At 36.3% G+C, this 72,089-nt stretch overlaps 1 pseudogene across 1 annotated transcript; it reads left to right on the forward strand.

The window, feature by feature from the left end:
- The first annotated feature begins 25,273 nt into the window (after nucleotides 1–25,273).
- Nucleotides 25,274–38,537, forward strand: LOC307191479 (akirin-1-like; annotated as a pseudogene). Its single transcript has 2 exons — nucleotides 25,274–25,297; nucleotides 37,668–38,537. The product of its transcript is annotated as an akirin-1-like (transcript).
- The last annotated feature ends 33,552 nt before the right edge of the window (nucleotides 38,538–72,089 follow it).

Raw genomic sequence — 72,089 nt, forward strand, 5'->3', positions numbered from 1 at the left:
AGAGGTAACAGTTTCATGGGAAAAAAATTAAGGATGGATTTCTATTTTTAAAAAAGCACATATGTCTCTAACTCTTTAATCACATTTTTGATATAATGGAACTTTTAAAATGTATCAGAAGTGATTTCCCAAGAAAGAATACAGACAATTTTTCAAAAAGTCTCTGAAGTAATAAATAATAGAGAACGTAATATTTAGGATTAAAATGAGGCTAAAAGGTGAAGGAGAAAGTTTTGTTTGATTTGATTTAGAATGAGGAGAGTGGCAATTTAGAATGAGACTGGGAAAGCTGGAGGAAACATTTTAGGTATTTGGATGAAATTGAGAATAGTTATTAAAGAATGTGGAGAAAACTAAAAGGTAGTTTTTAATAATTAGAAATATAAAGCAGTTACATTTTGGATAGAGGGACAACAGCAACAATACTTTGTGTGGTAAGAAATAGATATATAGTGCCAAATGAGAGAATTCCAAGAGCAAGGGAAAGAGACTAGTGAATAGCTAACATATGACAGAAGCTAGAGTAGTCAACTTTATTGATACACTTGAATGTAGTCATGTATACTTCTGAAGCTTCAGCAGGAAAAAAAGGGCAGAAACTTGTAAGCAAATAGAATGTTTAAATTCAAAGGCTGACCACTGTCCAGGCAGAACTTGTAAATCCACTACTAATTCTCTCAGTCCCATGTAAACTAGTTATAAAACGACTATAAATTGCTGCTAAATATTCCCCCTAAAATTCATAATGAACCTCTAGGCACCTTGACAAAAGGGCCATCACGGCACACAGCAATACACAAAGCTGTTGAATACTTACATGACAGGGAAAATAGCAGTGATGACTATTCTGAAAGCTTATATCCATCAAGATTTAGACAGAGCTCTGTAAACTATACTGCCATTTCAAGAGCAATGTGACACTGAAAACCCTCAAATTAAAAGGCTAGGCATTTAGCAGCAATTATCTAATGGATTTTCACTTCCACGGATTTATTCCAAATTTCTTATTTCTAAATGAGAATTGTGCAGCCTGATTTTTCTTTGGGAACTTGTGTGAAGCAGGGGCCCTGCTGTCCTGTTTCTCTGAGCAGAGCTTAGAGGAAAGCATTTCACAGGATGATACAGAAGAGAAGGTGGAAGTGTGTGTGGCTATCACTTGTTGTCATCCAAGTTGTATTTTATGTATTAGCTGTGCTGAATAATACATGGTTGGAATAATACACACTAAAATTCTTATAAAAGGCCCTCACTCTGCATATGTACTGGCTGCCTTTCAAGATAAATTAACTGCCCCCCTTTTTTTATTCCCAAGTAGAATGCCTACAAATTGAAATTTGTATTAATGTGGTATATAAACCATACATTCAATTCCATGGAGACTTTTTTCCTTATTAATACTAGAAGCCTTCTCAGATGACTAAGTAATTTGGTTTTCTATTTTTAAGAGAAATAGAAAGTAGAAAAATCATAAACTCTTACTAGTCCTGTCTCTTGGTAAGAAAAAGATGAAGCTTTAAATTTAAAAATTTCTTAGTTTGGATTCCAGGGAAAACAGAGCTGGAATGGAGAACAGATGCACTGACACTTTACTTGGAAAGTGTAAAGCCAGGGCAGCAAGAGTGTGGAAATGGGGAAATGAGGTAAGGGAGGATATGAAGCAATGTGTAGTTATATGCTACCATGCTGGCTACTGCTTAGCAGGTTACCCAGCAGAGATATACACTTGGCCTCAAGAGTCATCTATGAAAGGAGAAAGGAAATGCATTGTATCTGCCCCTCCCATTCTCCTGTTTCCCACTGGCTGAAGTTGCACCATTGGGAAGTAATTCCCCTACACTTCCATGTTACATCATTGGGCCCCTTCGGCTGCTATTTCAGATGTCAGATATCATGTTCTACAATGTGTTTTTTCATCCAGATCCAAAGAGTGGAAGGTGATAGAATCTCAGGGCATGTGGCTGGCCACTGTGCTACATGGGAGCAGCTAAGAAGAACAGCCAAGCACCCCTAGGGGAATGAGTGGTCAGCACCACATGGTAGAAACTTTCCGGTTCAAAGGGGTTGGGTTAGGCACTTGAAGCAGAGCAAATAACTGAGGAGATGCCAAGGAATTCCAGAAGATGCATAAAATTTGAGTCTGATACAAGGACTAATAAATTACACGAAAAAAAATTCATTGATAATAATGAGGATTTATATTTGGCGAATAAGTAAAACAGAGCCCAGTATTGCTACTTTTTAAGGATTTGTTGAATAAATGACAAGAGTCAGCAGACACAAGGAAAACTGCTTCCTGAATCAGCAATGAAAATAGGAGGTGATTTGCTAACTCTTGTTTTGATTTGGAGGAGTGACTGGTTTGGGGTGTTATGTTTGTTTTATCTTTCGGAGTACAGGAGTTTGATTGAAATGTTTACTGTAAGGAATCATAAGAAAGGATGGAAGGTAACTGTCACTTTATGGAAAATAATAGTTATAAGTAATGCAACTACAGCACAACTGGATTATACTTGATAGCAGATAGTGAGAATAAAAAGTGGAAAGTCACCAGAGGAAACCTCTGCTATAAAAATTCTTTCAGTTTCATCATTCAGCAAACCTGTTTTGAAATAAAAAACCTGCCAGGTTAAATACCTCACAAAAATTGTTTTAAGTTCTGGCACTGTGTTGGGATTTTACTTCCATATATAAGTTAGTTTTGTTTTCTCTAGTTGTATATTTCTCTAGAGATAAAGTTAGAGACAGAAAATTTTATAAAGGCCCTCACTTGACTGGCTGCTATGTTGAGCGAAAATGTTAAGCATTTGCAAAACATGTATTTGTAATGCTATTAGAATATTTTGGAGGTAGGCAAAATAACTCTCAGAAAGTAGATAATATATCATTAGGAGTTCTGCCTAATATACACTAGAGCCTTATTATTCAGACTCCATATTTGTGAATTCACCAACTCACTAAAATGTATTTATAACTCCAAAAGCAATACTCAGAGCAGCTTCATGGACATTCATGGACATAACACATAGTGGCAAAAAATTTGAATTACCCGGTGTGTATTTTCCCAGCTGAGGTCAAACGAGGCAACACTCTGCCTTCTTGTTCCAGCTCATTCTGTAAACAAGTGTCCTTCTCACAATCTATTTAGTGTCACATTTTTGTGCATTTTGTTGGTGATTTCACTGTTTTAAACAGCCCTGAAGCATACTGCTGACCTACCACCTAGTGCTACTAAGCACAAGAATGCTGTGACATGCCTACTGGAGGAAATGTGCGTGTTAGATAAGCTTCATCCAGGCATGACTATAGTGCTACTGGCCTTGAGCTTAACCTTAATAAATCAGCAGCATATATTAAATAAGGTGCCTTTAAACAGAAACACACATAAAATAAAGTTATGTACTGATCAGTTGAAGAACATGTTGCAACCAGAGGCTCACAGGAACTTAACTCTGAATTTCCTCTAGGAGCAATCATTCAGTATTTGATAATTCAGTGTTCTTGGTGATGTAATATAAAAAAACTCCCACGAATAATGAAAACTGACTGTATTTGGAAAAGAGAAACAATTGAAAATCTATTAAGATTATTCCAAACTCTATTTGAAGACTTGATTTGGGGTGAGATCTGACAGTGACAGGTTGCAGAACAGTAGGGAGCAAACTTTCTGTCAATTCCATTCTTCCTTTGTTCTCTTCCTTACAAAGAGTTCATAAGTTAATCAGTAGAAAATACTTAGGATAATGATAGGGTAGAGAAGGTCCAATAAATGGCATTCTTCTTCTCAAGTTCAAAACTAATTTTGAGACATAAGGACAGGCATCAGATAAACAGAATTCAAAATGTGAGCTTTATTTCTGACAAAACTTATATGAAAGGACACACATTAGATGTTCAACTAAATGGCTTTGTAATTCTGAACTCCCAGATTTAGATGCACACATACATCTAGGCATAGGCAGTGCTAACAAATTTCATGGATCCCTTAAACAGGGTCGAGTCTCTTCTGCAAACTTATAGGCTGAAAGAGAAGAGACGAGAAACACTCCTCTAAAATAAAATGAGAGAAGAGTAGAAGTCAGAGGAAGGCTGAGCTAATACTACACTCATTGAACAGATAATTCACCCCTTCTGCCCTGGGGAAGAATAACTGCTGCAAGGTTCTAGGAATGTCTTCCTCCACATGGAATTAGGAAATGAGGGAGAGGAGGGCTCTTACCACATCAGAAGCCATTTCGCTGCATCGTAAAAACAAGTCACTTAACAAAATTCTGACTGCATGATGGTACCATACAGGTCTACTGACCTCTACAGAAAAAGCTGGAAATCGTCATGAAAAGAATGATCATTTAGAACTTTAAGTGTCTTAAAATGCCAAGTCACAAATCCATCTAGATAAATCAGATTTACAGGCTAGTTTTAATTATTATAGGATGAAGAATTCTTCCATATTATAAAAATTAATATTACTGTAGTCTAAATATGCACTATGCACCATGAGAATGCACGGTGCAACATCAGTAACTATCATCTAAACTAGATGAGGTTTCGTCCATTCAAACTGACTGGAAATGCATCCTAGAAGGAATTTATTCTGTCCCAATTACTGAATTTTTTTAAGGTTGCAACATTAAAAAATATAGTTGGGCACTCATGGTTTTTACATCACAGTTATAATTACTGCCCCCAATACTTTAAGGCTAAATTTTAACTAATACTTCATAAATGTAATTAAGTAAGTAATAGAATATGGCTTTACTAATGAGTCAGATAGATAAGTACCTTTTGTACAAGAGTGTAATTGCACTCTTACTGTTTTTTAAGTGCCTCAGCCATGTCCTGATTTAGGACTTCCTAAACCCATCCACAAGCGAGTTGCTCATTTATATAACCATCTCTAAATTAGATGTTCCATAGAGGTTTTTTTTAGAGTTCTGTTTGCAATATCTCATATTAAGTTAAATATTAAGTATGTTTTGGTTTACAATGGAATATGCTGTGAAACAGAGATAATTCTGTAACAATAATCCAGAATTCATTAGAAGAATATTTTTATTTAGTAACTTACCTTTCAGAGTACAATGAAGTGATTGAGCCACAGTATTAATTAAGCTCGTACTCCTTTAACTCTATGTAAAAATAATAATAAGGCCATAAGACATAAGCCTTATCCTCGTGATATAACAGAGTTGAGAAAAGAGGACCACAATATAGTTGGAGAACAAAAGGAGCAGTGTACTCTAGACACAGACTGCAGCTGCTGGATTTCAACTGACTTCCACCACGTTTATATGATATTCACGAGACATACAGCTCACCTCTATCTTTAATATGGCAGCCAACATCACAGAGACTATATGATAATATAGTCCTCTGGGTCCAGGGGTTGAAGAATCAGGAAATAGTAGTAATTGTTACTTTCTCTTTATTCACATTATCTCAATATAAAATTTTGTCTTCCTTTCTTAAGTGTCATGTGCATTAAAACAAAACAAACAGAAATACAAAAAAAATCCTCAATTCCATTTGAAATATGTAACAGGTCCAGAAAGGAGTTGGATACTTTAGCCCAGAAACCATTTGTGATGCTCATTCTTTGATGTAGAGTTTAGTACAGATTGGAGCAACTTCTTTTTATTTTATTTTATTTTTATTTTATTTTTCCTGCGGTACACAGGCCTTTCACTGTTGTGGCCTCTCCCGTTGCGGAGCACAGGCTCCGGACTCGCAGGCTCAGCGGCAATGGCTCACGGGCCCAGCTGCTCCGCGGCATGTGGGATCTTCCCAGACCGGGGCACGAACCCGTGTCCCCTGCATCGGCAGGCGGACCCCCAACCACTGCGCCACCAGGGAAGCCCTGGAGCAACTTCTTAAATGAAGAAAATGATTGTATTGATCAGAAAGAAATCTATCCAATTATGATTCCTTTTGATTCAGATACGAACTTTGATATTAGGAGAATCTCAGAAGACCATTAAAATTTATAAAGAAATCTCAGTTTATTAAATCTATTAAAATATTATTAATAAGAATGAGTTAAATTATATATTTAAGTTTTATACATATTCAATGGAAAAATCTATTTTTATATTATTTTGAGATTTTTTTAAAATTTAATTGAAATATTGAATTGAGTGCAGACATAATTTCCTCACTGCGCTGTAGTGAGGACTTTGTCATAAGGCAAGTGTGGAATTATTTCTGTATTATCCATTCAGTTCCACTGGTATATTTGCTTATACTTACACCATGCAGTTTTAATTTTTACATCTGAGTACGTAAGTATTCTAATTTTGTTCTACTTTATCAAGATGATCATTTTGGCACCTACCATTTGCATACTAATTTTAAAATTGACTTTTCAATATAAGCAATGTATAAGTAATCTGAAAACTTGACTAAAATTGTTTGAAATTTATATTTTAATTTTGTAAGATTTGACACATTTAAACTATTGAATGTTCTTATCTATGAAAATGATATATTCTGATATTTTTGATAACATAAATGATGTTTCTAAGTTTTCATTTTCTATTTGTTGCAGTGTAGAGGATACATTTGATTTTTTACATTGATCTTATATCCATAAATCTTGCAAAATTCACTCTTTAATCTATAAACTGTCTCTGTAGCTTCTTTTAGTTTTCTTTATACATACAATCATATTTTCTGCAAAGAATATTTAATTCTTTCTAATCTTAATGTCTTATAATGCAATGACTAGAACATGCAATATAATTCTGAATAAAAGTAACAATAGTGGACATTCCCATAAAATTTATATCTTAGGAAAAACTTTTACTATCTCACCGTTATGTTGGAAATCTGCTATAAAATTTGTACAATGGGGACTTCCCTGATGGCACAGTGTTTAAGAATCTGCCTGCCAGTGCATGGGACATGGGTTCGATCCCTGGTCCAGGAAGATCTCACAGCAGGCGGAGCAACTACGACCCTGTACCACAACTACTGACCCTGTGCTCTAGAGCCCGCAAGCCACAACTACTGAGCCCACATGCCACAACTACTGAAGCACACGCACCTCGAGCCCATGCTCCAAAACAAAGAGAAGCCCACGCACGGCAACGAAGAGTAGCCCCCGCTCGCCGCAACTAGAGAAAGCCCATGCACAGCAACGAAGACCCAACGCAGCCAATAAATAAATAAATATTTGTATGACAAACAAGTTAGAAGAGCTCTTTTGTGATTCATTTTTCTCCACATTCCCTGGAGGGTAGGTAATGCAGGATAAACAATGTTACAATAAGTAAAGATAAAGATTAAAATATCCTGTCAAGACAAGACATCCCTGGTTCCATATTGTTTATGGCAAACTAAACTATTATTTGTAGACTTCTGAGTCATGGATTTCTGCATAATATCATGTAAGCTCTAGATCTCTGGGTTATAAAATAGACATGTAGGGCTTCCCTGGTGGCGCAGTGGTTGAGAGTCCGCCTGCTGATGCGGGGGACACGGGTTCGTGCCCCAGTTTGGGAGGATCCCACATGCCGCGGAGCGGCTGGGCTCGTGAGCCGTGGCCGCTGAGCCTGCGCGTCCAGATCCTGTGCTCCGCAACGGGAGAGGCCACAACAGTGAGAGGCCCGCGCACCGCCAAAAAATAATAATAATAATAATAAAAATAAAATGAAATAGACATGCATTATAATCTAAATGATCCCTTCTCTGAGGAGTGCCCCATTAAAATTACTTAGTATATGAAAATACTAATATACTGGGCCAGAGAACACTTGTCCAAGAGGAACGCTGCTCGATGGCCCACATCTCTCTCTCTCTCTGCTTCCTCTGAACCTCATTGCCTGTACCCTTGAAATTTTTAGTAAAGTTGGTACCATATAACATTTCTGATTCATCTGAGTATGATTTGAAAATCTGATCCTGCTTAATGTTAAAATAGCCAGAAAGAAGGAAAATGGCTGTCACAATGTGATGCATTTTATCATAAATTACTTTTTCTACCTCTTTTGGGATAATCATGTGGGTTTCCTACTGTATTCTTTTAATGAGGTGATTTACACTAAATCGTTTTCAGATGTTAAACTGACCTTACATTTCTGGGATAAGCCACATCAGTTGTAATATGTGTGTGTTTTTGTGTTTCACTGCAATATGATCACTCTGTGTCTCAACTGACATAGCTAATCTGTTAACATTTAACGTAATAACTGATATATTTGGATATATATTGGGATTTAAATTTATCATCTCATTTGTTTTCTATGTCTATATTTTCTGTTATTTATTTATTTTGGACTAATCAAGTTATTATCATTGTTATCATTACTATTATTATTTCATTTTGTCTCCCCTTTACCTTCTTAGTTTTACAAACTTTCATTATTCCTTTGGTGATTGCTGTAGATATTTTAGAACACAACCTTTAACTTATTACAGTTTACCTTAAATTAATAATATTAAACTTCTCAAATAATGCAAAAGTATTAGAGCATTTAACTCCGTTTACATGATTTCTGCCTTATTGCTACTGTCACCATATATTTTAATTAAATATGTATTTTAAAATCAGAAAAGACCTTATATTGTTATTGTTTTAAATAACCAATACCCATTTTGAGTTAACTCCATATTTAATTTTCCTGTTTCTCTTTATTACATTTCTGTTTCTCTTACTACATTTTTGTGTTTCCTGCAAGGCTCATTTTCTTGACTGTAAAAAAAAAATCCCTTTAATATTTAATACAAACAGCTTTTCTGATTACATATTCTCTTAGTGTTTCTTTGTGTGAAAATAGAATTAAGGGTTGGATATTATTTAAGTGCTTTATAAATATGTGATTTCATTGTCTTCCAGCTTTTGTTGTTTATGTTAAATAGTCTTTCATTAGTCTTATTTTACTTCTTTGAAAGTAATATGTCAGTTTTTCTCTGACTGCTTTAAAAATTTTCTCATGGTATTTGGTTGTCAGATAATAAATTTTGGATGCCTAAGTATGGTTTTCTCCATATATATCCTGCTTAGAGTTTAGACCATACCATATCTATGGATTTGTGTATTAAAAGCTTATCTTTCAGTGCTTATTAAATATTAATTCTGTCAAATTCTGTTTCTTCTGCTTCTAGGCTCTCAACTATACATACATCAGAAATATTCACCATGTCCCATATGTGTCATATTTTATTTTAAGTTTTATTCCTCCACATTTTTTTTCTTGCTTTCCTTCAACCTGGATATTCTTTACTGACTGAACTTCCTCTATTCTCTTCTGTCACATCTAATATTCTTTGAAGCACTTTTGTAAGATACTTAATTACATTTATTGTATATTTTAGTATTGAATTTCCAACTGATTCATTTTTTTTAGGAGATTATAGATCTTTGGCAAAACTTTCCCTATTTTTTATGCCAGATTCTCATAGTTTTATTTTCTGTGAAATAACTTCAATATCTAGATTTCTTACAGATTTTTTTTCTTTTTTTTTTCTCTTGGTTTTGTTTCCTTTGGTCTTGTTTATTGTTAAGGTTGGTAACTTTTTTATTGAATTGACAGTATTTTGCAGGAAAAATACTATAGAGACTTGATGATATTATATTCCTTTAGATAGTATTAAATTTACCTTTAGCAGAAGATAAAAAAAATAGGCAGATCACTTTGATCTAGCTGTGTTGGATTTTAGTCTTTCATTGGGCTGCACTATTTCCAGTTTGCACTATTCTCAATGCTTACTCTTACTCCTAAAACATGGTAGTTACTCTGTGAGCAAAACTCTCTGTGGTCTAAGCTAAAAGCTTGAAATATTTAGCAAGACCCCTGTATTTCTGAAGGGTTCTTAAACTCATCCTACATATTGTGAGATTATTTATATATGTGATCATATCTCTAACCACATACCTGGTGATTTCTACTTGTTTTCATACAGTGCTCTTTGCACCTGCAGTATTCCTTGCATATACAAGAAACAACAAACGTGCCAGGGAAAATTGTGAACAGTATTTTGAGCTCATTTCTATATGGTTTCCTTCTCTTTGAGATCTCAGCCCCTGAAAATCCTGAATGCCTTGACTGCCTGGAAATCCATGCTCTGTCTCCTCTGGTAAGAATGCTTCAGATCCTAAGCAACATGCTTTTGGATTGACCTTTAGGCCATGCATTAAGAATTATCATTTTCCTGAGGGAAAAGAGTATGTGAACATGAGAATCTGTGAGAAATACATCAGTGTATTTCTCATCTCTCTAGCAGAAAAGAAACCAAACCCCGCCCCCTTCAAGTTCTGTGTGCCTTAGTCAATCTCTTATGCTTTGAAACATTTCTTTTATATTTTGTGTCCTATTGTTCTGTTTTACATTCATGAAAGACCTAATCGGATACAAACTGTTCTGTCATGGCTAGATGCAGAAGCTATCATTATGACATTTTTATTGTCAGATTTCTCCTAAATAATAATACAACCAATGACCTCGGATTTGTTAAGTAAATTAAATAACACAGTAGATTCATTTACCCAAAGGGAAAGCTATAAAAGTTAAAAGTCTATTTTTATTTTTATTTTCATTATTTTATACTCTCTGATTTCCCAAATATCTATAAACTGATGCCTCTGATTTTTGTGAGGGATGTAGAAATAAAAGAGACCTAATTTTCACCAATCTAATATCATGTCTATTTTTTTAAAAAAGGTCATATGTTGTATGATTCCATTTGCTTGAAATATTCAGAATAGGTAAATACATAAAGACAGAATGCAGACTAGTTGTTGTCAGGGACTGAGGGAAGGGTGAAGTGAAGAGTAAGTGCTTAATGGATATGAAGTTTTATTTAGGAATGATAGAAATGTTTTGAACTAGATAGATGTGATGGTTGCATAACATTGTAAATGTACTTAATGCTACTGAATTGCTCACTTTAAAATGGTTAATTGTAGCCAGGTCATGGAAGCAACCTAAATGCCCATCGACAGATGAATGGATAAAGAAGATGTGGTACATATATACAATGGAATATTACTCAGCCATAAAAAGGAACGAAATTGGGTCATTTGTAGAGATGTGGATGAATCCAGAGACTGTCATACAGAGTGAAGTAAGTCACAAAGAGAAAAACAAATATTGTATATTAACACATATATGTGGAACCTAGAAAAATGGTACAGATGAACCGGTTTGCAGGGCAGAAATTTAGACACAGATGTACAGAACAAACGTATGGACACCAAGGCGGGGAAAGCAGTGGGGGAGGGGGAGTAGTGGTGGTGTGATGAATTGGGAGATTGGGATTGACATACATACACTAATATGTATAAAATGGATAACTAATAAGAACCTACTATACAAAAAATAAATAAAATAAAATTCAAAAATAAAATAAAATGGTTAATTGCATGTTATGTGAATTTTATCTCAAACACATTTTATATATGGACATATATTAAAGCTGTTATTACTTTCAAAAAATAAATAAAAGTGAGTTCTTTTAGAAGCAATACTAATCAATAAATTACCAAAATCTGAAAAGCTACAGTAATCCTAGAACCATAAAGAAAATATAGAGAAAAAAAATTTTAATGCATTTTGTTTGAGGAAAAAGGCAAAGACCATCAAGGGCAAGGTACATAAGGAAAGACTTCTTGTGAAGAAAATAACGAAAGGAATATTAGCTTGCAGTAGGACCCTGGATTGCCATTGGGGGAAACAAAGAAAAATATCAGTATTTAATATCAATCTGAGCCTTCTTATCAGTACTAATAACTCATTATAATAGGACAGTTAAGCTTTCTCATGATCCCCTGGTTAATACACAAAATTTCCAGAGAGAAAGGACATGGCATGTATGACTTTATCCATATGTAAAATGTCTTAGTACAAAATGACTATAGAAAAAAAGCCATGACTGAAAATATTCAATCAACAACTTCCACCACTTCCATTTTCCATTATCTATCCCCAAATTACCCTCAGAAACTCACAATTTAGGCTTCCCAAATAACCTACATTTTATGAATACTAACATGATTTTTATATGTATGTGCATACCTGATCACACAGACACAATCAGAAAGCGGCAACATTCATTCCTACTTAAGAACCTTCTAAGCACTATACAAACTGGCTACTTCACTACTTTTATCCAAGAAAAATTATTAAGTCAAACTAGAAACTGGCACAGATGCAGATATAACAGTCAATCCAGAGACAATATATGAGAAGACGTAGGCTAACTCCCTAGAGAGTTTAATAAGCAAGATAAGTTACAGGCATCCACAGAATGCATTAGAGATATGTCATCCATTGGCAGATGCTTTTAAAATGAAAGCCTTGTTCGAAATGAGGGATCTGTGTGATACTAAAAGGATGCCAAGTAACACCAGAATGTCCTGGAATTGCAGAAACTACTTTTATCTCAACAGTGGGAGCATTTGACTTCTTGGAAGAGCAGTGGTTCTATCAAAAACATTGTTTGAAAATTATGGAAAAAAAAGAACAGTACAACATATTAATGCTCACCATATGATAAACCATATGCCATCTATATTCCTCAAGCCATATTTCCAAAGAACACTGATAGAACTAATGTCGAATATTGCAGCATATTTCATTTAGGAAAACTCATAGAACCAAATTTTTAGGTTAGTTATCACTATGGTTAGGATATTCCAGCAAGGCAGAGCAATTTGTCTGGTATAATCTATATACTAAGCATCTAAATATTTTTCATCACAAAAACCAGAACTTATCATGAATTTTAAGGTATGAAAGTGAGGTTTAAAACTAAAGGAAAAGATCAAAAGGAATCAAGTCATCTTCCTCAAGTCCTCATTTATTTCAGATTCTCACGGAAGTAATTAAAGAAATAAAAATATCAGGGAAAAGTCTGTATGGGCATTCTAAGCTTAAAAAGGGAATCATCCACTTTTCAAACACAGTATTGTATTAGTTTTCCACTGCTGTGTAACAACTTACCACCAACTTAGTGGCTTAAAATAGCACCCATTTGGTATCATAGTATCTACAGTCCAAGCCTGGCTTAATGGGAGTCTCTGCTTTGAATCTTGCAAAGCTAAAAATAAGGTGTCAGCCTGTCTTAATTCCTTTCTGGAGCTTGTGTTTTTGTTTTCCCATGCTTATTCAGCTTACACTCTTCCTTTTCTATATACCTGACCTTCTCTGTAGGAAGTTCAAAAAAGTTCTCAACAGAGCTGCCCCTTTCTTCTAGGTTAGCAGGAAAGTGTCTCTCATGCTTCAACTTCTTTTAAAGGGCTTGCCTGATTTGTCAGTCTCACCCAGGTTAATCTCACTTTTGATTAACTCAGACTCAACTGACCAGTAATGTTGTAATAGGAGTGATAGTCCATCATATACACAGGTCTTGCCCACTTTAAAGGGGAGACAATTTTATAAGGTGTGTTCTCCAAAGTATGGGAATCCTGGAAGCCATCTTAGAATTCTACCTACCATAAGATCTTAATGAAGAGTGCCCGGCAAGTAAGACAACGTTTAGGGAGGAAGTAACTAGCCTTGGATCCATTGTATTTGAAATAAGTAGAAAGAATAAGTAGTGGCACCCATTATGAAATTTAGTTTGGTATGTAAAGGGACCACATATGAGAATGTTTAAGGGGGCCACTAAAAAGTACACCATGTGATAGAGCTCAGAGCTTGAATACAGAGAGAGACAGGATCTCCCAGTAGAGTTCATGGTTTTTCCAAGACACTGGGATTCCATAAAGAGGACAGGACTGATGAAGCTGGATTACTTTAACACATTCTTCTTCCTTTGCTTAAGAGCTGGTCACCATCACCTTTCCCATGATAATTTTAAGAACCCTAGAATTTTATGGCTTAACTTTATCACCAATTTCCTTGCTTTAACTTGTACAGTTATTCTTGCAGAGGGATAGTTAAAAGTGATTTTCCATCTATTACTCATATATTCACTGGTATATTATGCTGAGACTCAATGGGTGAATGAGGATGATTGCTTGTTAAGGTTAACTCTAAAATTCCCTTATTTAACATCTCTATATAAACGTTTTATGACTTTAAATTTAGAAAGATTCATTTTCATTCTAAGTCTTTCAAATTTGCCTGGCCCTTGAACAAGTTAATATCAAATTTGCTATTTTAACTATCTAAATAAATAAGTAGAATATTGGATCCCAATATAGAAATGTATTATTGGGGTTTAATTTGAGAGATAATTAAGATTAGTAGGTAAATCTTTTTAAAATTAAAACCCTTTCATCATTTCTGCTGGAGAGAAAAGAAGAATTATTTTTTCTATCATCTTAAAAATCCCCTTTTAGACAGCAAATATTTGAATTGCTAATCGCTTCATTTTTGTTTACAAATACTTCTGTACAAAAGTTAAAATAATAGAAGGATAATAGAATAATCTGTTTACATCATCACATTACAGAAACAGAACTACAGTTTAGAATTATTAAACTACTTCACATTTCTTATTTGCTATCAGAAAATTTAACATTCAAATAATAATAAGCTCTTCAAGTGAAGGCACTGAGACAAGATCAGCGCACATATGTAGAAATTATCCACATCTAACTTGTCTATAGAAAGAATCCTCAGGTACAATAAATTACTTAAAATCAATAAAATATCTTGAAAAATGTTGATTCCACCTTATCCTACAAGATTTATGATTTTCTAATTTCATTTGGATCTGGTTTTCAGAAAACCAGAAATCTTGCCCAGTGGAATGTTCAGATGAGTCAAGAGCAACCTAGCTTTCCATAAGTCTCTACCAGTTTGGTCTTAGCATTTAAGAGCTCTGATGAGCAAAAGGAAAATAAGAATAACTAGAAACATTAAAAATCAGCATAATTCCAGCCTCTATGTAGCGGCAGAAGTGTATATTCTAGGCCAACAAGCAAAATTTTGCCAAAGCTCCCCACCCTCTGGCTCTAGTTAATCCTGCTAATACCATGGGGAAAAGAGGGGTAGGGGTGGGGGTAGGCTGGGTCCTCAAATACTCTGGACTTTGATGAAGGAGTTGGGCATGAATGGTCCTCTAATGAAATAATTTTTCGTGTAGTAATTTGATTGTACTTTGTAGAATGACAGTTCTGTAAGTCAGAGATAGGATCCCAGGCAATAATTCCTTTAATCTTCAAAGGTTATCTGATGTCCTTCAGAGATGCACTGAAAGATCATTAGTAGTAATCAAGCTGGAAAGATTACTCTTGACTTTATAGGAAGGATGAATTTCATTTTCATTTCATTTTCTAAATAAGAATCTATAGGACTTAGAAAAAGTCAACTCTTCTGCAGGATTAGATTCTTTTCGTGGTTCTTTATTGACCTCATTTTCAAAAGGCTGCTTGATTTCTAAGCCACAGTTTCTGTATGGTTGTTTTTATGTGCAATGATTCATCAACTGCCATGTGCCCTCAGATAAATTTAACAACTGTTCACCATAACAGGCAGAGCCTTATTTTTAACAGAAATAATTGAAAAGGCACCAGGGGCTTCTTGAGAGCTCTGACTATGCCATTGCAAGAACACCATTTCCTGAACCAAGTCAATAATAGAGCAGCATGAGAAATAGGTTCTGAGCAACATAATTTTTCAGGGGAACAAGAGATACCAGGTAATATTTGGAGAATACTTTGTGATCTTCAAAAAAAGGGGAAGTGTATAAAATGTCCTTCCCAACCAAGTCCAGTTGTTTACCCCCAACATTTCAGGGCTCCATCTGCCTGTTCATGATTCCAATTATTGTAGGAAAATAACTCATGCCCTGCTCATTGAAATTCCTTATTTTATTATATAGTGACAATATTATTTATTCTGACCAATCTACTATTAACCCATACTAATCTGTGGGGCAATGATAATTACCATGGTATGAGAACTAGGTTTTAAAAGGCTTTGCTATTACTTTAAAATATATGCATGTGCTTTTTGTGACTCCTTTATTTCAGCTATTCAAGCAGGCAAGTATATACTCTAAATATGATAAGGGGAATGAGTTTATTTGAATGAAAATGTAATATTTTGTAACAAACAAAGCAAAAGAATAAGTTTGTTCTTGCACATTTAGTTATTTATGTGAAGAAAAACTCACTCCTGAGAAAACTGGTAATGGGGACAGGCACAAGCAAAACATAATTCCAAAGCTGCAGTTTGAATAGCAGTTATTTTTATTGACTCTTGTGCATAAAAATATGTAGCTCTTGATTGGTTGAAGATTGTGCCTTGAACCACTTGTTTTGTCACTTCCGTTCTTCATTTCTCTTGCTTTGCTTGTACCTTCCTTTTCTCTTTTTTTTTTTTTCCTACCTAATTCACTGTAAAAACTTATTACTGGGAGAGAAGATTGTAAAATGAAAAGTGGTATTGGTGAGAATAGGATTATTTTTCCTTCCTAAGGCTGAATTGTGACTTCAGAGTGGCATAGTAGAAAAACACAGGAATACCCTGTCCTAGTTTTCTAAGAAAATTGCTTTGGAACATTTTCTAAGATCAATTCATTAATAGTAGAGCTTATTAAGAAACACTTTGCTACCCTTAGCCCATATTCTTTTAAAAATACAAATGAAATGGCCTGTCAGAATTTTCAGTCTGTTTTCTGACCAGATAAAACTGTTAAATTATAAAATTTCTTTTCATGGTTAACCTGTTTTTGCATGAACAACCTCAGTAAAATGGTTTACCAAGGATATCATAGTTATAACATGTCCATGGGGGTTGTGAAAATAAAAATACCCCAACTATCTCACAGTAGTCACCTCTGAAATTATACTATTTTATCCTGTTAAAACTGTTGCAAATGGGACAAATACACATTTTATTTTAAATAGCATTTTGCACTTTATTTTAGATAGCATTTTGCACTTTATTTTGCTTTTTTTAATCAATAATTGATAAATTTTGAGTGTTTATTTAATTCCTTATAATGATGCCATGGACACACTATCATTCCTAAATTGTTACTGCATGTTTACATAGAAACAAGAAATAAAATGGATGACGCAAAGCATATTGAAAAGACTGCAAGTGACTTCTTGGGTATGTAAATAGATAGCTGAATTAATTTCTGACCATCACAATGATAAATTATGTTCTTATTTCAAAGGCTTATGTCAAGTAAACAAAATTCTGTTTGCTCCCTTTCTTCTTACACTTTGGCTTCTTTCTCATAAGTTCTATGCCCTATTATTAGAAGAAAAATTAAATAATTCCCTTGAAGTTAAATTAGCCAAGTTATAAATTGTATTTTGTCATGAGTTTTCCAGGACTCCTAAATAGATCTAAAAGTAAGTATATTTTTACATGTCCATTTCATCAGTTATATATATACATATTAACTTTTTGTTGGTAGTTCTCTCTACTATAGCAACAACAGAATTCCTTCTCTTTTTCTTACCAAGTTAAATGTCTGCCTATGCTATTTTTCTAAAAACCTGTGCTTAAGATCAAGTTCTTAATAATTTGTTAATAGTTAAAACAACACAATAAAACAACCAATATATGAATATTTCATGTAGTATATAGGCATACCTTGTCTTACTGCACTTTGCTTAACTGTGCTTCACAGATATTGATTTTTTACGAATTGAAGATTTCTGGCAAGCCTGCATTGAGCAAGTCTGTCTGCATCATTTTTCCAACAGCATTTGCTTACTTCATGTCTTTGTGTCACATTTTGGTAATTCTCATAATATTTCAAAATTTTTTGTTATTGTTATATTTGTTATGGTGATCTGTGACCACTGATCTTTGATGTCACTATTGTAATTGTTCTGGGGCACCATAACCTGTGCCCATAATAAGACAGCAAACTTGATAAATGTGTGTGTTCTGACTGCTCTACCAACTGGCCGTTCCCCCATCTCTCTCCCTCTGCTCAGGCTTTCCTATTCCCTGAGACACAACAATACTGAAATTAGGCCAATTAATAAACATACAATGTCCTCTAAGTAGTCAAGTGGAAGGATGAGCTGCATGACTCTCACTTTAAATCAAAGCTAAAAATGATTAAGCCTAGCGAGGAAGGTATGTCAAAAGCTCAGATAGGCTGAAAGCTAGGCCTCTCTCATGCCAAACAGTTAGCCAAGTTGTGACTGCAAAGGAAACATTCTTGAAGGCAATTAAAAATGCTACTCCAGTGAATGCACAGATGATAAGAAAGCAAAACAGCCTCATTGCTGATAGAAGAAAGTTTTAGTGGTCTGTATAGAAGATCAAACCAGCCACAACATTCTCTGAAGCTGAAGCATGATCCAGAGCAAGGCCCTAACTCCTCTTCAGTTCTATCAAGGCTGCAAAAGGTAAGGAAGCTGCAGAAGAAAAGTCTGAAGCTAGCAAAGTTTGGTTTATGAGCTTGAAGGAAAGAAGCTGTTTTTGTAATGTCAAAGTGTAAGGTGAAGCAGCAAGTGCTTATACAGAAGCTGCACCAAGTTATTCAGAAGATCTAGCTAAGATAATGAATGAAGGTGGCTAGACTAAGCAACAGCCTTACATTGGAAGAAGATGCTATCTAGGACTTCCATAGCTAGAGAGTAGAAATCAATGCCTGGCTTTGAAGCTGACTCTCCTGTTAGGGGCTAATGCAGCTGGTGACTTTAAGCTGAAGCCAATGCTCATTCACCATTCCTGAAAATCCTAGCGTCCTTAAGAATTATGCCAAATCTACTCTTCCTGTGCTCTATAAATGGAACAACAAAGCCTGAATGAAAGCACATCTGTTTAAAACATGGTTTCCTGAATATTTTAGGCCCACTGTTTACTGCTTAGGAAAAAAAAATCCTTTCAAAACATTACTGCTCACTGACAATGCACCTCACCTGGTCACCCAAGAGCTCTGATGGAGATGTACAATGAGCCTTATGTTGTTTTCATGCCTGCTAACACATCATCCATTCTGCAGCCCACAGATCAAGAAGTCATTTCTACTTTCAAGCCTTATTACTTAATAAATACATTTCATAAGGCTATAGCTGCCATAGATAGTGATTCCTCTGATGGATCTGGCAAAATGAATTGAAAACCTTCTGGAAAGGATTCACCATTCTAGATGCCATTAAGAACATTTGTGATTCATTGGACGAGTTCAAAATATCAACATTAACAGGAACTTGGAAGAAGTTGAAACCAATGCACATGGATGACTTTGAAGGGTTCAACACTTCAGTGGAGGAAGTAACTGCAGATGTGGCGGGAAAAGCAAGAGAACTAGAATTAGACGTGGAGCCTGAAGATGTGACTGAATTGATACAGTCTTATGATAAAACTAACAGATGAGGAGGCACTTTTTATGGATGAGCAAACAAAGTGGTTTCTTGAAATGGAATCTACTTCTGGTGAAGCTGCTGTGAATATTGCTGAAATGACAATAAAGGATGAAGAATATTATATAAACTTAGTTGATAAAGTGGAAGCAGGGTTTGAAATGATTGACTCCAATTTTAAAAGAAGTTCTATTGTGGGTAAAATGCTACCAAATAGCATTACATGTTACAGAGAGATCCTTCGTGAAAGGGAGAGTCAACTGATGCCACAAATCTCATTGCTGTCTTGTTTTAAGAAGTAGCCACAGCCACCTCCACCACCTTCAGCAACCACCGCCCTGACCAGTCAGCAGCCAGCAAAAAGATTATGAATCCCTGAAGATTCAGATGATAGCACTTTTTAGCACTAAGGTATTTTTTAATTAAGGTAGGTACATTGGATTTTTTAGACATAACGCTATTGCACACGATAGACTACAGTACAGTGTAAACATAACTTTTACATGCACTGGAAAACCAAAACTTTGTGTGACTGCCTTTATTTTGACATTCCCTTTATGACATATACCTATAAACATCTCATTTGAACCTCATAACAACCACAAAAGTTAAGTACATATTATTATTAAACCATTTGATAGATAAGAAAAGTGAGGTTATAAGAGGTAAATGTTATTTTTCTTAATGTCACTTAGCTGATAAATATCAGAAGAAGAACACAAATGCAGGTATTCAGACTCAAAATTTCAGTATGCACTAGTCTCTGATAGGATTTGCAAATATAAAGATGAATGAAATATGTCCTGTCCTTCCAGAGCTCACAATCTGTTGGCTTATAATTATGCTTACTGTTCTGTGGGTGGGGGAAATGGTAGAAGTTTTTAATTCAGTTTGACCTAGTCTGAAAGAATTACTGAAAACTGTCATCCTGAACTGAGCCTTTAAGACTGAATAGGAGTTTGCCAGATAAAGTCTATTGGAATGGGATAGGGATATTCTTTCCCAAATGACGAAACAACATGAGGCAGGAAGGAGAGTAGACTCAATTTCAGAAAGATAGAAGAGGAATGAAATAGCAAGTGTCAGTAGATGAGCTGGAGAGTTAAGGTAAATGAGGAATTTGAATGAAAGGGTTTTTATCTGGTATGTTATAAGTAACCATTAAAGGGCTTTAAGAAAGTAAGGATGACATTGCATTTTTTCAGTAGATTTCTGATAAGTGTGAATATATTTGAGTAAATGAGCCTAGGGGCAGGAGGTCCAGTTAGTTGTCTATAAAAATTATCCAGTAAGAGTTGTTAAAGGCCTGGACTAGGATAACAGGAGTAGGATTGGACAGGAAAAGATATTTGAACAAGATTAAGTGGGTAGGAGTTTACAAATGATTGGATTTGGGAATGAGTGATTCTAGGTTGATAGAGTGAATGGAAGATAATGGGATCCCCAACTGAATAAAGGAGCACATGAAAAACCAGTTTTAGAAAAGAGAAAGTGTTTAATTTGGGACAGAATTAGTGATGTTAAACATGTTCTTATGAATTTAGACCTTCAGAACAGCAGGTGAAAAACTTGGTACTACATAAATTTGGAAGTCACCTAAGTATTTGTGAACATTAAAAATGAGAGTAAATTATATCTTTCAACAATTGCATGTCACGTGAGAAGGGCAATGAGCAGAAAAAATAAATCTGAAGAACACTAAGAATTAAGTACCAGAGCAAAAAAAAATCGGAAAATATGAGGAATAAATGGCACGGTATCAGTAGAGTTTCAAGAAGAAAGGGATGGTCAATAACTTCAAATATAGAAAGTTTCAGTAACTGAAGGTAATATTTGGATTTGGCAAAGGTTAGAACATTTTTGGTAAAAAACTATCTTCAGAGGTTTGTGCTTCCTTTGAATCCTCTGGGGAAATTCTTCTTTTCCCTAGTACTACAGAATTGTGATTGTTTTTCTTGCTTTATTAATTCTGCAATGAGGTGCAGAGAATGACATCGGTAAGATAAGGATTCCCTGGCCCCCTCACTGTCCACTTCCGTCTTGGCAGTTTCCACTCTCAGTGTGAATCCCTGAATGGAAATATAATGCTCAATAAACAACTTCTGACGGTGGAATTCTTAAACCAAGCTAGTAAATCAGATGCAGTCTGTAATTCAGTTCTGTATGAATGGAGGACTACGTATCCCAAAACACTGCTGCACGTAATCCACACACTCTTAACTTTTTGCTTGTCGACAATGTTCTCTCTGTGTAGACTTTTCCTCCTAGGAGGTGCTGCCATTATATTAACACCTATTTCTGTTCCTGGTGGTTAGTGCAGTGAATATACACTTTTTTTTTTTTTCTTTGCCTGGCACCTAAAGCCCCTCTTTAAAATGGAAAATTCGTCACGTTTTGAATCCTGGTGAGAGGAAGAGTTCAGAACTTCTACTGAAGTTGACAGTTTCAGCTACTTGCTCTCCCAGTGTTCAGATGTCTTGCCCGATTTCTCTCAGATCCATTTCCTTCCTTTCTCTGCTCAGCTAGCTCTGTATCACAAGAAACTACAACAAACTTCTGGAGAGGTTAGGCCAATGGAAGGCATTGATGGATGTTTGGAACTTGGAAGGCATGCAGAAGCTAGGCAGGGTAATTGTGTCTCTATTATTCTGTCTCAGGCAGCATCTCTGTCACATCGCGTCCATAGCTCAGTCTCCTGGGACAATTTATCCCTCAGGGTCTCAACTTTCTCCAGGCATTCCTTAATTTATTTTTAGTTCCAATCAAATCTCTCTCTCTTCTGAGCTCTGGTAACACCCATTTTTCCTCTAGCCCCAGGAGTATTACTAGCTTCCTTTTGTTCCTTAATTTCTGGATGGGCTCACTGTCTTCCGTTTGGCTACTCAGCTCTTCCAACCCTGCATTACAGATCCAATATATTTGTAAGACTAAATGGTTTCTTGGTCTTATAACTAGACTAGACCCTGACTACCTCACTCAGCCTCCTTTGTAGCTGGGGTGCAGGTCTGTGTCTCAGAACCCATCAATCATATGCATTTACTCTGGACTTTGGAAAGGTTGCTGTTGCCATGATAAAGAGATGAGACAGAGAACACTCTCTGGCTGTTATATGAGTTTCAATGTTGGCTGCAGTGTTAGTGATGCTAGTGATGGTGTCCATTGCCCCATTCCATTATTTTCAGGGGTACAAGCTTCAATGTCCTGTGGCTTGGAGCGCTGTTACCTCCTCACCGAGTTTCTCAGCCTTCTAGGAAATTCTATACACTACGCTTCTAATAAATTCTTTGCCTGAGACAAAAGAATTAGTTTCTCTTGCTTGCCACTAAGAACACTGACTGATACATATTGAATCCTAGGAGTTACAGTCTTAAAACCAATATAGAATAAGAAACTGTAGGCAGTTCCCTGGTGGCCCAGTGGTTAGTACTCTGCACTTTCACTGCAAGGGGCACGGGTTCGCTGGGGAACTAAGATCCCGCAAGCCGCATGGCGTGTCTAAAAAAAAAAATGTGAGAGAAATAGTTTTAAGAAATGAGCCTGATTCTGGCCAGCTCTGACAGTTCCAGTGCAATTCTACCTGACAACATCCTTGAGTCCCAGATTTAGAGACAGCAATTTGGGATGTTCTGGGTCAGAAGGCAGAGCAGGTATAGTACAGAGGTATCTGTAAATCTCTCCAGACACCAACTTAGTTCCTCTCTTTAGTTTGTAGCATTGTTGCCCAGATTCGTGTATCTACATTCAGGGCTATTTCAGTGGAAATTTAGGAGATGACTTGGCATTGCTCAGTAGCCAAAATGTCACCACAGTGCCCAGTCCCTGTAAGTCATGCTGCAGTTGATTGTTTATTTGGCTCTCTAATGGGACAATGAACTCCTTAGCAACAAACACCGTGTCACTTTGCTCCACATTCTAAGACCTAGCAGAGAACAGGAAAGATATTCAGCAAATATTTACTGAACAAATGAATGGATTCTGGAAAACCAGACTGAGAAACTAAAATTTTGTTCTGTTTTGTTTCTGAAAATACAGTCACTGAATTTAGAACATTGTCTTTGGAAAGAGTACACAATGCTTTTTTTTTTTTTTTTTTTAACTTCAAAATCAATTTATTTTTTAAATTTACATATAAATTGTTCCACAAATATGGCTGCTGCTAGATAAGTCATAGATGTACTGTTAACGCTGCTTTAAATTTTTTTTTTTTTTTTAACATCTTTATTGGGGTATAATTGCTTTACAATGGTGTGTTAGTTTCTGCTTTATAACAAAGTGAATCAGTCATACATAAACATATGTTCCCATATGTCTTCCCTGTTGCGTCTCCCTCCCTCCCACCCTCCCCATCCCACCCCTCCAGGCTGTCACAAAGCACCGAGCCAATATCCCTGTGCCATGCGGCTGCTTCCCACTAGCTATCTACCTTACTGCGTTTGTTACTATGTATATACCCATGACTCTCTCTCGCCCTGTCACAGCTCACCCTTCCCCCTCCCCATAACCTCAAGTCCGTTCTCTAAGAGGTCTGCGTCTTTATTCCTGCTTTACAATGCTTTTTAGTTCAGCTATTCTCAGACTCCTCCAAGCTTCCTCCCTCATATTTCTTTACAATATCCCTCTTGTGCTTGTTCAATAAAATGTCATCTCCACGAAAACCTCCTTGTAAAGTGTCAGTTATTCCTTCCTTTGTGGTACAATATCACTTTGTACTTATGCTAATTATAAGAATTGTTGTATCACACTGTGTAATTCGTCTAATTGTCTGTATCCTCTATTAGACTTGGAATATTTCAATGACCAGAACCATGGTGCAGAACCTGCATCAATCCTTTGCACAATCTCAGGCATATTTTAGGACCAAGGTTCTTCATAGATTACTTGGAGGGATTCAATGAGACTGACTTTCTTCTTAATGCATGCAAAATTTCATGCAGACACATGCTCTTTTTTGAAGAAAAGGTCCATTTAGTGTTTTTAAATGTTTGTTGTATTTAATTTAATCAATCTACATGTCAAATATGTTTTTGTTTTCTTATATTTTAATTTTTTCAATACAAACTGCAATACATTACAACATTAAATCTGATACAGTGTTGTTTTCATGGGCATTCTTTCCATAGTAAAATGTAAAATGTTGGGATAAAGGAAGAGAAAGAAAAACAAGGAGAAAATAATCTGTTCTCTAGATCACTGTTCTATAGATTATTATTTTTATTATAATGTTCTACCCTATCTCCTTTCTCTCCACTAGGCAAGGGATTTCTCCACACTGCTAAGATGTTACCTATTATGAAATGAGATGGAAAGAAAAGCACTGAAGTAATAGTTCTGATGACTCCATTGAGGCATTAAAGTCGTTTCTACTAAATACTCAATTTAAAAATATATTGCTGATTTTTCTCACCAGAGTTTTTCAGTCTACAGTTCTTTATTTGAACTTCTTGAGGTCAGATGGGTTTTCAAATGCTGTATTTTTTCTAAATACTAAAAAGGTAATAAAATGCATTTACTGCCTATTAAGCAGCACCCTAGCGGAATCTGGGACAGCATCCCAAGATCCAACACACTAAAAATGCTATAGAAAACTGTATGGATATTCAGACTGAGAAAGATAAGTAAAGACTATAAATAAACCAATGTCATTCTTTGAAGTCAAAATTTGAAGCCAAATTAGGTCAGGTTTTGCAGACAAAAAACAAATTAGTTTTCAGAGTTATTTGGATCTTGGAAATCAAGGCTTGTATTCAACTTGCACTACTGGGCTCCTTATTATGAATTTTTCAACTGAATTATTTTTCTTAAACTATATCAACTTCAAACTCATAATGGAGCTTATGGAATGCTATCACTGCCAAAAGAAGAGTAGATGAAAAATAATGAGTTATAGGGAGTGTGGAGAGAAGAAACCTCAGCATCTTAAAATGTTAACTACTACAAAAATAATTCAGAGTTTTAGAATTTATGTATGTCACATACATAAATACACAAACATGCACACACACACCAGATAAGCAACAGCAAACATAGAGCACTAAATGGCATACAGGCATGGTCAAGGTTACTTTGGATGCTGTAAGTTAGAGGTTGAATGAGAAAGTATGGGGGAAAAAATGGGATATGCAACAAGGAGACTGTCATGGTCCCTATAAACTTACCATAAGGATATCAGACTCACCAAGCAGTTTAAAAAAAAGAAAGGGCCAAAACCTTCTGAACATTCACAAATGTTCAGAACAGGGGTATTCACAAAACTTCTGCTCATTGTGGACTTAGTGGTTAAACAGTCTTTAGCAGAAAGTTAAGGTGCAGTTTCTGGGTCAGTCATTCTAGTTAAAGTATCTCTTTTCCCTTGATTTTCACAGAAGGACCCTCTCTGAATGAGTTTTTAAAAACTCAATAGTTTTTAAAAACTATTGGGAAAAATTTCACTGAGAAAGTAAGAGATAAGCAATATAAGCATCCTATTAAAAAGTAATTTCAGATGACTAGAAGCAAAATATACAAAGACGAGGATGTGAAAAACGAAAGAGCATTCTTTCATGCCCGCCATGAACATTTTAAGTTAAATACTTTTTTAAAAAAAAATTTAATTGTACTGTCAACAATAAGGACCTTCTCAAGAGCATATTAACCAAAACATGGGGACCTAGTTCACTCATTAAAATGTTTCATTACTCAGACAATGTGTGTTACCTATTGATTATTATCAGTTACAATTCCTAACACAAATAAAACTTAGTCACATTTAAAAATCAGGTTTAGCAAGTCATTTTTGGTAATAATGTCCTTATAAAAGTATTTCAAAAATCATACATTTTATACATATATATATCCCTTCAATGGTATTATTTTCCTGAACTCAAATTATCAGGTGGATGTAACCAGACTAGCATGGGACACAAACAAATTCTACTTGCTCCTTACAGAGAGGTGAATCATACCGCGGGGATCTGGGATGCTGGAGACCATAGTCTCCACTGATACAATTTCCCCCCAAATATCCATTCTTTTCCTCGGAATATCCCGCCATATTCTTTCATCATGAGTTATTAAAAGAAACCCCTCTGAGGAAACAGCAGTACCTATCAGATCACTGATGTGACGGCTTGAGCAGAGTGACAGATGGCACATGTGCTTTACACATTCTCAAAGTGCATAATTATAATCGATGATTGGCCTATCTTCCACATTCCCCCCAGGGAATACTTTTTTCCTTGTTTGACTTCTTTTCTTGTTTGCTCAGCCTCTCTCTGGAATTTTTACTTTTTCAATTCCCTGACTTCATATTGTTCCTTAATTCCATACCCCTTGTTCTTCTGCTTCCTTAGGAGTCCAGTCTAAAGCAAGCATATTAGAATAGGAAATTTAAATACAATGGCATTAGAAGATAAATAAATAACTGAACATAGCCTTTTTAAATGACAGGATTTTTGACTGAGAAACATTCTAAGATAAAATGCAGCTTACTAATTACCATAATTATGTTGTTTATATACATTAATACATGTATACAATGCGTGAAAGACTTCACTTGAACTAGCGTTCACCGTAAGCAAATATTAGTCAACACTTATTTTAAAAAGAGCTATATTAAAATTTAAAATGAAAATTAATACAAAACAGAAATAGAGAGAGACTCAGAAAAGGAAGACAAAGAATGTGGATGGCATTTACAGAGAAAACAGTATCACTGAAATGGTTACTATATTGTATCATTTTGAAATCATAGTAGAAGACGGCGCTAATGACTCCACCCCCACAAGTCTGGGAAACAGATATATTACAGATGTTTTTCAAGTAAATTGATTAAACACTGAAGCTTCTGAAAATTTCTGGATAGGAATGGTTTGTGGAAGTGGTTGCTCTCACCCTTTCCCCACCACTCTCAACACACACATCCACACACATATATACAACATGAAGTGTCATCACACCATATTACAGCATATCAAGAAGCCACTCTATGTTTGTTAGCTTAAACAAATGTATCATTGAACTCATCATTTTTATTATAAAATAATTCATCTCTCTTCATAGTTTCCACAGACGTCCATGAAATTTCTATGGCAAGAATTCAAGAATTTAATAGGCAACTCACTGATAAAAAAAAAATGAAGAGAGAAGATAAACTTTTTTTGAGAAGCATAAAAAAGTACTAGTCTAAATTAATAGAGAAATTTCTACCTGCTGTGATGAGATTCATCTATTTAAATATTACTTAAGAATTCATTTTTAAATTTCTATGATCAGGATTAGTTTCATTATATAAATGCATAGTTCTTCTAAGAAAAGGTTTAACATTAGTGTATACAGTTCACAAAAGTGTTTGCTAATGATTCAGAATTTGCATGTAAATATGCATAGTGTTATAATGCTTGGGGAAAGGAAAAAGTGAAAATAAGAATACAGCTACCAGGGACTCCCCTGGTGGCGCAGTGGTTAAGAATCCGCCTGCCAGTGTAGGGGACACAGGTTCGAACCCTGGTCCGGGAAGATCCCACATGCCGTGGAGCAACTAAGACCATGCACCACAACTACTGAGCCTGTGCTCTAGAGCCCACAAGACACAACTACTGAGCCCACATGCCACAACTACTGAAGCCCACACACCTAGAGCCCATACTCTGCAACAAAGAGAAGCCACCGCAATGAGAAGCCCACATATCACAAGGAAAAGTAGCCCCCGCTCACCACAACTAAAGAAAGCACACGTGCAGCAATGAAAACCCAACGCAGCCAAAATTAATTAATTAAAAATAATACAACTACACATATTCTACTTGATATAAATCTCTGTAGATTCAACATTATCTTATCAGCTGATAGATGATAATGCCTTTGAACATTTGACAAGGTCTATAGGCAATTGAGGGGGCACACTGCAGAAAGTTAAGAATTGGTCTAATCCTAATTATTTTGATAGTTCATTTGTAACCAATGCTATGTAGATTCCAGATAAGCACATGAAAATGAAGTGATGTGGAATATGTAGATAAATTGTCATGAAAAACCCATTAGGGGGAATAAAAAAGATTACAGTCTCACCAAACACTGGCCCAAAAGGAGGGAATTTAAAAGAAGCTATAAACCTCCAAGTATTTAGACAAGTTATAAGTAAAAGGTTATGGTATGTTGGGTGAGTATCAAATAGGGATCACCACAGTAAGCAAGTTGTCCATTTAGCACAGAACTCTGAAGTCATGACAAATGGATATTATATACTATCATTCCTGGTTGAAATTATTCCTGATAATCTGGAAGGTGAAATGAGTTTTTTTCAATTAGAATTTGTTGAAGCACATTTGATTGTGACAGATAAACTAGAATCTTTTCTTTTAATCTCTCAGCTGAACTCAAAATTCATCCACTTGAAAATTATCTAAAACTAAAAACCTATGCCTCTTCCTCCATCTTTCTATCCACCTGTAATGTTCTCCAAGTCAGATTTCAGCACTATCTTCAGACAAGTCACTGTAACCCCACACCACTCTCTTTTAACAAGCTCTGCTCTGTCTTATCTATCTATACCAAATATTTGAGGTTTTTCTGTAGGTTTATATTCTAGTAATTAGAGAAGAATATTAAAGATTGAGCATCTAAAAAAGTTATACAGCTGCTAAAAATAATAAAGTTCATAAATGAAGTTAGTTCATTATTTCCTTCCTTCTCCATCAGCATCTTAATTTACTTTGGAGCTACTCCTACACAGCACGTTTCTCTGTCTTCACTCACAGATGTTGCATAGTTTTCTCTACATTCCTAGGTTCTCACCCACTTCTCATATTTTCTCTCTTTCAGAACCAGTACACACTGAGGTTTATTAATAATTGTCATAGATATAAAGTATAAAAGGCCTCAAATGAATTTCAGCATCACCTTTTTGCAAGAAGGACAGACATCTGAGGTCATTCCAGCAGAGATCTTAATTTACTTCATAAAGAAGGGTAGAACAACTGTCCTCTGGCATAATATTGCAATCTAATCACTGGAAATTCTGTTTTCCTCAGTTTCATCAGAAAGACCATTTAACAAACCTGAGCTTAGCTCACTTTTTTAAGATATGGAAAGGAACAAATATAAAGTTGGAAGCAACAAAACTGTAAGCATTGTTAACTTATAAACTTCAAATGAAAAAAAGAATGTAAAAATATTTCATATTCTGAAATGTTTCACATTCAAAAAGCAATATATATTTCTATCATAATATTTTTATTGTTGAAATTTTTAGACTTAAAAAAATCAGATATTCCAGTATAGTTTAATTGTCATTGTTTTTGCTTATAATTAGATATTAATCACTATAAAGTCTTTAAAGTTTTCCGTTTAGTGGTATCATTTTAGATTACTAAGTTAAAGTTGCTCTTTTACACGAAATCCTTAAGAGAGGAGATTATTAAAATATGGGTTAACTCATGTTCTGCATAAGTCTGAGAAGCAAGCAGAAAGAAGAGCAGGATAAAGTACACTTACAACATGAAAGAGCTGGAAATTATGAAGTGACTTGTAAGGGATTTTAAATCATACTATAAAAGGGGCCCTTGAGTTAAGAAAAAAATTCAAATTAGTTATCCTATTAGAGATACAGTACAGGAAAAAATCGCAGATAGGGCAAATACTTTATTCATAACATGCTAACTAAAATTTTAAAAGCTGAAGTAATATCTTATACATATGCCTCAAAGATAAATATTAATGAATAAAAGAAATTTCCATACTGGTGAATGGGAAAAAAATCTATAGTAGCAAATCAGCCTATGGTTTTTTGTTTGTTTCCTTTTCTTTTGTCTGCTATGTGATTTCAGTAAAATTAAAACTCTTTGAGCATTTCTCCTACACTCATATTTTATGACAATGTCTAAGTGAAGCGCAGCTGGCATGCTCCAAGTTCGCAGCCATCGCTGATCACATCAGTGGATCTAAACAATCTTTCCTCTTCTCACACGAGTAGAATCTCACTCTTTAATGGACCAATACAACAACTGATTAACACATTTCTAATGAAATTTATATACCATTTTTATGTATTTATCTCATATCCTATCCCTGTGTATTCCCTACTGCCAAGAACAATAAGTTTAATTTAGTAACACTAAACTCAAGTAAATTAGTATGTCTAATTGACTCTAAGTTCTGATTTATAAAAAAGTCTCTTCACTAACTGAATGTGCTTGTGTGTAGAACTTTTTGGGATCTCATGCAAACTAAAGTCACAATGATATTTCCTATTACATATTCCTGAAAGGAAGCAACCTCAGTGATAAGAACAGAAGGGTCTATAAAGAATAATGCATAATGCTTGAGCAATGCAAATGAAAAAAAGTCAGTGTCACAATCCCTAAGTATTTATAATTTTGTGTGGAAATTATATTACTATTAAGAAAACATTTTAAAATACACTGCCTGGTATCAAAGTATGTTTAATTAAAAGTGTTCATATTTTAGACTCAGAATGATGGATTCAAAAAGCATTTTATGAAGCACAATATTTTTTTATTTAAAAGAATAAGTAAAACATAAAAGTTTAAGATATATGTTTGTTACCACATTGCTGCTTTTTATAGGGGGTGAGTCGTGCTATTTGGATTAAGCTATGGAATGAATTAAAATTTAAAATGTCATTTTCAACCAATATCTTATTTATCTTTACAATCCTTCTTGCCCAGTACATAGTATAGTGTGGTTTGTTTTTGTTTTTTGTTTTTGCAATAATCGGTACCTCTAAATATTTTTAAATTAAAATCTGTTTAGTGAGTAAGAAAAGTTCATTTACTATAAACGATCAGAGATGGAGAAGTTTTAAAGATAGCCTCTGTATCTATGTGACTGGGAAGTAGAATCATCTGAAAAAAATAAACAAAAAAGTTTCTGGTGGACTGATTATTGACTGAAAGGCAACTTTATGTACTCTGCTCTGTGACTCCAGGGTTGAGAATTTGCAAACTATATTTCCCAAATTCTCTGAAAATAGGAACCACTAGAAGGTATGTTGACTTTCTCACCATGGTTTAAGATGCTCAACAAAACTGTTTATATTCCATCCCACTTAGAGAAAAAAACTTCCTTTTAGGGATGTCATAAATATTTCGCCTATTTTTGATTATATAAATGTTTTATGGTTTGCTTCTTTAGCTCAACATTATGTTTGAATGATTCATCTATCTTGTTTTACACATAGCACTAGATTATTACTTTTCACATCTTTAAAAGATGTCATTATACAAATATATCACCAGTTATTTATTCAATGTAATGTTGACAGTCATTTGGGTTGTCACCAGTATTAAAGTATTCCAAACGTTACATCTATGAACATTTGTGTTCACTGTTTAGCAGACTCTTCTACAAAGTGATCGTACAAATTTGCACACCAATTCAGCAACATATGAAAATTCTAATAGCTCTATATCCTCTAAAAGACTTTTTAAATGTTGGCCAAACTTGTAAGTGTGTAGAGTTATCATACTATAGTATTAATCTGCATTTCCAAAAATATTAATAAGATTGAGAACTTTTTAATCATCTATAAGAAGTAAGTTGCAAGTTCAATGGGACTATATATATTAAACATGTTTAAAATTCTTGAGCTGCCCAGGAAGAGATAAAAGTACTAACTCACATATGAAAATTCAAGAATGCATTCTGTAATTTGTACATATAGTAAAAGCACATACAATTACTTGGCTGCTGGAAGAAAACTAGAATAATAAAAATAATCAATTCGAAATAAGAAAGGTGAGAAAATGGAACACAGCATAGATGGGAAAAATTCATAAAATTGTACAACGGCAAATTTAGATGTTAAATACCAATTATTCTGCTAAATATAAAATTCTATATATTCTAATTAAAATGCAAACATGTTAATAAATTTTATTAACAATTAATGAAAAATAGTTTCCACAAGATATATAAAATGCATGGATTTAAAATTTGAGAATAAAAAGATAGAAAAACATATACCATGTATAAACTAACCAAATGAAAGCAGAAATAGCTATATTAGTATCAGTAAACAATGTACTAATATAAAGTCCTAAAAATAAATTTTATTAATATAAAAATTTAATTCACCAAATATATGTAATATCCATAAATTTGTATGCAATAGCAAAGCCTCAAAACATATAAAATAACAAAATAGAACTTAAAAAAATGGCATAAATAATTCCACAAGATATTTTTAACCCATGTTTCTCAATAATTGAAAGGATAACCAGACAAATAGTAGTAAACATATAAAAGATTTGAGAAGTACTATTAACAAACTTCATCTAACCAACATAATATAGAACACTACTGGTAACAACTACAGAACAAAATTTTTTGCAGAACAGAAATTCTTGCCAAACAAAATTCTCAAGTGAACATTAAATATTGATCAGATCTGAGCACATGCCTCACCAAAACCAAGTATCAATAAAAACTAAAGTACTGAAATCATCTTGAATATGTTCTCTGGCCAAGTGCAAAGTTAGATAACTTTTAATTCCTCAAAGTTTGGATATTAAGAAATGCACTTCTAAATAATCAACTGGGTCAAAGAAAACATGACAAGAAAGAATTAGGAAATAATTTAAATCACATTTTACCATTTTCCAATGTATGCAGGTATGTGAAAAATGGGTATTAGAGTAAAAAAATTAAAATAACCATAATAAATATGTTTGGACCCTTAGGGAATTAAAAAATAATATTATATTCAACAATACTATTACATAAATAAATTTTAAAAATTATTTCATGGATATGATGATGTTTCAGTTAAATAGGAAAATATTCTTATTATTAGAGGAACATAGCTTTAATTTTTTTCAGAGTACTGTCATAAAATTTAAAATTATTTTCAAATAGTTCAGAAAATAATAGAACTACCTACTGATGAGAAAGAGAGGACAAATAAGACAAAAAGTTAAAAATTTGTAAAAGGATACCTCTACTTCTTACATTATTCTTTTAGTTTGTCTCCATCTTCACAATTTTTTTTTTAAAGATTTTCTTTTTAATGTGGACCATTTTTAAAGTCTTTATTGAAGTTGTTACAATACCGCTTCTGTTTTATGTTTTGGTTTTTTGACCTTGAAGCATGTGGGATCTTAGCTACCCAGCCAGGGATCAAACCTGCACCCCCTGCATTGGAAGGCAAAGTCTTAACCACTGGACTGCCAGGGAAGTCACCACAATTTTTCAAGTAAAATTTTTGTGAAATTTTTGAGGGATAAAGCTCAGGCTGTGGTCAGAGGCAAATTTATAACCTTCAAAGACAACTAGTGATGAAGAATGAAATGTAAAAATCTCAAGAATCTAACCAAGAAGTTAGAGAAAGAAAAGCAAATTATACATAAGACACAAGCAGAGATGAGTAACTTAGAAAACAGATATCCAAGAGAGGGTATAAACAAAGTCAAAATATGATTCTCTGAAAAGATTAATAAAACTGAAAAACCTCTGACAATATAAATAATATAAATGTAAAACATAAAAAAACACTTTAGGAATAAAAAAGGTATAACTGTACATTCTACAAATATTAAAAACTAATTATTGGGCTTCCCTGGTGGCGCAGTGGTTGAGAGTCCGCCTGCCGATGCAGGAGATACGAGTTCGTGCTCCGGTCTGGGAAGATCCCACATACCGCGGAGCGGCTGGGCCCGTGAGCCTGCACGTCTGGAGCCTGTGCTCCGCGGCGGGAGAGGCCACAACAGTGAGAGGTCCATGTACCGCAAAAAAAAACCCCAAAAAAACCAAAAAACTAATTATTAAGGATAATTACAGATATTAATTCTACAGATATTAAAAAGTAATACTGTTATGGATTGAACTGTGTCCCCCAAACTTCATATGTTGAAGTCCTCTTTGCAGGTATAGTCAAGGTAAGATGAGGTTATTAGGGAGAAACCTAATAGAGTATGACTGGTGTCCTAATATAAAGGGGAAGTTTGGACATAGAGACAGACATTCACAGAGGGAAAATAATGTGAAGAAACAGAGAGAATGCCACTTACAAGGAAAAACTGAGGTACCAGAAGCTACTAGAGAGGCATGAAACAGGTTTTTTTCTTACGGCCTTCAGGAGAAGCCAATCGTAATAATGCCTTGATTTCAGACTCCTAGCATCCAGAACTGAGACAATAAATTTCTAAGACACCAAGTTTGCAGTACTTTGTTATAGCATCCCTAGCAAACTAATATAGGTTGTATAAACATATTTTGCCAATAAATTTAAAATGTTGATAAAGTTGACAAATTCCAAGAAAGAAACAATAAAAATTAAAATAAATATAAAATCAGAATAGTTTAATAATTTTAAGGAAGTGAAACCCAAAAATAAAACCTTCCCACAGAGACATTTCAAGGCTTAATCAGTAGATGGATTCAGTAATAAATCCCAGGAAATATTTCTGGAAAAAAATTATACAAATTTTTGGTTTTCAAATGTGATATGCTTTTTGCTCTCTAATATATTGATATTGTGAATTAAATCATTTGTTTTTCAAATGTATATCAGGCTTGAATTACCAGGATATATCCCTCTTTGTCATGATATATTATCCTTTTATATATTGTGGGGTTTGATTTGCTAATATTGTGCAAAGGATTTTTTACATCTAAGTTTGTCAGGGACATTGTTCTATTAATCTTTCTTTGTAATGTCTTTGTTTGGTTTGGGTTTTGGTCTGATAAAAATGAATTGCAAAATGTTTTCTCTCTTCCTTTTCTTGGAAAAGTTAATGTAGAAACAGTAATATTTCTTTTTTGAATGTTAATTAGAATTTTCCAGTGAAGCCATTTGGTCCTGGAGATTTATTTCTTGAAAAACTTTATTTATTAATTTGGTTTCTTTAATAGACATAGAATAATTCACATTATTTAGTCTTGAGTAAGGTTGGTTAGTTAGTGTCTTTTAAGGAATTTGTCCATTTCATCTAAATTGTTAAATTTATGAGCATAAAGTTGACTGTAATATTTTCTTATATTTTTAACGTCTGTAGGATCTACAATAATATCCTTTTTTCATTTCTCATTTAATCATTTGTGCCTTCTCTTTTTTTCATGGTTACTCTTTCTAGAATTTTATTAATTTTTAATATTTTTGAAGAACGAGCTTTTGGGTTTTTTTAAATATCTTTTTTTTTCTGTCTTCAATTTCATTGATTTTTATTATTTCTTTCCTTCAGCTTGCTTTAGGATTAATTTTTACATTCTTCTCACTCTCCAAAATGGTGGCCCCATCTTCCTTTCATGTGCTACTGTAGGTAAGTCAAGACTCAAATAACATCTTCTCTTATAAGAACCTGTATTTTCTTATACATCAGGGTAGTTGCCTGCCTAAGACCTCAGTTTTCTGTTGGGTTCTAAAGTAATGACTTTGTAGATTATCTGGAGTGATGATGCTCTTTCCAGCTTTCTACCTCCTGGGAAAAAGTTAGAAACTCTTTAAAAAAAGTATTGTTCTCACTCCTTTTCAAATTAGATAATTTCTATTCATCTATCTTCAGGTTCACTGACACTTTTCTTTGTTACCTCTATTCTTCCGTTAAGTTCATCCAGGAAATTCTGAAAATTTTAAATATTATTATATTTTTAAATTCTAAAATGTCCATTTGTTTCTTCTTTATAATTTCTACTTTTCAGCTGAGAGTTCCTATCCTTTAATTTATCACAAGCACATGCCATATTAAGCACAGTTAATTTATATTCTTTTATGATAATCCCACCATTTGGGATATCGCAGTTGATTTTCTTCTCCTTTGAGAATAATACCATTTTCCTGGTTCTTCTTATGTTAATTAATTTGGAATTTATCCTGGACATTGTGAAAATTATGTGGTGGAGAATCTTGATATAGTTATATTCTTCTGACAAGCTTTGATCTATTTTCTAGCAAGCAATTACCTTGATTAGGCTCCTATTGCAATCTCTATCTCACTTGAAACAGGTAGCAACTCAATTTTAAGTATAATTTTTTTTTTTTTTACCTTCTAGCCAGGATGCCTGCATGTGCTATTTTTAGACCAGGTAGACACTTAGGTAGTGATTGTACACAGAACACAGGGTTCTCCTTCTATACTCTCTCCTTTCCAGGACACTCTTCTCATTCTCCAGCACAGGCAATGCGCTTTTTATTACAAGTTCAGCTGTCTTTCTCTGTGCTGTGAACATGGCCCACCCTCAGGCCAAATCCACAAAAATGGACTAACCTATGTCAGGACTTTTCTTCAAGTCTCAACTTCCCTCCAAAATCTGCCTTTTTTTGTTCACTCTGGAGCCCTCAGAGTGGTTGGTTTTTTGTATTAGTCCAGAGTTGCTTCATATCATTTTGGAACAATTAGAATGTTAGAGGTTTATTCTGCCAAATGGTAAGAGAACTCCACAAATTCTCTTTTTAATGCAATCTTCTATTTAGCCCATTAATGCATTCTAAAATTTGATGATAATCTCTTTCATTTCCAAATCTTTTGTTGCTTTTTCTTGTTATTCTTGTTGTTCTTGTTATTCTTTTATGATTGGGCTGATAATTTTTGATGGTTTCTTATTCCTTTTTATGTTTATGGTTTTTACATCTATATTTTATTTCTTGAAGCAATTTTAAAACAATTATTTTATATTTTGTATTAAGTAATTCCAATATCAAGAGTTCTTAGAAATATACATATGCTGTTTTGTTAATTTTGTTCACTCTTACTCATAGGGGCTTTATTTCTTGTACATTTGGTTAACTTTATTATGTGCTCATATTAGACTTTTTAAAGGGAGATTATTTGCATTTGTTTCTGTCGCATGTCTTCCAGTTTTATAAACTCAGGGCCACTTCAGTTTTTCAGCTTAGGATTCTCTGGACCTTGAAATTAGAGTAAATTTAATTTACAATTCATGTGAGGAAGTCCTATGATTACAAATTCTCAGAGTATTTTATTTTCCCATTCTGAATCTGCCTAAAATAGACAAGTTATCTTGTCGTTTTCCTTTGCTGGCAGGTTAGATTTTCTATCACCCTTTCATTGGCATTACAGCCATTTGAGAGTTCTTGCTTTATATGTGGGTCTCGATTCCAACTCGTCACTTTGTAAGAGTCCCAGACATTGTATTAATTTCACCAAAGAGTCTATAAAAATCAAGTCTAGTTCTTAGCAAATGTCCCAAAGCAGCCACAGATTCTATGTGTCCTTACTAATTTGGTTATGTTTCTCAACTTTTTAATCTCAGTTTTCAATTTTATAGCCTATTTGCATTAATTTTTCTGCACCTAAATGTTTTATGATGAGAGTGTTTTTCAGAATATCTAGTCACCCACCATATTGGTAGAAAAAGAAATTCTATACTTGGCTGCCGGTGCTGGAGCCGCCACTGGAGTCGGCTTGGCTTGCGAGCTCAGCTGAGGAGCGGGAGGTTGGGCCGCAGTTACAGCCGCGTCGACTCCCGGTGCCTGGCCCTTCGGCGGTAGGCGTGCGGGGCGACGTGGAAGCGGCCCATGGAGTTCGAGGCGGCGCTGCTGAGCCCCGGCTCTCCGAAGCAGCGGCGCTGTGCCCCTCTGCCGGCCGCACTCCGGGCCTCAGGCCCCCGGACGCCGAGCTGCCGCCGCTGCTTCAGGCGCAGACCCCACCGCCGACTCTGCAGCAGCCCGCCCCGCCCGGCAGCGAGTGGCGCCTTCCAACCGCGGGGCAAATTTTTCAGAACATAAAACAAGAATATAGTCGTTATCAGCGGTGGAGACGTTTAGAAGTTGTTCTTAATCAGAGTGACGCTTATACTTCGCAAAGTCAGCCTCACTCAGCGCTCACAGCACCTAGTTCTCCAGGTTCCTCTTGGATGAAGAAGGACCAGCCCACCTTTACCCTCCGACAAGTTGGAATAATATGTGAGCGTCATCTTAAAAGACGATGAAGATAAAATTCGGGATGAGTATGAGCAAATCCTCAATACCAAACCAGCAGAATATGACTCTTTTGTGAAATTCACACATGATCAGATTATGCGACGATATGGGACAAGGCCAACAAGCTACATGTATGTCCTGAATCTTTCTTGCATATCTGGGTACCAGGTTTGACCTCAAGAGATGGCTGCTGTACACTTTTTGCAACTAGTTTGATATCACATTTCAGCTCCAACTTTGCATCCTGAGAACACTTAAATGTTTCTGCAGGTCCATTTTATACAACTTGAAAGACCTTAAAACTTTCCAGTTGCCACAAGCATAATCTTTCTTTTCTGCTCATCCAAAAAACAGCTGTGCCCTACTGTGACAGATTTTCCAAACAAAAATACCTGGAGCAGCAGTTTAGCAAAATATGCCCTCAGTGGCACTCAACAAATGGAGTTTCCCCAAGTACAGTTCTGTAAGAAGTGTGTGTGAGAGTGTGTGTATGTGTGTGTATGTGTATTTTGTTATTATTTGTACTGTGCACATTTTTTTGATTTTGGGGATTCTAGCTGTGAATTTGATGCACGATAATTATGGATAAAAACATTTCCTTGGTCTACAGAAGATCATCATTAATTAAGGCTTTGCTTGGGAGCATGACAAAGGCGAGCATGGGGCTGGGCCACGCCCCGGAGGCACTGCTACTTGGGAGGCGCCACTTCACCTTTGTATCAGTTACTAAAAATAGAATTTGGATCCTTTGGTAAGGTTCCCCCAGATTCTTTTAAGAGATGTCCATGTTCAATTGCTTGAGCTTTGTTTGGGCAACCCCCTGCCCCAAGTTGCTTACAGACTGTTCTTCACCTTATTTCCAAGGCTGAGGAACAGAAAGTAGCCTCTGTTTTGAGCAAGTGGAAGTTAAGTACACATTTATTTTTTACTGTGACTTGCTCAAGACCATGTTTTACAAAATGCCTTGTTTCCTTTATTATTTTTTCTGGAAAGGAAAGTTCTATTAAAATTGTTTTAGTTTGAATATAGAATAGTTTTTTAAATTAAGGCTTATTTTGAAAAAAACTGAGTTTAATTCAAATGTATGCCAGTACCTTCCAAAGTAAGGTAATATTCAAAGACAGCTGTCCTGATCAGATAGCTTAGAGAAGTTTCTGGAATATTCACATTCGAAGACTCCTTATTAATGAATATCTTTGACTTAAATCTAGCCAAAAACTGGAACATTATTCTTTGTACATTTTCATTATATAGTGTTAACAAGCTTAGTTGCAAACAAATAAAATATTTAAGCTATTTAAAAAAAAAGAAATTCTATACTTAAAAGAATTTATGATTCTCTGCCTACTCTCTCAATTTAGTATTTTCCTTATTCCCTTTAAATTAATAGAAAATATTGTGAAACTAGACAAATTGGTCTTACTACAAACTCTTGCTAACTCATCAATGATTTATTCATATCCACCTGATTGCCTTTTCTGCTTTTCTTAAGTTCCCTATTCCTTTCAGCAAATACTCTAGTCTATTATTGTCTGAGGCCATTCAGTATTAATTGTTTATTCTTCCAATTTTCCTGCCTCAAAATATCTGTATTTTGACACATTCTCTTTTCTTTACCTTCACTCTACAAGACTGACACTTGTGCCCTACTTTCACCCTCCCTATCGTCTTCACAACCATTATGCTTTAAAGAGTATTTTCACCATGCTTTTGAATATTCAATATTTCCAAGGTATCTCACTACACAATATAATCTTCTTTTAAATTAATTAATTAATTTATTTATTTATTTACTTTTGGCTGTGTTGGGTCTTTGTTGCTGTGCGTGGGCTTTCTCTAGTTGTGGCGAGTAGGGGGGCTACTCTTCATTGTGGTGCGCAGGCTTCTCTTGTTGCAGAGCACGGGCTCTAGGTGCGCGGGCTTCAGTAGTTGTGGCACGCAGGCTTGGTAGTTGTGGCTTGTGGGCTCTAGAGCACAGGCTCAGTAGTTGTGGTGCACGGGCTTAGTTGCTCTGCGGCATGTGGGATCTTCCTGGACCAGGGCTCGAACCCGTGTCCTCTGCATTGGCAGGTGGATTCTTAACCACTGCGCCACCAGGAAAGTCCTACAATATAGTCTTCACTCTTCTAAATCTCTTCTTCAACTTATTACCCCTTCAAGCAATACATTCCTCTTTCTCTACTTCAAATGTTTTGAGAAAATAGTCTTCCCTTTATAATCACCCACTTCATTTGAAATTGTATTGACACAACTTCAGCAATGATTCACTCCATCCAAGTCCTTTGGCCTTTTTCTCATATCCTTAATCTTGCTGCAAATTATCATACATAAACCTCATGTCACTAACTCGTCTACATTTTAAATCTCCATACTAATCTAGTTTCTCATTCTTGACCTTATCTAAAGTGTAGGCATTTCTCAAGGTTCCAGGTTTTTTTGTCAAGTCCCTATCCCCGTAACTGTCTATACTACATCACTTATTGATCTCTTATCATCCCATACTTCAAGATATTACCTCCATGAAATCAATTTCTAAATTTATAGCCCAAGGTGCCCCTTTTTCTGGTAGTCATTTAAGCAGAAACTGCCTAAGACATTCTTTATTTCTCCCTCGTTTAACATTGCCATCGGAGCAGTTGCCCCACTGAGACAATTCTACTTACACAAAACATTTTTCATTCCTACTGTCATCACTTTACACCACTATCACATCACCTAATCAGTCTCTCAATTTGTCTATTTCACTCTCTTCCCTCAATCCATTCTGCATATTAAAGCTGAGTTAACTTTTCAAGGATATAGTTCTGATGTCACCATCATCATGCTCAGAAAAATTCTTTCATTGTTCCCAAAGTAGAAAAACTGATTGGCATCAGGGAATTCTATAATCTGAGCCCCATTTATCTCAAAAACAGTTTGTACTGATTCACTTTAGGCACTCCAGGCACCAATCAATCAAGACTCACCATTTGATCATAATATGTTTGTCAAGACTCTGATTTCAAGGAACAAAAACCCACTCAAGTAGTTCAAATAAAGGAGTGTCTACTGAAAGGGCATAGTGTCTTTAAATAGCACCAGAACAGAGTTAAATCACACGAAACCTGGAGATGAGACTTGGGAAACTACTAAGGATTGAGGCAACCTCTTGAAACTTTCTTTGCTTCTCAGCAGCAAATATACCAAACATAGCTTTCACTCTCCTGACTCCACGTGATATTTTTATGAACTCATCTCTATCATCCTACCTCAGTGCCTTTGTTTCTTAGTTTTAAGTTTTGAAGGACAGACTCCACTTGGCAGTTGGCCAACCAGCAGTATGACTCTAGATAGGTACTATGTCCAGAGAAGGAGTCAAACTGTGCAATCAAAAATATGTTAATTCAAGAACATACACTGTGTTTCCTGTTCCTGAGCTATTTTTTATATATGCCTTCTACTTGCGACTCTATGTACTCCCCCCAACCCCATCTTTCCAAATACCCAAAATTACTCATCCTCCCAAGACATCACACAAACACTACATCCTCCTTGAAGTTTTTCCTGATTTCTCAACTGAAAGTAATTGCTCCCTCCTCTGAACTCCCATAGCTCTTCCTCTGACTCTGCTGTGGCAAGTCTCATCTCCCAAATTCAGCTAAAAGCAGAAGCTATACTATTCCCCAATGCTTAGATCAATACAAGGAACACAGTAACCACTCGATAAGTGTTTGCTGAACAGCAAAGAGTATTCTAAAGGATAATTAAAGGCAGGAAGTACTTCTAAACCTTAAACTGAAGCCTTTTTCACAAAGTAGGTGATGTACTGTCATAAATATTCTTACAAGAGAGGAAATATTGATGGACATTAGAACATATCCAAAACCAATTCAATCTCAGTTAAAAGAAGATGAGACTGCATTTATGTCCTAGGTGGGAGACCCAAATGATAGATTTACTTTTAAGAAGAAAAACAAGAACAAACAAACAAAAAACTATCCAATCATTCAATAAGAATTTGCTGTAGACTTAGAGGACACTACTCTTGTGTTGACACCTTACTTGTGGTAGTAACATTCTTTGTTTCCCAGAAACAAGCCTATCATTAGTTAACCATTCTATTACTTTCCCCTAAATAGAATAGTTGTTAAATTCTGTTGGATTGCTAATCAGTATATTATCTTCTTCAGAGAGGCAAACCGAAGTAACAAGATATATATTGCAATTCTTTAGTTTCCGCTAGTCTTTTAAACTCTAAAGTATACACTTACTACTCAAATTATCTAAGGAGAGAGATCCTGTGCTAGCTAGGGACTGCAATATATCATTAAACAAAGCTATGGAGCTACTAAAGCATCTCTGTACAAAATGCTAAGATTCATTAAAATATTAAAGTATTAGCTATTATTGCACTTGAGAATGGGGACAGAAAACCTCTCTGCTTCAGAAGAGTTGCTCAGTTCCTCTATAGGCTAAGAGTTTGGTCGAGTATTCTGTTAGCTTTTAGGATTAATAGTTCAACATGACTTGATCTCTGCAAAGTTCATTCTGCTCATTTTGATATTTTTACTCAAAATTTTACCTCCTTATCCAGGTCCCTCTCTGGCTTATTAAAGCAGTTCATCTTTCTCACATATTTTGAATAATAATTTTGAACTGTACACAATGAAATGTATTTCTGGTTTCTGTACTCAAGGGCTTTAACTGTGAGACATCTTCTCTATGATTCTTAGGTAAATAAAGATAAATAACCTCTCAGGGTATCATTCATTTATAAATTATAGTAGCCCTACTGTTTCTAGGAATTCTCAAATAAATTGATATTTACGTCTATTCTTGCAATACTTCTGCCGCATATCTGTGTTTCCCTATCCAGACTAGAGTACTGTTTAGCATTATTATTTAAGGCGTTTGTATTTTGCCTAGCCAATATTTCATCATGGGATCCTTTCAATTGGATTTGTCCTAGGCTTATTGAATAAAATTCCAATATAATTTTTCTTTGATTATTTTTCCCCGAAGTAAATGTTTTGATTATAGTCAATGATGTCACCAAAGAATGACTTTAACCCTATAAACCTCCATCAGCCTCTCCAAAGTTCCCTCTCCCAAAATAAGCATACAATATAAGTATAAATGACAGTTTTACTATGCAGACGCAGCTTCCAGAAACAACTCCTCGGGATGCAGATGCGCCCTTTCCTACTAGATTATCCTTATCCCCTTCATACATATGCATCCTCTTCTAATACAGCTTTCTACGCACTCTTTCTTTTGAAGAATATGAAGAGACAGCATTTTATCCAAGTTCATGCCTATCCTTTAGCATCACTCAGTGTCAAGCACATATACCAGATACTCAATAACTGTATGTTAAACAAAACTATATTTGGAGTTCATTTTCCCCCCCAGGCTGAAAAATTTTGTATATGGAACGGTCCGTGTATATGTTGTCAATCTGACCACTGAATTGTACAATTAGATGTAATTACAATTTGATTCTATTACAATTTGATGTAATTAAACATAGAACAAAATTTTAAACTTTTCCTTTAAAATAATGGTGAAATTAATTGTTTTCCCTAAGTGTAGCATACATAGGTCTTGGCCAGATTAACATCTTTTCCACCATTAATATGTAAAGGTACTAGTGAATCTTTAAGAAATGTAAAAAAGCATATCTTGGCTTCAGGATTAATTAAATTACATTGCTTCTAGTGACTTGGTGTTATTAGTCCTTTAATTTTCCAGGTTAGGTCATGATATAAACCTAAATGAATGCCAAACAGAACCTTAGGATCCTGAAAATTCCCCTCAAAAAATAAGAGTTCCATTGTCATTGGTTGACCCTCTTGTTACAGGTAAAACACCCTGTTTCTTCCTGCCTGCAGTGCTCTCTGCTTGCCCTTTTCTTTGTGAGGAATAATTTAGCCATCCCATTCTTAAATAGTTTGAGACCCTGTTTAAAGAACACTTACCCTAATGAGCTTTTCTTAACTCATTATTTTCATCTTCCCTTGTCTTACCCTCACCAGTTTGTGATAACACATATATTTTATTAAAGTTGTTTTAGATATCTGTCTCATTAAACCAGAAATTTATTGGGGTTAGTGACTTAGTTTTATTTTCTTTGTATTCCGAAAGCCTTGACTAATGGCTGGACAGCAAAATGAACTCAATAAATCTATGTTGTAGGCATATCATTTTACATGTGTGACTATTTTAGAAGGTTGAGCTAATACTATGTCTATATTTAAAGCATATGCATATATTATAACAGTGATCTTTTCAAATGCCATTTTAGAAGCACCATGACAATAAGTGTCAATGGTGAATTGCTAGTTCAGGAGTGATTTCTGATTTAAAAATAAGATCACTCATCCTTGTCATCATTGTAAGGTAATTAATATAAATTTCATTTGCATATTCTTGGCTCATTCCTTTTCACTCTTTAATCTTGTAATCACTCCTAGTAATACTCTGAAAAGGTGACCTTAAGAAGCGATTAACATATTTGTTTAGAATAACAGAATAATTGCTTGTTTATTAGTATACTGTTTGAACAAATAAACAATAGATTAACTGAGGAAGAATGGTTCTCAAACTGGAAAATTGGTGGACAATGCTAATACATGTCATCTTTTTAAAGAACAGGTAATGAATTTATTAAAATACTAAAGAAATATAAGCTTTTGGTAGAAACTGACAAACATTTAACGTTTAGACTTCAATACAGCATTTCTTTATCAACTTTTGTTTCTTTATATTTTTCCCTTCATTTTCTTCCTTAATATTTGTATCATTTATTTCTGAAAATACTCATTTATACCTTAGGCTCACTCCTGTGACTTTTCAATGTTTTTTGCTATAATACTTCCTGTTTCTATAGATTCTAAAGTCTCTCTTCCATCATTTTCCTCTTTCTCATTTCTTCTTGGTCTAGTTCTTATAAACTTCTTCCTCATTTTCACTTCCTATAACACTTTTCATTTTTTCACATCTTCCATACCACTTGTCATATCTTCTTTTTCTTTCTCTTATATCACACTCTTCATTGTAACTTGCAGTTATTTTCCTCTGTGTTGCATGCTTTTCTGATTCATCTGAGCCTATTATTCCTCATACTCAAAAACTCTACTTCTTTTTAGGAATGACCCTAACTTAGGTTCCCGTTCTTCAAGAGGTCACTTCTAATTGCACCTGTTATTGCCATCAGAAGAGATTCCTTTGCACAGGAATCTTTCACATATTTCATAGACTTGAGTTTTTTTTCCATTTCTAGTGAAAATTCAGCTAATGAATTTAAGAAGATTCATCTGGAATTTATGATACATATCCTGTCTTCAATAATCCCCATCCTATCTCAATCATTTCCATTTTAATGCCCAGAATATAACAATCCCAGTTAGAAAGTTGATTTTTTTTTGTTTATTTTAAATTCAACAATAAAATACTAGTTAACACCAAACAATTAAAAACATCCCAGACATTTTTTTATTCACAGCTTATCCACTTTTATGAAAATCAAAATATCAGTATTAAAAACACATGTGGTCAGGTACACACTTCAATGTCCAAACGGATGCCACTTAATTCTTCTCAATGGGCTATAAAATGGCAATAGTTATTTTCAAAAATAGCTTACTATAACAGAACATTTTCTATTTGCCAGGTGCTATCCTAAAAGTTTTAAATGTATGAACTAAGTCTTCACTACAACACTATGAGGTATATGTTATTTTTATCCTTGTTTGTACAGATGAGAAAACTGAGATACAAAGAGCCTGAGTAACTTCTTCTGGGTCTCAGCCCAGGGTCATCCCAGACCCAGACAGCTTGCATTCAAGGCTGAATACATGAGATGCTCAAAAACATGCCCAGCCTCCCATGTAGTCTATAGAGGTTGATAGGTACTCTTTGTTCAGTGAATACCCACTATGAGTAGACACAGTAAGTGACTAAAGTTAAGAATGTAGGTGAACATAAAGAGGCAGGATAGGTTGGTTTAGCTTTTCTCATCATGGTTCACAATGGCCAATTGTTGAATGCTGCTGAGGACCTCTCACAGTACTAGAACAAAAATATTCGCATGCTTTGTGGGAATTTGTTGACACAAATCATGTAAACACATATATAAATTAAATAATCCAAGATAATCAATATGTATCTAAGTTTGACTCATATACTGATTCCATGAAAATGTTATCAACAAAATTACAATTTTGCATTGATTGTAATGCTAAATGTTCAATTATATACACACATATTTACACAGAGGATTTTTCTGCATTAATATTTGTTTACATAAAGTTCTTTTAAAAAAATAAATCAATTGCAAAAATTTATAATTTTGTGTGTTGTTATTTATTTTGGATTTCATGCAATTCGATGCATAGCCAATTCAAATCAAATATATTATTCCTTATTGATGAAATATAACTGAAGATATCAAAAATAGAAGCCTGTGTTTACCACAGCATATTTGTAAAACTGGTATATTTAAGTGTTTACTTATACAAATACACAGATTTTTAAATTGTTCCTTGCATGCATTATATAATCTCATTCCTAAAACAACCCTTTGGGATAGGTTCTATTTTTATCACTGCTAGAAAGAATATTCACAATATTAAATAACAGGTATAGCAAGAGTATGGACCATTTAGAATGCAAGCCAACCATGATGGAGCAGGATTCTGAAGGATTCTTACTGAGTCCAGTTCTGTGTTGGGGAGGACCAGGGGAGGGCATTCTTGAGGAGAACTTAGGTAGCCAGAGAAGTGGTGGGGGGAGGAGGCACTTAGAGGATTCAGGACATTAATTATTTACCAACTAGTATGCCTCATAAAATGATTTTAATTTGTTCATAAAAACCTTGCCATTAGTTGCAAAGGTATTAAAATGTATATATTTCCATTAATTTTAATGGGAAAAATTATGATGCATTTCATCCCAACCCAAGACACTCAAACAACTTTCAAAGATAGAAAAATATGAACAATTTAAATAACATAAAATACTATTGTACTAAACAAGGAGGCAAATATGACTCAATAGTAGGTGGAGCTAAGTGGAAAAGGATACAAAGAAATCATACTGGGGAAGGAATGAAGAAATGAAGAACCAAGTGATTGACTTTGACCCAGCTAATAAGCCTTTTGGGAGGTATATGGTTATTCTGCACTCAAATACAATTAAAAATAGTTACAGTACAGAAAAACAACAACAATAAGAAGCTCAAAATAAAAATAAAACCTGAGAGCACTTCAAAATAAATCAAATTTGTGTGGGCTCACAACAGAGAGACTGAGGTGTCAGAGAAGCATCTACTTCTTCTTATCTCTCACTTGTGCTAATTATACAAAGCAAACATGTTAACACAGTGATTGGATATTGTTTTGTAGTATATTCTCTAACCAAAAGCTGATGTTTTTTAAAAAATTGGTACACGTGTCTTTGCCTGAAACTAAAGTGTCAATATGGTAATATATTTATTAAGGTGTGGGATGGAAAAAGTATTATACTGAAATAAAGAGGTCATCTGAACAGTGGTGTAATTTTTTAAGAATCATTATGACTCTTAAATAACTGAAGAGTTAGCGATCAATACAGCCATATGGGGCAAATAAGCTGAGTATTAGACCTGATCATTTTCATTTTCCATTGCAGCAAATGAGACTGAATTAGCCAAACCTCCGTCACAAAGGTAGTAAAATATAGAGTCAGAACTTCACCCCAATTCTGTCTCATATCAAAGCCTATGTCTTAAATAATTGTGTTATGTATGAAGAATTTCCTTGTTGATGTCTATTGTCAACATTTGAATGATAAAAAGGAATTATACAATTTTTTATCAAAAAGTGGAGTAAGAAAATGATCAGATTTGCAAGGGTCTGCTTTGCAAATCTGATCATTTACAGGTGAAATCAGTAGATTTTTCCTAAAATATTTCCACTTCCAAAACTCTGTTGCTAGTGACTGAAACTCTACCATTTGACAGTCTTTCAACTGGGCTTAGAAATTGTCCCTAATACAATGTATTCTGGGATAAAAGCTAAAGGAAGCTTTTATCATACATAAATACCACATAAGATTTAACTAATAAGTGTCTTTCCAGAGTAGCGCTACAGAAAGAATGCTGACGTATGGTTTTAGTTCTCTCTGGGCCACCTACTAACTGATTGGCACTGGTGATGTCACTTGACCTTTCTGAAGTCAGTTTGTTTATTTACTGGAGGTAACAATGCCTTCCTAATTACATTGCAGCTTTGCTGCAGAATATCCCATGTAATAAGGCAAGTTAATGTATTCTTAAAGCTACTTACCCCATCAACACGTAAGCTCTCAGTTCTGTTAGATGGAAAGGGGATAGATTCATATTCCACAGACAAAAGCTTTATTTGAAATAGTGAAATAAGAAGAAGTTGAAAAGGGTCTCTGGGTACCTGGTGTCAGGGTGGGGAGTGGAGGAATAGAGGTGCTAAAAAACAGACAGAAGAAAGGCAAACTTCATCTATTTTACAATTTTGTTTCTAGATGGCCATGAGATTTAATGTACAAGAAAACAGAAGTAAAACTAAATGAAAAATAAAATGCAAGTTCTTTTTCATAGCCTATCTACAGCTAAGTCTCTTGTTCCACTTACTCTGGAAATGTAGGCTCATTTAAAATGGAAATCATTTTTGCATATTGTTTACAAATATAAATCAATTCTAAGATACAGTCTAGGTTGGTTCTACAAAGAAAGAAAGGGGAAGGGAGGAAAGAAAGAAAGAGGAAAGGAGGGAAGGAAGGAAGAAAAAAAGGAGAGAGGGAGGGAAGGAAAGAGGAAAGAAGGAAGGGACAGAGGGAAGGAAAGATTTAAATATAATGCTATGAAATAGGCAATTTCTTGTTAAGAGTACCCCTGTGGACGCTAGCTTTAAATTTCTGCCATCTGATTAAAGACCTAAATGTAAGGCCAGAAACTATCAAACTCTTAGAGGAAAACATAGGCAGAACACTCTATGACATAAATCACAGCAAGATTCTTTTTGACCCATCTCCTAGAGAAATGGAAATAAAAAGAAAAATAAACAAATGGGACCTAATGAAACTTAAAAGCTTTTGCACAGCAAAGGAAACCATAAACAAGACCAAAAGACAACCCTCAGAATGGGAGGAAATATTTGCAAATGAAGCAACTGACAACTGAGGATTAATCTCCCAAATTTATAAGCAGCTCATGCAGCTCAATAACCAAAAAACAAACAACCCAATCCAAAAATGGGCAGAAGACCTAAATAGACATTTCTCCAAAGAAGATATACAGACTGCCAACAAACACATGAAAGAATGCTCAACATCATTAATCATTAGAGAAATGCAAATCAAAACTACAATGAGATATCATCTCACACCAGTCAGAATGGCCATCATCAAAAAATCTAGAAACAATAAATGCTGGAGAGGGTGTGGATTAAAGGGAACCCTATTGCACTGTTGGTGGGAATGTAAATTGATACAGCCACTGTGGAGAACAGTATGGAGGTTCCTTAAAAACTACAAATAGAACTACCATAGGACCCAGCAATCCCACTACTGGACATATACGCTGAGTAAACCATAATTCAAAAAGAGTCATGTACCAAAATGTTCATTGCAGCTCTATTTACAATAGCCAGGAGATGGAAACAACCTAAGTGTCCATCATCGGATGAATGGATAAAGAAGATGTGGCACATATATACAATGGAATATTACTCAGCCATAAAAAGAAACGAAACTGAGCTATTTGTAATGAGGTGGATAGACCTAGAGTCTGTCATACAGAGTGAAGTAAGTCAGAAAGAGAAAGACAAATACCATATGCTAACACATATATATGGAATTTAAGGGAAAAAAATGTCATGAAGAACCTAGGGGTAAGACAGGAATAAAGACACAGACCTACTAGAGAATGGACTTGAGGATATGGGGAGGGGGAAAGGTAAGCTGTGACAAAGCAAGAGAGAGGCATGGACATATATACACTACCAAACGTAAGGTAGATAGCTAGTGGGAAGCAGCCACATAGCACAGGGAGATCAGCTCGGTGCTTTGTGACCGCCTGGAGGGGTGGAATAGGGAGGGTGGGTGGGAGGGAGGGAGACACAAGAGGGAAGAGATATCGGAACATATGTATATGTATAACTGATTCACTCTGTTATAAAACAGAAACTAACACACCATTGTAAAGCAATTATACTACAATAAAGATGTAAAAAAAAAAATTTCTGCCACCACATTATTCCTCCTGTGTTATGGGATTTAACTTACCAACACTCATCCTGAATGCTGAGCCATTTAGAAATCATTCATTCATAGCTTAGAAAGCAAATAGGTCAGAATATTTTTAGAGTATAGGTAAATTATGACTACCAACTTACCACAGCCATCTCAGCTGGACTGCTGAATGGATCTAAATTAATCTGTCAATTTTAACCCATAGAAGATATGACCATTAGGCTTTTCTTCAATAAAAATCAGTTGCAGCAAAATAACTTTGCTTCATTAGTAAACAGTCATAACTTGAGCGCTATCTAGCTGCTAGCTAACAAGCAGTGTCTCATCCTAAGGGTACTCACAGCACAAATCATAAAATATTGCAACTTATATTCTTCTAGTTTTATTTCAACATATAACCAAAGTTAATTTTAAGGAGACCATATAACATTAACACAGCTATCACTGTGTTGTATTTACTATATCCAATGTTTTTACCTTTACTTTAATATCAAAAAAATTCCTTAAACTTGAGAAATGACAATAGCTTTTCTAATCATGAAATGTTAAAAATACCTCTTTTACAACTCATGATTCTAGTGAGAAACAGGAGAATATTCTATTCATGGTACTTCCCATGTGTCATTAGTAATTTATTGATCATCCATAATTTTAAATGTCTGTAAATACTTATACCTCTGAAAACTCCCACCACTTTTTCTCTCCCAATTTCAGTTTAAAAAGCTTATAGATCTTGGGGGCTTCCCTGGTGGCGCAATGGTTGAGAATCCGCCTGCCGATGCAGGGGACGCGTGTTTGTGCCCTAGTCCGGGAGGATCCCACATGCCGCGGAGCGGCTGGGCCCGTGAGCCATGGCTGCTGAGCCTGCGCGTCCGGAGCCTGTGCTCCGCAACGGGAGAGGCCACAACAGTGAGAGGCCCGCGTACCGTAAAAAAAAAAAAAAAAAACGAAAAACATTAGCTATTCAAATAGGTTTGTAGAGGCAGCTCACTGTGCTTTAAATTTGTATTTCCCGAATGGCTAATGATGTTGAGGGTTTTTTTCACGTGCTTATTTACCATCCATATAGCTTTTTTAGTGAAACCTCCGTTTAAAATTCTTGCTCATTTTTCATTGGTGTTTTTTGTTTGTTTTCATATTACTGAATTTTGAAAGTTCCTTATATATTCTAAATACAAGTCATTTCCTAGGTCTGAGGCTTGCAAAGTCTGTGGTATATGAAGTCATGTATCCATTCATACAATTGTACATGGACAGTCATAACAGCTTTATTTATAATAATTCATAACTGGAAACAACTCAAACTTCCTTCAAGAGGTGATTGAGTAAATAAACTAATGTATCCATACAGAGGAATACGATTCAGTAATTAAAAGCAATAACTATTAACACATGTGGCAGCATGAATGAGTCTCAAAATAATTATGTAGAAACAAGACAGACAAAAATGTACTTACTATATGATTTTCTTTACATAAAATTTGAGAAAATACAACCTAATCTATAGTGAAAGAAACAAAATTATACTTTGCCTAGAGAGAGGGGTAGGAGTAAGTGGGATGAATTCGAAAGGCACATGAAGAATCTTTTGGGAGATAATAGATTTATTCATTATTTTAAAATATATAGAGATATATTAAACCTTACCAGATGATATGTGTTAAATGTGTGCAATTTATTTTTTTGTTAGTTATACCTCAATGAAGATACTTAAAAAATATACTAGGGAATTCTTATTAAAAGAAACCTAAAGTGAACAATTGTTTCTAATGCAGATTACCCCTGCACTCTGGGCCTGCAAATATAGTACATAGATTTTGGATTGGGTACAGTTCTCATCTGTGAGATGTTTGCCTCAGCACCTGGTTACTCATTGCCCTTCTGGCTCTCTTGAAAGGTGTGTAATGCTGTGTGTTTATTTTGCCTGTGGTGCTGTACCAGGATACCCTACCAACATCTTACCAAGGCCTTGTCAATCCTCATGAATCCCTTGGTCCTACAGCTGTCAATGCAAACATACCACATCTGTCTTTCATTCCTTCAGGAAGTGTCACCTGGTCAGCTGACGAGGGAGACCTCTACATTAATTCTGTGAAAGCTTCTTTAGAGTTTGTTTCCCTTACTACACAGGGAACTACTACTACTATTGCTACTACTGCTGCTACTACTGCACAATACAGCCCTAACCCGTGTAACAACAGGATTTTCTGCTCAATGTTTCTGTATTTTCCTATTCAATTCTGTACCGGACGCAGACCTTTTTCGTTTTTGTTTTTAATTCAATCAGGTGTTTCTTTAGATTATCCCACCAAATACTTAATTAATGATTTTGTCTTGGTTGTAACCTAGTTTTGTTTGACACTACACCAGACTTGGATTCTGGTTAACTAGTAACAGATATATTATGCCGTCTCTTACTTATTATTTGTAATTAAATATTCACAGCTGAAAGCAATTTATTTTAATAGCGACAGATTCCTGCTGAGGAACATATCCAGGATATCCTAGGGGAAAGGAGAATAGAAAGTCACCACTTGGGTGTGATTTCAGAGTGCCAAAAGGCCCTTATGTAAAAATATTGGAAATATTTCCCCTGGCTGTTACTACCACAGTGGCTGAATTTCCCATGACAGGCATTTTTCCTTACAGATCTTACCAAGAATCTATGTATATTTTTACATGACAAAAGCATGGTGCTTTCTGGAAAATCAAGTATACCAGCTATCATTTTAATACAGGGACATTTATAAGATTAAACAAAATTTGTATAGGTTTTATATTGAAAAATGATAAACCACCTATTGATAAACCACCCAACTTTTAGCAAAAAGAGACATATTAAACAAGCTTGATACCCAATTAACATGTTTGCAAAGCTATTAATTTTAATTGTCTTTAATCCATTTTGGGAAAAAAAATAAAATCACTTACTACATGATCATAATTAGGGATAGCATTTATACATGTTATGCACTCAAGTATGTTAATTTGAACTCTTTCTCAAAATGGAAAAGCAACATTCAAAATCATAAAAGAATGAATCACGTGGCCTAACATTTTTACACTGTACATATGTTTGGGGTTTTTTTAAACATCTTTATTGGAGTGTAATTGCTCTACAATGGTGTGTTAGTTAGTTTCTGCTGTATAACAGAGTGAATCAGCTATACATATACATATCTCCCCATATCTCCTCCCTCCAGCATCTCGCTCCCACCCTCCCCATCCCACCCCTCTAGGTGGTCACAAAGCACTGAGCTGATCTCCCTGTGCTATGCGGCTGCTTCCCACTAGCTATCTCTTTTACATTTGGTAGTGTATATATGTCTATACCACTCTCTCACTTCATCCCAGCTTACCCTTCCCCCTACCTGCATCCCCAAGTCCACTCTCTACGTCCACGTCTGCATTCCTGTCCCGCCCCTAGGTTCCTCACAACCAACTTTTTTTCCTTTTAGATTCCATATATATGTGTTAGCATACGGTATTTGTTTTTCCTTTTCTGACTTACTTCACTCTGTATGACAGTCTCTAGGTCCATCCACCTCACTACAAATAACTCAAGTTCATTTCCTTTTATGGCTGAGTAATATTCCATTGTATATATGTGCCACATCTTCTTTATCCATTCATCTGTCGATGGACATTTAGGCTGCTTCCATGTCCTGGCTATTGTAAACAGAGCAGCAGTGAAGACTGTGGTACATGACTCTTTTGAATTATGGTTTTCTCAGGGCATATGCCCAGTAATGGGACTGCTGGGTCCTATGGGAGTTCTATTTTTAGTTTTTTAAGGAACGTCCATACTGTTCTCCATAGTGGCTGTATCAATTTAACTTCCCAACAGCAGTGCAAGAGGGTTCCCTTTTCTCCACACCCTCTCTGCATTTATTGTTTGTAGATTTTTTGATGATGGCCATTCTGACCAGTGTGAGGTGATACCTCACTCTAGTTTTGATTTGCATTTCTCTAATGATTAGTGATGTTGAGCAGCCTTTCATGTTTCTGTTGGCAATCTGTATGTCTTCTTTGGAGAAATGTCTATTTAGGTCTTCTGCCCATTTTTGGATTGGGTTGTTTGTTTTCTTGATATTGAGCTGAATGAGCCGCTTGTAAATTGTGGAGATTGATCTTTTGTCAGTTGCGTCATTTGCAAATATTTTCTCCCATTCTGAGGGTTGTCTTTTGGTCTTGTTTATGGTTTCCCTTGCTGTGCAAAAGCTTTTAAGTTTCATTAGGTCCCATTTGTTTATTTTTGTTTTTATTTCCATTTCTCTAGGAGGTGGGTCAAAAAGGATCTTGCTGTGACAAAAAGGATGTTGCTGTGATTTATGTCACACAGTGTTCTGCCTATGTTTTCCTCTCAGAGTTTTATAGTTTCTCGCCTTACATTTACGTCTTTAATCCATTTTGAATTTATTTTTGTGTATGAGGTTAGGGAGTGTTCTAATTTCATTCTTTTACATGTAGCTGTCCAGTTTTTCCAGAACCACTTATTGAAGAGGCTGTCTTTTCTCCATTGTATATTCTTGTCTCCTTTGTCAAAGATAAGTTAACCATATGTGTGTGGATTTACTCCTGGCCTTTCTACCCTGTTCCACTGATCTATGTTTCTGTTTTTGTGCCAGTACAATACTGTCTTGATTACTGTAGCTTTGTAGTATAGTCTGAAGTCAGGGAACCTGATTCCTCCAGCTTCGTTTTTCTTTCTCAAGATTGTGTTGGCTCCTTGGGGTCTTTTGTGTTTCCATACAAATTATGAAATGTTTTGTTCATGTTCTGTGAAAAATGTCATTGATAGTTTGATAGGGATTGCACTGAATCTTTAGATTGCTTTGAGTGGTATAGTTAATTTCACAATGTTGATTCTTCCCATCCAAGAACATGGAATATCTCCCCATCTGTTTGTATAATCTTTAATTTCTTTCATCAGTGTCTTTTGTCTTTTGTCTTTCATACAAGTCTTTTGTCTCTCATACAAGTCTTTTGTCTCCTTAGGTAGGTTTATTCCTAGGTATTTTATTCTATTTGTTGCAATGGTAAATGGGAGTTTCCTATAAACTTCCCTTTTTTGCTGTTTCCATAGGTTTTGGGTCGTCATATTTTCATTGTCATTTGTTTCTAGGTATTTTTTGATTTCCTCTTTGATTTCTTCAGTGATATCTTGGTTATTTCGTAGTGTATTGTTTAGCCTCCATGTGTTTGTATTTTTTACAGATTTTTTTTCCCGTAATTGATATCTAGTCTCATAGCATTGTGGTCAGAAAAGATACTTGATACAATTTCAATTTTATTAATTTACCAAGGCTTGATTTGTGACCCAAGATATGATCTCTCCTGGAGAATGTCCCATGAGCACTTGAGAAAAAAGTGTATTCTGTTGTTTTGGGATGGAATGTCCTATAAATATCAATTAAGTCCATCTTGTTTAATGTATCTTTTAAAGCTTGTGTCCCTTATTTATTTTCATTTTGGATGATCTATCCACTGGTGAAAGTGGGGTGTTAAAGTCCCCTACTATGATTGTGTTACTTACTGTGCATTTCCCCTTTAATGGCTCTTAGCATTTGCCTTAAGTATTGAGGTGCTCCTATGCCGGGTGCATAAATACTTACAATTGTTATATCTTCTTCTTGGATTGATCCCTTGATCATTATGTAGTGTCCTTTTTTGTCTCTTGTAATAGTCTTTATTTTAAAGTCTATTTTGTCTTATATGAGAATTGCTACTCCAGCTTTCTTTTGATTTCCATTTGCATGGAATATCTTTTTCCATCCCCTCACTTTCAGTCTGTATGTGTCCCTAGGTCTGAAATGGGTCTATTGTAGACAGCATATAGACGGGTCTTGTTTTTGTATCCATTCACCCATCTATGTCTTTTGGTTGGAGCATTTAATCCATTTACATTTAAGGTAGTTCTCAATATGTGTGTTCCTATTACCATTTTCTTAATTATTTTGGGTTTGTTATTATAGGTATTTTCCTTCTCCTGTGTTTCTTGCCTAGAGAAGTTCCTTTAGCATTTGTTGTAAAGCTGGTTTGGTGGTGGTGAATTCTCCTAGCTTTTGCCTGTCTGTAAAAATTTTAATTTCTCTGTCAAATCTGAATGAGATCCTTGCTGGGTAGAGTACGCTTGTTTGAAGATTTTTCTCTTTCATCACTTTAAATATGTTCTGTCACTCCCTTCTGGCTTGCAGAGTTTCTGCTGAAGGATCAGCTGTTAACTTTATGGGGATTCCGTTGTATGTTATTTGTTGCTTTTCCCTTGCTTCTTTTAATATTTTTCTTTGTATTTAATTTTTGATAGTTTGATTAATATGTGTCTTGGCATGTTTCTCCTTGGATTTATCCTGTATGGGACTCTCTGCACTTCCTGGACTTGACTGACTATTTCTTTTCCCATATTAGGGAAGTTTTCAACTATAATCCCTTCAAATATTTTTTCAGTCCCTTTTTTGTTCTCTTCTTCTTCTGGGACCCCTATAATTCGAATGTTGGTGCATTTAATATTGTCCCAGAGGTCTCTGAGACTGTCCTCAATTCTTTTCATTCTTTTTTCTTTTTTCTGCTCTGCAGTAGTTATTTCCACTATTTTATTTTCCAGGTCACTTATCCGTTCTTCTGCCTCAGTTATTATGCTATTGATTCCTTCTAGAGAATTTTAAATTTCATTTATTGTGTTGTTCATCATTGTCTGTTTGCTCTTTAGTTCTTCTAGGTCCTTGTTAAACGTTTCTTGTATTTTCTCCATTCTATTTCCAAGATTTTGGATCATCTTTACTATCATTACTCTGAATTCTTTTTCAGGTAGACTGCCTATTTCCTCTTCATTTGTTTGGTCTGGTGGGTTTTTTACTTTGCTCCTTCATCTGTTGTGTATTTGCTCCCAAAGTCCTCTGCCTCAATTTTGGGATGACTCATTGTCTATTCAGGTATTCCACAGATGCAGGGTACATCAAGTTGATTGTGGAGATTTAATCTGCTGCTCCTGAGCCTGCTGGGAGAGATTTCCCTTTCTCTTCTTTGTTCGCACAGCTCCTGGGGTTCAGCTTTGGATTTGGCCCCGCCTCTGTATGTAGGTCACCTGAGGGCATCTGTTCCCCACCCTGACAAGACGAGGTTAAAGTAGCAGCTGATTAGGAAGCTCTGGCTCACTTAGGCCAGTGGGAGGGAGAGGTACGGAAGGCGGGGCAAGCCTGCAGCGGAAGAGACTATCATGACGTTGCAACAGCCTGAGGTACAACATGTGTCCTCCCAGGGAAGTTGTCCCTGGATCACGGGACCCTGGCAGTGGTAGGCTGCACAGGCTCCTTGGAGGGGAGGTGTGGATAGTGACCTGTGCTTGCACACAGGTTTCTTGTGGCTGCAGCAGCAGCCTTAGTGTTTCATGCCGGTCTCTGGTGTCCGTGCTGATAGCCGTGGCTCACGCCTATCTCTGGAGCTCATTTAGGCGGTGCTCTGAATCCCCTCTCCTCCTCACGCACCCCTAAACATTTGTCTCTTGCCTCTTAGGCAGTTCCAGACTTTTCCCTGGACTCCCTCCTGGCTAGCTCTTGTGCACTCGTCCCCTTCAGGCTGTGTTCACTCAGCCAACCCCAGTCCTCTCCCTGGGATCTGAACTCTGAAGCCTGAGCCTCAGCTCCCAGCCCCCATCTGTCCTGGAGGGTGAGCAGACAAGCCTCTCAGGCTGGTGAGTGCTGGTTAGCAGCAATCCTCTGTGCGGGAATCTCTTCGCTTTGCCCTCTGCACCCCTGTTGCTGCACTCTCCTCCGTAGCTCCGAAGCTTACCCCCCGCCCACCCACTGTCTCCACCAATGAAGGGGCTTCCTGGTGTGTGGAAGCTCTTCCTCCTTCACAGCTCCTTCCCAGACGTGCAGGTTCCATCCCTATTCTTTTGTCTCTGTTTTTTCTTTTGCCCTACCCAGGTGCGTGGGGAATTTCTTGCCTTTTGGGAAGTCTGAGGTCTTCTGCCAGCGTTCAGTAGGTGTTCTGTAGGAGCTGTTCCACATGTAGATGTTCTGATATATTTGTGGGGAGGAAAGTGATCTCCATGTCTTACTCCTCTGCCATCTTGAAGCTATCTCTAATGTTTTATTTTTTAATTTTTTTTGGCCATGCTGAGCAGCATGCGAGATCTTAGTTCTCTTGACCAGAGTTCGAACCTGCACCCCCTGCAGTAGTAGCATGGAGTCTTAACCACTCTAGTGTGTTTTTTTTTTTTTTTTTTTTTCCAGTATGTGGGCCTCTCACTGTTGTGGCCTCTCCCGTCACGGAGCACAGGCTCCGGATGCGCAGGCTCAGCGGCCATGGCTCACGGGCCCAGCTGCTCCGTGGCATGTGGGATCTTCCCAGACCAGGGCACAGACCCGTGTCCCCTGCATCGGCAGGCGGACTCTCAACCACTGCGCCACCAGGGAAGCCCTAGTGTGTTCATCTTTAATGAACATTTTCTAACTATTTTCACAGTATATGTGTTTTAACAGAAAAATGTAGATTATTCACATTTTGTATAATGATATATTTAATTTTATTTCTTGATCTTACTTTATGTTTACTATTCATTTCCTTGGTTACGTTTTTTTCCTCTTCCTTTTTTTAATTTTGCCTAGTTTTATAGAATCATTACACAACCCCCTTTTCCTCTTGTTACTCTGGAGATGTTTTTCCTGTAATGTTTATCTTCTTATTCTGAGGACTCATTAAGGAATACATGTCTCTACTCTTATATGAAAGAAAGATGAGAACTGTTTTTCCCCACTCAGGGCTCTATTCCCAATTTGCTTTTCCCACCCAACAAGATGAGACTTGGAGTGTGAGTACTTCCCCCAACCCACTCCAACCCAGTGTCAGAAGAGACCTTTGCTGGCTCTTCTGTCTTTTCCTCTTCCTTCATCCCCAATCCTTGGTTTCACGGGATACAGTGAGAATAGTTTAGCACTTTTCACTGCAGACTCTTATTAGGTTTGCTTTGCATGATGCCTCCTCTACTTTCAGAATCGTCATTTAGCCTCATTAATGTTTCTTCCCCTCCTTGTCTTCCATTCTCCTAAGGCCACTGCTGTGATTCATTCATCACTTGGGTGGAATTCTTAGCAAGGATTTTCTTCAGATGGACTGTGTGGGTCTTATATACTTTGAGTCTTTGCTTATCAACTAATATCTTTCTTTCCCCTTGACAGGTGAATTATATCTCATCCACATGTAGGATTCTCGAGTTGCAGTCCTTTTCTTTCACTAGTCAGCAGAAGTTATTAAACTGTGCTTTTAGCTTTCAATATTAAAGATAAGAAGTCTAACGAAAGCTTGACTTTTTTTCTTTGTATGTAACTTTTTTTCTTCTGTTTGGAGCCCTATAAGAATTTTCTCTTTATTTTCTGAATCAGAAACTTCACTGGTATATACCAAAATACGTCTTTATATCAATCCTGCCTGGAACCTATTAAGTCCTTTCAATTAACAAACTAAAAATCATTATTCAAACTAGGGAGAATTTCCTTTGTCATTTCTTTAATTACTATAATTCCTCCATGTATTCATTATTCTCCTTCTAAATTTCTATTATCCAACACTTTCCCAAGTCTCTAATCTTTTCCTTCCTGATTTCAACGTCTTTGTATTTCCATTCAGAAATTTTTGTTGTTTCTTCTATCTGATCTTCCAGGCCACTAAACTGGCTCTCAGTAGTGACCATCCTATTCTTTAAAATAATTTCTCAATGAAATATTATGGAAATTTTCACACTTATACATAAGTTGAAAGAATACTATAATATACACACCTTCCCTTCCCACCTCCCATGTACCCACCACTTAGCTTCAACTACTATCAGCACATGGCCAATTTTGCTCATGGACTTTGCTTCATACCCACCACCTCCTAACCCAAATGGACTATTTTATAACAAATCTCAGACATCACATCCTTTCATCCCTAAATATATCAGGATCTAAGGTCATCTTTCAATGTCATCTTATGTCTTTATGTGTCCAATTATTTTCTGTTAAAGCTCATATTGTCTCCTTCACGATTCCTATTTCAACAAGAGGCAACTGTTCTAGGTGTTCTATTTTCTTTTGTATATAAAAGGTTCTAGGCATCTGAGGTCAAGATGTTGCAATGCTTTACACTGTTGGCATTGCGTGTAATCAGCATTCTTATCTGCAGGCTCAGAAGACCAAAGTAACAAAATTTCATTATCTGCTTTCCTTCCTTTTTCCCCTTCTTTGACCTCTCAGTCTCTGCCTCTGTAAACTGGCAATCTGACAGCTGGTAAACTGTCACTCTCTTATAGTGGAAAGAGGAAGAAACCTCTATTCTATTCTCTCTTCAGCTGCAAATCTGTGGTCTGCATGCCCCAGGATAGTGATGGGTTAAAGCCATCAGTTTCTGTCTTCTGTAAATCCTTAAGGTCCAAAGAGACTAGCAAGTCTTCCTCCCATGACCACTCATGAAAGATAGTGTTGCCCTTCCTCTCAGGGGTCAGTGGATCTCCATGGGCCAGTTTTTTTCTGATAACCAGGGTCTTGACTCTTGCCACAGAGCTCTCTACTACCATCCCAGAGCTTAGTCAGTTCTAAAGGAGAACCAAGCCCTAAGCCCCCAGTCCCATCTCCTTCTGAAAACTAGGGAGGCCATTTCTCTCATGAACTTGTCAGACTCCATCTGCCTGCTGGCCCTGGTATCTGTGCTTGTGGATGGACTGTAATTCACAGTGGAGGATGATAAGGCAGTGCAGGTGAATCACCATCTCTACAAAACCATTTTTCTTAGCCCTCTGTTCATAATACATTTTTTCTCAAACCACATGTCATTTTAAGGAGTCTGAAGCATACCAAATGTCTTGTGCCTAAAACTATGAACTTAAGCAAACATTACCAATATCAAGTCTCCATCCTATGCATCTTTCCTAAGCAGATATCACCTCTTGTAGAAAAGAGGATAAAGTATAAAGGGAACAAAATTTATTGAGGTTGTTCTGGCCTCTGTTTCTAAGAAAACTCATAATGTCTAAATGGAGGCTTTTATATGGCTGATCACTAGTATATGGGCCCCACAGGAAGATGACTTGGTCCAACACAAGACTTGAGTATTAGAAACCTATATAGTGTAACGGAATTATGCAGTCTTAGTACTTGAAAGTATATAAAGATCATCTGCACGCACACACACACACACACACAAAAATTCTACCTCCTCTTCTATACTAAAGGAACCATGTGATTTTTCTCGAGGTGATTGATGCAAATTTCTCCAGGCCACCAATATGTGTTTTACAATGTACACAAGAAAATATCATTTTCTCTGAATATAGACTTGTCCAATTTGGTTGTCTGTTATATTTGTTTAAAAATATGTGACAAAATAGCACCATAGGTGTCCAATCATACAAAAGAATCCATCAAAATTAAGTCTGGCAAAAATAAGCATAATACATAGATGAGGTGAATCTATGCTTTAAGAAAAAACATTCTGTAGAAGTATTGTGGGCATTTTTTATAAGTATAGAGCAAAATTAGATGGATGACACTATCTACTTGCTAATATTTGAAACTGAAGTATCTAAATAAGCATAGAAAATCTGTGTCTACTCACCTGAATTGTTAAAATGCAACATCTCAGGGGATTTATATTAGAATTAGATTGACCTTTATACCAATCAGAATATAATACATATGGGGAGGCTAAATTGAACCCTACAATATTTCTTCTTTGGCTTTGCCAAAGAAATTAAGTCCATATTATTTTCAAATAATGGAAGTAATTGCATGTGAGACCATAATAAAATCATAAAGAGAAAAAAGCAAGATACGTATATTAAAGTGAAGTGAAATGCAGAGTTAGAAGGCACAGGGGGTTCTTTTGGAAACAGAATGATGGCTGGAGACATCTGTGTGTGTGATTGGCAACTAACATCAGCCATTATTTGTCATATCTTTTTCATCAGTGAATGAGAAGTCTCATAATTTTTAATGAAATTGACCAGATGAATTCCCAGAGTTCTCTATCAAAACTCTTATACAATATACTTGCTAAATTACAAGTCATCTCTTCAATACCTCTTTTATAATACAGTGTGGTGTACCTTTCAGGTGCTCTCAGTAAACTAATCTGATGACTATAAAGTTGAATTATGAAAAGGTAAAAACTATCTACAGCAGTACATACATTTATTTTTAAAGAAAACAGTCTTACATCAAAGATGTCCATTTTTCATGTTTGATAGGTAGAAGCTAAATATGGATACTACTTTAATAAATAATCTTAAATACAGAATAAGCCCCCGTTTGTATTAAATACATTTTTAGATTTCTAAGAATTCTTCAGTATTAATGAAATATTGTCATCAAAAGATATAGATCAATAATTGAAATAATCCAGTTTTATTCTAATATCACAAATGGATGATATGTCCTAAAAACATCTGAAATTTAGCTTAAAAAGAAACACACAACCAAAAAAATCCACATGTCATTCCTGCATACCTTATGGAGCACAAGGTTATTTTATCCCATAATCCAGTGCATCTGTACTAGTATTTAGGACCATGGCCCATCTAAGAGATAGTTAATTTTTTCTCACCCATCTGGGACAGGTAGGCAGAGAGGAGCAAAGAAAGAATCCTATTGATGATCAGTTTCAGAACCAGTGCCTCCAACTGCCCATAAAAGAGAGACATAAAAAACAAAAACTGGGGCTTCCCTGGTGGCGCAGTGGTTGGGAGTCCGCCTGCCGACGCAGGGGACACGGGTTCGTGCCCCGGTCCGGGAAGATCCCACATGCCGCGGAGCGGCTGAGCCCGTGAGCCATGGCCGCTGAGCCTGCGCGTCCGGAGCCTGTGCTCCGCAACGGGAGAGGCCACAACAGTGAGAGGCCCACGTACCACAAAAAACAAAAAAAAAACAAAAAAAAAACAAAAAACTGTGGCTGCTACACATGATTTTTTTTTCACTATGGTATCAGGAGGTCATGGTATGAGCCAATTGCAAAATATAACAATGATTCTCATTTAAAAACAAAAATTGGGGTAAAGGACATAAACAGAAACTTAAAGAAATCTAAAGGGTAAAACACCACAAAATAAACATGTTTAAACTCATTTTAATAACCATAAATAAAAATAATAAAATATTGCTCCTTATCTTCCAGATTAGCATATATAAAAAGACTGAAAATACCCAGCATTATAGAGGGCACAAAGAACTATCTATCCCATGTAGTGTCAGTAGGAAATTAAAGTGCCTTTTATCCTGGAAATTCTATCACTAAGAATATATCTTCCGGAGATACACCAGTAAGAGTACAGAAGCAAGAAGTCAGAAAGAGAAAGACAAATACCGTATTCTAACACATATATATGGAATTTAAGAAAAAAAAAATGTCATGAAGAACCTAGGGGTAAGACAGGAATAAAGACACAGACCTACTAGAGAATGGACTTGAGGATATGGGGAGCGGGAAGGGTAAGCTGTGACAAAGCAAGAGAGAGGCATGGACATATATACACTACCAAACGTAAGGTAGATAGCTAGTGGGAAGCAGCCGCATAGCACAGGGAGATCAGCTCAGTGCTTTGTGACCGCCTGGAGGGGTGGAATAGGGAGGGTGGGTGGGAGGGAGGGAGACACAAGAGGGAAGAGATATGGGAACATATGTATATGTATAACTGATTCACTTTGTTATAAAGCAGAAACTAACACACCATTGTAAAGCAATTATACTCCAATAAAGATTTTTTTTAAAAAAAGAATATTCACGGAAGCATTTTTTTAACACCAGAAGTTTGGGAACAATCTAAATTTCTATCAATTAGGAAGTTAACTTTCCTGAGTTATCTAAGTTCCACTTAAGAATGATCATGAATATCAATGTTCATTTGAGCCTCTGCATTTACAGCTCCCCATATACCCATGTGCTCCCCCAATATATGCACAGATTCCCCACACTTCCCAATACCCTTTCAGTTAAGCCAGGGAATATGACTAATTATGGACAATGGTGGTAAGCAGAAGTCATCAATGACATGTCCATGTTAAAGCATTTACAAGCCAGTGTGTGAATATCCAACTCCCCCTGCGGCTGACTTAGAAACTACATATTCTAAACAGCATGTCTGCAAGGCAACTGTCTGAATCATTGAGTTACTACTTGGAAAATAACTACTGGACCCACAATAGACTGTGAGAACAAGAAACAAATAGGTTGTTAGGCAAATTTGGGGATACATTAATTACCATCATAGAGACTAGACTAACCTGAGTAATAAAAACATTATGGCAAAAGTGAGATACTGTTCTAAGGAAAAAAAAACGCTAAAATTTATGACACTGGCTTAGTTATCATGTGGAAGGTAGTGAGAAAACTATTTCCAGACAGCAGTGAGATACAGATTCATGCTGCACAGTAGCAAAATATTTAATAAAACTGAAGACTTGATAACTTGAAAGAGGCTATATAGCTAATGAACTTGTAGCTCTAGGCTGATGATCATGATGATTAAATAATTGATTGTGTATGGCAAGATATTACAAGAAAACAATGAGTTCAGGATAGAATTAGTAAATTTACAAGAAGAAATAAAAGATAACTTGGGGACTTGGAGACTTGGAAAAGACATTTCTTCTAGACACCAAGTATTTGGAAATGAAATTAAAGATGGCTTTGATTGGCACGATGACCTGGGTTGCGCAGTAAGCTGAAAAGGAAGGTTGTGCCCCTGTAGCTCTGCCTTCTTGCGTCTTTGCCAATTCTTAAGAACAGCAACAAATGAACAAATCATAGGGGTCAGTAACACTCAAGAATGTGACTATTTATTCCTGGACCCTACTCAAAGAACCTGGTCAGAGAGGTGATAATGGGGATCTAGAGGACCATCTTATCAGTGGATTACCATAAAACCAAACAGACATTTCAGTAGGAGCAAGGAGAAGCGCTCAAGGCAGTAGAGGGAGAATTTCCAAGTCAGAGCTACCCAGAAAAAGTCTGAAGAGTTAATGATTTGATGATAGCAAGATTCCAGAGAAAGCCACCTGATCATTCAATGTGTTCACCAAGCAAAATTTTGGTATGTTCAGTAACAGCAAAGTGCTGATAGAGATACTCTATTTAAAAAGTATAAACACAGACATTTAATCTGAGTATAAGACCTCTTCCTTCAAAAAAAAAAGTAGACTGTGAATATGACTCCTGTATAAAGGGAAGGAAATATAATTTAGCATAAATGCTTACAAAGAAAAAAACTTTTAAAAAGTTCCAGCGAGATTAACTGACCTGGAAAATCAACACTTGATTCCAAAAGTGAGAAAATACATATTGGAACAAATCCCTATAGATATACGGGTCTTCTCTGTGATTCTGGAGCTGGGACTCGGCAAACTACATTTATTTATCAGCTGGCTTTGTATTTGATTCCGGTAAATGGAGTACTCAAAGGAGTCGATAAGGTGAGAGAAATGAAAAGGATTTGCTTCTTTCTATGAGCTTACTGTTACTGGCAGCATTGTCTCAGCAACTGGTGCCAGTCTCAAGTATCTTTCAGCTCTTTCTGAACGAGCTTCATTGCATCCTCTCAATGGTTACCAGCAGAATCCATCCAAACAGCAACCATCCCCAGAGTCTGAACTCCAGCTCCATAAATTGCCTCCTCCAAGCTCCTGGTGAAGCACTAACAGCAGCCAAGTTGTGTCCCCTTCTAAGAGATCAGAGTTTTAACTGTTGGGCCCCTTCTCTGGGCTTTCAGGTTTCATAATGCCAACCAACTTTTCTGTTTGGTCCTCCTACCCTAGGAGTAGCAACAGCTCCTGCAGTTCTTACCTTTGTGTTTCTTTCCTTTTTTGCTGTTTAATGTTTTAATTGCTGCAACACCTGCTAGCCAATTCCCTATATTTAACTCTCTCTTTTGAGATACTTAGTATGGTTTCTGTTATCCTCTCTGAACTCTGAATGATACAATGCATGGTATCAAAAGAGGTCCTACAAAGCAAGCCCTCAAAATAAAATTCTATGACAATTAATTTTTACCTTGGCCGTGAAAACAGAGCTGGGTTCCTTTTTTAATAGAATAGGATGCTGGTAATCCATGATGTTCCATGGTATTCACAATTAATTAAAAGATCATCTGTGACTGATTGTGAAGGTCTCTCAATTCACGTGCTTTGAGATACTAAGGGGTGCTGCATGTTTCTGTCATGTAACTATAATTTAAAAACACTAGTGAGGAAGGGATAATTCTGCCCTGCAAAGTTTGCAGAAAGAAATGGCAAGCTTGGGTTTTGAACATCCTGACTTCAAAGCAAAAGATGATTTCGCAGAATATTTGTGGACAAGTGGCAGTACTTCCACTGAGAAGGTAAGTGGCAATTACTGAAATATGCCTCAAGAATGAAGTTGTGATGTGAATGTTTTGAACATGGATTTTGGGGGGTTTGTTTATTTACCAATGTGCAATTGATCATGGTGTCTTTAGAAGTAAAATACATAGGCAGCCTACTAAATATTACTTGCTACAGTCTGAATGTTTGTATCTCCCCAAAATTCATATGTTGAAATCCTAATGTCCAAGGTGGTATTAGGAGGTGGGGGCTTTGGTGATTAGATCAGGAGGGTGGAACCCTCATGAATGATATTAATGCACTTATAAAAGAGGACCCGCGTACTGCAAAAAAAAAAAAAAAAGGGGGGCCCAAGAAAGCCCCCTTGCCCTTTCCACCATATTAGGACACAATGAGAAGTTTATGAATTGGAAGAAGGTCTTCACAAGAACCCAGCCATGCTAGCACCCTGATCCTGCACTTCCAGCCTCTAGAACTGTGAGAATTAAATTTATGTTGTTTATAAGCCACCCATCTATGGATATACAGACTAAGCCTGTTCATCTATATAACAGATAAAAAAACATATATATAGGTCTTGTGGCCAAAAACCAGGCTTGAGTCAACATAACTGGAGTCATAGCTACTTACCTAGTTTACAGATCTAAGTTCACAGACCTAAAGCTTTTGACTGATGGGGAGGCTAGTTTCCCTTTAGGACTGACCCTGAATAACTGCCATACATACATACTATAAATCTCTTAGTCTGCTCAAAGGTATTTACCACCATTTGCTTTGATGACTGGTACACAGGAAAAGTGAAGTCCCTAGACCTTGAAAAATTTATTAAATACAGGCTCAAAATTGGTGGTTATCCCTGGAGGCCCAAAATACCACAATATTTTCCAAGTCAAAAGAGGGCATGTGGTGGTAATTTGATATACGGTATTTTCATTCAAGTCTGGATCACGACAACCTCAGTGGACCCAAGGATCCATATTATGATTATATTCCCATTTCCTGGATAAGTGATTTAAATAGATATACTCAGTAAGTGGCAGAACCCACGGATTGGCTCTCTGCCTCATGAAATAAAAGGACAGGGCTTCCCTGGTGGCGCAGTGGTTAAGAATCCTCCTGCCAATGCAGGGGACACGGGTTCGAGCCCTGGTCCGGGAAGATCCCACATGCCGCGGAGCAACTAAGCCCGTGTGCCACAACTACTTAGCCTGCACTCTAGAGCCCACGAGCCACAACTACTGAGCCCACGCACCACAACTATTGAAGCCCACGCGCCTAGAGCCTGTGCTCTACAAGAGAGGCCACCGCAATGAGAAGCCCACGCACCACAATGAAGAGCAGTCCCTGCTCGCTGCAACTAGAGAAAACCCAACGCAGCCAAAAATAAATTAATTAATTAATCTATTAAAAAAATAATAAAGCAGGACAATGTGAAATCCCCTAGATTTTCCTCTACCATAACAGTAAAACATAGCTATAGTACACCTGGGAATTTGGAGAGATAGCCACCAGCAGTAAGCAGCTGGATCTCAGCAAATAACTATGCACTATCATAAACTTAATCAGGCGATTACACCAACTACAGCTTCTATTCTAGAAACGGTATGTTTACTTGAGCAGATTATCAAAGCCTCTGGTACCTGGTATGCAGCTGGTATAGGCGAATTTCTCTGCATTCTTCCTCCAGGCCGTGGGAGGTGGGGATGCAAGAAGCCATTTAGGGCAGTAGAACAAATGACACAAGGGAGGAGTTCCAAGCATGCGTGTGCTGATACCTGAGACACATTTACCAGCTTCCCTCTGGTGCCTTGGCTCCCTGCAGCCAGGCTGGGCATCTGAAGCCCCCAGGCTTCCCGCGTCAAAGGGAGACTCCTTGCTGGGAAGAACACTGAGGCCACACCACATCATATTCTGGCTCTCTCTCCAGCCAGGATTATATCAGTAACAGCAGTCCAGAATATATTTTGCCTAATGGCGTTCTGCATTTTCTTTCCTTTTTTTTTTTTTTTTTTAATGACTAATAGTACGTTGACAGTTGATCTTGCGCTAGAAACTTGATGTACCTGGAGCTCAGAATGAGTACAGACAACATTCTGCCAGGGGCTGTGGAGAAAGTCCAGGAGCGAGTGCTGGGAGGATAGGCTGCCCAGGACTGTTCACTTCCTATCTGAGAATAAAGAAGGGCTGCCAGGGAAGCGAAGTTGGTGTCACTGAGTACTGCCTCCATTGCATAACGGCTTTAGTGCTCTCATTTCCAAACGTGTCAACTTCATTATTTGTTTTCGTTTTTTTAAAATTCAATCCATTTATTTAAATGTATATTGTACATAAGTTACAAATCCTCACTTACGCCACTCCGCTAGAACGTTCCACAAAAGCCTCCATTTCTTCCTTGATCCTGTTTCTCACAAGTAGCACAACGTTACTGTCTGTGATTTGAGGGTTACAGCTGACAAACACCTCTTTGTTGGTCTTCCGGGCTAGGCGGTGGCAAGGCCAGCTGAGGTAGCCTGGGAAGCGTCTCGAGGAGAAAGAAGGCGACCACCGGCGGGACTCCTGGCGGTACCTCGTGGCCAGGCGACTGTGCGCAAGTGCAGCTTGGCCCCGCCCACAGCAAGAGCTAGTGCGTCAGCCGGGACGTGGACGCACTAACGCACTGACATCGATCAGGAAGACGGCCAGGCGGACGGAGGTCTCCCCAAGCCGCCCTGCAGGCTCGGCCCACAGGCGTCCTGAGCCTTCTCCGCGCCGCAGTCGCCGTCATGGCCAGACCCGAGCAAGCGAGTGCCGAGAGGCCGAGCGCACCTCTGCTTAAGGTCAGGGCGCGGGTACCTGGTCCGCAGCTGTTGATGGACAATTGTTTTTTTTTCCCTTACAGTAACTGTGAAGAAACATGAAGTCGGCTTTTACCCACCAGGGTCGAAAGTAATTTAGAGCCAAATTAACTCAAATTAACTCTCCAGTTCTCTACCAAACTCTAGTCTGACTGGGTTTGGGTCTGAGAGAAACCCTACAGATTATGTTTCTTCACTACATTGATGACATGAAAAATTGGACCTGATGAGTAGGAAGCAGGAATTACCTCAGATGACTTAATGAGACACATGTTAACAGGAAGTGGGAGAGAGAAATCGAACGAAATTTCAGGGGTTAATTATTTCATTGATGTTTCTAGGATCTAGTTATTGGGATAGTCCCTCCAAAGTAAAAGATAAATAACTGCATTTTCACTTTTTTGGTATTGAAAAAAGAGGTACAATGGTTAGAAGTCATTTGGATTCTTGAGAGGAAGTATACCACTTTGGAATGTGCTATTCTCACCAATTTACAGAGTAACCCATAAGGTTAACAGTTTTGAGTGGGATCCAGAGGAAGAGAGGGGCCTGAGATTGGCCCAGGTTTGTTTTTTTTTTATTTTTTATTTTTTGCGGTACGCGGGCCTTTGACTGCTGTGGCCTCTCCCGTTGCGGAGCACAGGCTCCGGACGCACAGGCTCGGCGGCCATGGCTCACGGGCCCATCCGCACCGCGGCACGAACCCGTCTCCCCTGCGTCGGTAGGCAGACTCTCAACCACTGCGCCACCAGGGAAGCCCTGGCCCAGGTTTTAATGCAAGCCCCTCGACTACTTGAGCCTATTGTCACAGCAGATTTAATGCTACTTACAATGTCTAAGAAAAATAAGGATATTATGATATACACAGCTCTGGTAATTTTTCTGTAGGAGAAATGCAGTGCAGACACATAGGAATTGGGAGTAAAACCACTACTCCCTGGTGCTCTTACATAGAAAATCATTTATTTGACAACTACCTCTTCTGCCTTGTCCCTTCTTCCTCATCCTGGGACGTTCCAATAACAAGCTGTGTAAGCCATTCACCCTGTGCACAAGAGCTGACTGTAGGAAAGAGCTTGGTTGTACACAGTGGGGTGCCACACACCCTCACAAAATGCACCTCACAGGGCAGAACGATGCTGGATATGGGAAGAGTGGGGACAGTGGGCTGCAGGCCCAGAGGAATTGGCTCATTCCAGTGATAAGGCCTCTGGATGCAAAATGTGAGCACTTGTGAACAGAGGAGAATTGAAATAGGAGGAGAACACTATAAACATTTGAAAGTGTGAATGTGTGCAACAGTAAATCGAAACTTGTATCAAAGAATTCATAGTAGGGAAAATCTTATCAAATGTGATAGTAGGGGGAAATAAAGCTTTTCCCTTAGGTGTAATCTTGTGTTATAAACCATGTTTCAGATGTGATACCAAACATTTTCTAGAAAAGATTACAGAATTTTTTAGGAATAAGTTCAGTCACTGTAGAATATAAAGCTATTCAAAGAGCAATTGAATGATTTTAATAATCGGACCATGTACATTAGCATATATACAAACTTTCCCTGGAAAAGAAAGGGTTTATATAACTGATAATGTTGATTAGACCTTCTTATTAATCTAACGTAACCATAATGATGAAATTAATACAGTAAATATTATCGTAACTCGTTATGGTAAAATATACAGTGGAAATAGCACATTTAGAAATTTAGCTATCATTCTACAAACCTTTTCTCCTATTATTTCTTGGCAATTATAAATAGCTCTGACACTTGTAACTGAATAGTTCTTTCAATAAAAAGGTATTATTTTGGTTAAGTTGCAAAAAAGGACTTTGTGTGAAACATAGTAAAACATATCAGCAGATTGAAAAGTTTCAGGTCTCAAATTAGGCTAAGGGCATTGTCAGGAAGTGAATATTTTCATGTTAAGGTTTTAGAAATGCATTTTGCTGAAACTTGAGTTAAGGAAAAGACTTGGAAGTTAATAGATAACTGAATAAACAATATACCTCAGGGAGGGTTTAAAGATTTGCCTCACTAGAAGTCTGTGTTATCTATCAAAAGGGAATGAGATCTGGGCCATAGAGATATTCTAGGGGCTGTAGACTGGAAGAGGCTTGCCTAATCCCACTCCCATGCCTACAGATGTTTATTTACATTCTAGAGAGTAAGATCCAAGGGTATTGTGTTTACATGTTAAAGATTACTACCCCTCTCTCAGGAGGAGAAGAGGAACAGTTATCTTCCTATGTAAACTCTCAGCTTCATATTTTGAGGGTTCCTCATTTAGAAATCCAGGTACATCAAGGTCACCTTTATCTGACTTTCATCACGTCACCAAGAACATGGGGAAGAATTGAGGCAAAGAGAACCAATGTAGTTATTTCTAAAAGTAATAATTAATATGTCCCTGCCTCAGAAACCTTGTACCTATTTTTGGAATAATACATATAAATACACACATTAAAAACTTAATAGGTAAGACCTTCCTCCTTCCTCTTCCAGAGAGTCTTACATTACACACTATTAAATTGAGAGAGATCTTTGAAGGCAAGAAAGAAAAGAAGTAAAACAGATGGAAGGG

The sequence above is a fragment of the Stenella coeruleoalba genome, assembly GCF_951394435.1.
Source record: "Stenella coeruleoalba genome assembly, chromosome: 9".
Lineage (NCBI taxonomy): Eukaryota > Metazoa > Chordata > Mammalia > Artiodactyla > Delphinidae > Stenella > Stenella coeruleoalba.